The 70,871-nt window shown below is 48.9% G+C and overlaps 3 protein-coding genes across 3 annotated transcripts; 1 reads left to right on the top strand and 2 right to left on the bottom strand.

The window, feature by feature from the left end:
- Nucleotides 1-20,576: 20,576 nt before the first annotated feature.
- Nucleotides 20,577-32,212, bottom strand: RAB25 (RAB25, member RAS oncogene family). The gene is made up of 5 exons (XM_075607715.1): nucleotides 31,860-32,212; nucleotides 24,790-24,985; nucleotides 23,636-23,832; nucleotides 23,004-23,084; nucleotides 20,577-21,560 (listed from the first exon to the last, which is right to left on the bottom strand). The coding sequence occupies exons 1-5, from the start codon at nucleotides 31,897-31,899 to the stop codon at nucleotides 21,424-21,426; spliced, it is 651 nt and encodes a 216-aa protein (XP_075463830.1). The 5' UTR covers nucleotides 31,900-32,212; the 3' UTR covers nucleotides 20,577-21,423.
- Nucleotides 32,213-45,313: 13,101 nt separating this feature from the next.
- On the bottom strand, nucleotides 45,314-48,902 carry LAMTOR2 (late endosomal/lysosomal adaptor, MAPK and MTOR activator 2). The gene is made up of 4 exons (XM_075607714.1): nucleotides 48,585-48,902; nucleotides 46,851-47,013; nucleotides 46,585-46,674; nucleotides 45,314-45,563 (listed from the first exon to the last, which is right to left on the bottom strand). The coding sequence occupies exons 1-4, from the start codon at nucleotides 48,839-48,841 to the stop codon at nucleotides 45,507-45,509; spliced, it is 567 nt and encodes a 188-aa protein (XP_075463829.1). The 5' UTR covers nucleotides 48,842-48,902; the 3' UTR covers nucleotides 45,314-45,506.
- A 346-nt stretch (nucleotides 48,903-49,248) lies between these two features.
- UBQLN4 (ubiquilin 4) lies at nucleotides 49,249-68,585 on the top strand. The gene is made up of 11 exons (XM_075607713.1): nucleotides 49,249-49,502; nucleotides 55,315-55,466; nucleotides 57,566-57,792; nucleotides 58,359-58,621; nucleotides 59,902-60,060; nucleotides 61,642-61,867; nucleotides 62,270-62,409; nucleotides 66,177-66,260; nucleotides 66,673-66,788; nucleotides 66,895-67,117; nucleotides 67,526-68,585. The coding sequence occupies exons 1-11, from the start codon at nucleotides 49,362-49,364 to the stop codon at nucleotides 67,676-67,678; spliced, it is 1,884 nt and encodes a 627-aa protein (XP_075463828.1). The 5' UTR covers nucleotides 49,249-49,361; the 3' UTR covers nucleotides 67,679-68,585.
- Nucleotides 68,586-70,871: the final 2,286 nt, after the last annotated feature.

The following is a 70,871-nucleotide window of genomic DNA, read 5'->3' as shown; positions in this document are numbered from 1 at the left end:
GGTTATCCTTAAAACCTGACCTGTTGGATGGGGGGGAGGGGTCTTGAAAACTGGAGTTGAGCACCCTTGGTGTATCAAACCCCCCAATTGTAATGATTGAGCCGTTACTGTACCTAGCGCACCGCTTTCTGCCCGCGTGCGAGAGCGGAATAGCACTGCACTGACTCATTGGCCGAAGCTCGGAAACTTCAGCTGGTGACAGCAGCTGGACATTCAATGGATGAGAAGCCCAATGATCAGCAGATTATGGGGACATAATATCGAGAAGCACTCGCTTGCGTGTAAACCCAATAAAACACAGTAAAACTTCTGTACGCTACAATGACATAAGAATTTAAGTGTAATTCTTTTAATGGATCTGATGTATTATGTAGTCACTTAAGGCTTGGCTGGAAACCAGCAACCTCTCCTGAGTAAACACAGCGGGACTGGGTGTGGTTCAGCAAAAAGACACAAGGTACAGAACATGGGGTGGGTATTACAACACCCAAGGCTCCTTCTAAGAACACTCTGTGCTCACGTTGCCTTTACAGTAGCGTGCAATGTTTTAGCAGCTGGCTGGAAATGTGTTTGGCTGGGTCGTTAAAGTGCAGTATTTGTTTAGTGTTCGTAATGCCTCTGAGCACAGCAGAATTCATTATGTAACTGCATGCACTATTGGCCCAAAGAGCTTACAATTCATCTATCAAATGTCCAGTGCTCCTTTTAATAACAGCACTATTTCTGCTGGTCAGGGTGAGCCTTGCTGAAATGTGGTAGCTCTATCCTGCAAGTTAGACCCAGACTGCTCAAATGTGGCTAAATCTTAGTGCACACTAAGGGCTACTCTTTGCAGTCTCTCCGGTAGGGTTGCCAGGTGTCCGGACTGTCCTGTATTTGGACACTGTCTAGTAAGAAATGAGAGGTAATACTGGACATACATGTCTATATCAGTATTACCTCTCTGGACATAGTGACCTGACCGGCTTGGGGGGGCCGCGGGATTTCCCCGAGCAGGGAGAGAGCAGGGCTGCTGCTAGGGGGCTGGGCAGCTTCCACCATCCTGATTGGCTGCTGCTGGGTAACGCAGCCAATAAGGAGGAGGTGTCAGGAGCCTGGGGGTGGGGCCAAAGGAGAGGAGAAAACAGCATGGAGCGTGTGCGTGTGCGTGTGCGTGTGTGTTTAAACAACAATTTAAAAACATAATTTTGAATGTTTAAACCTTAATAGATTTCTTTGGTTATAAATCTTCACTTTCTCACCTCCTTTTGAAGATTGCATTTATGAACCAGTATAGGAAGGAGTTACTTAATACATATATTATAATGGTATATGGGAATTTTAAACACAATTTGGGATTAGCCTTAGCAAACTAATCAAACGAATCAAACTTGAAAACGAATTTGACATCATTCTGCAGCGTAATGATATATTGCAGTTTGTAATTGTAATAATGAATATTATTGTAATCGATTGGCTACCTTGTGTCAAAGCTGGCACTGTAGTATCCTTAGTATGACCTTCTCGGACAGTTTTACTTAAATCATCATTTCTTGCAGTAAAGCAACAATCACTATACGGACATACCCCGGTTTAAGGACACTCACTTTAAGTACACTCGCGAGTAAGGACATATCGCCCAATAGGCAAACGGCAGCTCACGCATGCGCCTGTCAGCACGTCCTGAACAGCAATACCACCTCCCTACCTGTACCGAAGCTGTGCGCAAGCGGGAAGACTATAGAGCCTGTTACAAATGCGTTATTTACATCAGTTATGCACGTATATGACGATTGCAGTACAGTACATGCATCGATAAGTGGGAAAAGGTAGTGCTTCACTTTAAGTACATTTTCACTTTACATACATGCTCCGGTCCCATTGCGTACGTTAATGCGGGGTATGCCTGTAGAGACCTGAGTATTTAACATTTCTCTTGGAAATGGCAGATCCCACTGACGATAGATCCCACTGACGATAGATCCCACTGACGATAGATCCCACTGACGGTAGATCCCACTGACAGTAGATCCCACTAATGATGGATACTGAGCAACATCCCAGACAAGTTAACAGAATACCCAGAAAGCTGTGTCCACGCGGGCATTCTCTGCACTGCCTGTGCGGTGGACGCCCTCCCGTGAGTAGGGGCTGCAGGTGTGAATTATTGAAGATGAAAGGCTTGCCCGTCATGGAAACACTGAACAGGCAAACATGGAAAACGGCTTGGGTGAGGATGTGCATTGGTCCACTCCAATCCTCAAGCCCCCCACCCAACAGGTCAGGTTTTCAGGGTATCCCTGCTTCAGCAAAGGTGGCTCAATCAGTCCCAGCTTCAGCACAGGTTGCTCAATTAGTCCCAGCTTCAGCACAGGTGGCTCAATCAGTCGCTGCTTCAGCACAGGTGGCTTGACAGTCGAAGACTGAGCCTCTGATTGAGCCACCTGTGCGGAAGCAGGGATATCCTGAAACCCTGACCTGTTGGGGCGGGGGGAATGAGTTGAGCACCCCTGCTCTGTGGTCTAGTTATAATATCGTTTCTTTATGTATGGTTTTATTACAGTTCATGTAAACATATTGCCAGATTTAAATGACCTAAAGATGATGATGGTGCTGATTTGGCGCATAGTGCTGCTTTTTGGATTATCAATTAAGTAGGATCCCTCATTTAAGAACAAACAAACCCAGAGTACCACTTGTTTTTATTGATAAACTCACAATTCCACTTTTTTTTTTAATAACTTAATTTTTATTAAGGTTTTAAGGGAAGAGAGAAGGGGAGAGAAATAAATGAAAAATACAATAACATAAAATACTATACAATATCACACATTGGATACATAGGCAACCTGGGGAAGATTAGGAGGAATAGTAGGGGATGGAATGAATGACCGAACTAAGAAAATGAGGGGGGGGGGAGGGAAATGTATGGGAGGGGGGGAATGTATGGGAGGGGGGGAATGTATAGGAGGGGGATCTGTGGGTGGGGGGGAGAGAAATGTGTGGTATGGTGTGATATATGGTAGGGGAGGGGAGGTCACGGTAATTGTCATAATAGCTTTTCTCATTTATTACAGTTTGTTCAGTACTGTAAAAGAAAAAAAAAAGAAACATATGGTTTAAGTATGAAATGTAGAGCCCTAAACACATGGCACATAGCATCATCTGACCATAGAATACTATCTCCTCTGAACCTCGTGCAACTCACTTACCTGCTCTCCGATGGCTTCGGGCGCCGCTTCGCCATGGCAACAGTGCATCAAATGACGCAACGGGGTCATGTGACCCCGCGGTGTCATTTGACGCCGGATACCAGGTGAGGGGGGCCCGAGCACTAGGGCTGAGCAGGCAGGGGGGCACAGGGCCAAAAGTTTGCACACCCTTGGAAGGAAGGGCGGGATATAGTAGACGCTTTCAAATATACAGAAGTACAGTATTCAGCAAAGTACAGGAGGGACACTGACACCACAGAAAGAGGTGTGCTAGAACAATGGCAGCACTGAATCATCGGAAGGGTGGTACATTCGTGGAATAACCTCCCAACCGCCCTGGTCGGGGGTTATACAGTAAGGGAATTCACACATGCTCGGAATAGACAGAAGATAATCCTAAATACGAAAGAAAGCCCCAAAGATCAAACAGGGTCTGGTGCTTTACAGGAGATAGGTAACTGGGCAGATACAGGGAGGGGGACGGGGGGAGGGGGACGGGGGGGGAGGGGCTTTGCAAGTGTTTATTATCTGCCATCAAATTCTATATTTCTATTATTTATTTTGATGACATAAAAGGATTTTGATCTAAAACAGCATTTTCTACATGTCATTTATTTTCAGGCCATGATAGCTTTCAGCTCCTGCCAAGGGGTTAATATTCACACCATATACACTATGAGGCATTTTGTTGCGTTCTTGCGCAGGATGTAACACACGTGAACCGCAAATGCTGTGAATTGCGGGCAGGCAGCCTGTAGTGTATGATTTAATAGTATTTAGGTACTTGTTTTAAGCTTTTAAGTCATTTCTAAGACTTTCGGAGTGGGGGGGGGGGGGAGGGGGAATAAACACGGCCTGGTGATGGGAGGAGAGTCGAGATTAAAATGATTTGGGGGTTTAAAATGATTCAACTCTTTAATGGAGTAGAATTCGAGCCACTTGTCACTACATTGAACACAGTGGGTGTATCCAGATTTAAGCATCTTTACCAGCCAGGTGCTGTGATCTCAATGCAACAACTGCAGGACAAAATGGAGCAACGAATTCCCTTTTATCAATATTTTCAGATAGGGCTTCAACACCCCTCCAAAACAAAACACGTTTCCTAAGAGAACCATCCACTTTAGAATATATTATATACAGTGGGGCCCCACTCATACAGCGGGTTAGGATCCAGAGCCCCGCCGAAAAGCGGAACATAGCCTTTTGACTCCCATACTTATGCATACCTAGTCCTGAATGTTTCCTGGCGAAAGATATTTGTGGTGGTGCCGCCGGTGAAGGTTGCCTAGTGCTCAGCCTGACATCCCGGGGGCCGCTTTTTGTGTCATGGTGACCTTTATGATGGCGAGTAACAGCAGAGCCGCGCAGGTAAAGAGAGCCAGGACACCCAGCAATGTGACCTCTCGCAGCAAGTGTCTCTCTCGTGTCCTGTTGCAGGCCGTAAATAGCGGAACGCTGAGAAGCGGGGCCCTACTGTACAGTGAGGAACCAAGACGTGTTATCTAGGATTCAGAGGGAGCTATCCTATCTCTATGCAGAAGACATAACACCTATTTATTTTATTTATACAATACTAGCTGAGAGACCCGGCGTTGCCCGGGATGTAAATGCGTAATAGGTAGTATCTACTATATATTTCTGAAAGCACTGTATGTCTGCGTCCCTAGCGGCAATCTCATTGGTCCCTTGGCCCGCCCGCCCCCGCACACCTCTCATTGGCCTGAGGCGGAGTGACGGGCCAAAGGACACACAGGGACACACACACACACAGGGACACACACAGGGACACACACACACACACACCTCTCTCTCTGTCCTCTCCCCCCCCATCACACTCACCTCCCTCTCCACTCACCTCCCTCCACTTCCCGCTCCACTCACCTCCCTCCACCTCCCGCTCCACTCACCTCCCTCCCGCTCAACTCCCTCCACCTCCATCTCCACTCACCTCCCTCCCGCTCAACTCCCTCCACCTCCCGCTCCACTCACCTCCCTCCACCTCCCGCTCCACTCACCTCCCTCCCGCTCACCTCCCGCTCCATTCACCTCCCTCTCCACTCACCTCCCTCCCGCTCAACTCCCTCCACCTCCCGCTCCACTCACCTCCCCCTCCACTCAACTCCCTCCGCCCTCCCTCTCCACTCACCTCCCTCCCGCTCAACTCCCTCCACCTCCCGCTCCATTCACCTCCCTCTCCACTCACCTCCCTCCCGCTCAACTCCCTCCACCTCCCGCTCCACTCACCTCCCTCTCCACTCAACTCCCTCCACCTCCCTCTCCACTCACCTCCCTCCCGCTCACCTCCCTCCCCACTCAACTCCCTCCCCGGCGCGGGGACAGGCAGTGGGCAGGGCAGCCTGCCGCTGCCTCCACTCACCTCCCGCTGCCTCCACTCACCTCCCGCTCACCTCCTCTCACCTCCCCTCACCTCCCTGGCGCGGGGACAGGCATTGGCCAGGGCAGCCTACCGCTGCCACGCGGCACCTAAGATGGCGGCGGACAGAAGGACCCCTACCTCCCTCGCGGACTAACTAACATGGCGGCGGCCAGAAGGAGAGGTGAGTGTGTGTGTGTGTGTGTCACAGCGTGAGTGTGTGTGTGGGACAGTGTGTGTGTGTCTGTGTGCGTGTGTGTGTTACACTCTGTCTCAGACACTGTAGAGTGGGGACCGGAGCTACACATGGGGGGGGGGGTCAGGAGCGGAGAAAGATAGGAGAGGAGGGACCCGTCAATTTAAAGCAAACCAACCCCCCCTGCTCCCCTTTCTCCCCCCCCCGCTCCCCTTTCTCCCCCCCGCTCCCCTTTCTCCCCCCCCCGCTCCCCTTTCTCCCCCCCCGCTTCCCTTTTTCCCCCCCCCGCTCCCCTTTCTCCCCCCCCCGCTCCCCTTTCTCCCCCCCCGCTGCCCTTTCTCCCCCCCCTCCCCTTTCTCCCCCCCCTCCCCTTTCTCCCCCCGCTCCCCTTTCTCCCCCCCCGCTCCCTTTCTCCCCCCCCCCGCTCCCCTTTCTCCTCCCACCCGCTCCCCTTTCTCCCCCCCCCGCTCCCCTTTCTCCCCCCCGCTCCCCTTTCTCCCCCCCGCTCCCTTTTCTACCCCCCCGCTCCCCTTTCTCCCCCCCGCTCCCCTTTCTCCTCCCCCCCGCTCCCCTCCCCCGCTCCCCTTTCTCCCCCCCCCCCGCTCCCCTTTCTCCCCCCCCCCCCGCTCCCCTTTCTCCTTCCCCTCACACCCTAGCAGGACCCACACTCACAGAGAGCACTCACAACCCACGCGACACCTGCCGCCTCACACCCTAGCAGGACCCCACTCACAGACAGCACTCACAACCCATGTGCCACCCGCCGCCTCACACCCTAGCAGGACACACGCCTCACATTTTTACATCTGTTATGTCACCAAAATATACATTGTACTGTGGTGTGTTTACAATAAACCATTTTTAAACAACATCGTATTACATTTTATTCCATCTTTCTTTTCAACATTATTATCCAACCTTTACAACAAATACTCACCTATTGTTCCACGATTTATAAATAATACTACCTATTACGCATTTACATCCCGGGCAACGCGGAGTATCTACAGTAGTTATTTATAAATCGTGGAACAATAGGTGAGTATTTGTTGTAAAGGTTGGATAATAATGTTGAAAAGAAAGATGGAATAAAATGTAATACGATGTTGTTTAAAAATGGTTTATTGTAAACACACCACAGTACAATGTATATTTTGGTGACATAACAGATGTAAAAATGTGAGGCGTGTGTCCTGCTAGGGTGTGAGGCGGCGGGTGGCGCGTGGGTTGTGAGTGCTCTCTGTGAGTGTGGGTCCTGCTAGGGTGTGAGGGGAAGGAGAAAGGGGAGCGGGGGGGGAGAAAGGGGAGCGGGGGGGGGGAGAAAGGGGAGCGGGGGGGGGGAGAAAGGGGAGCGGGGGGGGGAGAAAGGGGAGCGGGGGGGGGAGAAAGGGGAGCGGGGGGGGAGAAAGGGGAGCGGGGGGGGGAGAAAGGGGAGCGGGGGGGGGAGAAAGGGGAGCGGGGGGGGGAGAAAGGGGAGTGGGGGGGGAGAAAGGGGAGCATGCGGCGGGAGAAAGGGGAGCATGGGGGGGGAGAAAGGGGAGCGGGGGGGGGAAAGGGGAGCGGGGGGGAAAGGGGAGCGGGGGGGGAAAGGGGAGCGGGGGGGAGAAAGGGAGCGGGGGGGGGAGAAAGGGGAGCGGGGGGGAGGAGAAAGGGGAGCGGGGAGAAAGGGGAGCGGGGAGAAAGGGGAGCGGGGAGAAAGGGGAGCGGGGGGGGAGAGAAAGGGGAGCGGGGGGGGGGAGAAAGGGGAGGGGGGGGAGAAAGGGGAGGGGGGGGAGAAAGGGGAGCGGGGGGGAGAAAGGGGAGCGGGGGGGAGAAAGGGGAGCGGGGGGGGGAGAAAGGGGCGGGGGGGGGGGAGAAAGGGGAGCGGGGGGGGAGAAAGGGGAGCGGGGGGGAGAAAGGGGAGCAGGGGGGAGAAAGGGGAGCGGGGGGGGAGAAAGGGGAGCGGGGGGGAGAAAGGGGAGCGGGGGGGAGAAAGGGGGAGCGGGGGGGGAGAAAGGGGAGCGGGGGGGGAGAAAGGGGAGCGGGGAAAGGGGAGCGGGGGGGGAGAAAGGGGAGCGGGGGGGGAGAAAGGGGAGCGGGGGGGGAGAAAGGGGAGTGGGGGGGGGAGAAAGGGGAGCGGGGGGGGAGAAAGGGGAGCGGGGGGGAGAAAGGGGAGCGGGAGAAAGGGGAGCGGGGGGGAGAAAGGGGAGCGGGGGGGAGAAAGGGGAGCGGGGGGGAGAAAGGGGAGCGGGGGGGGAGAAAGGGGAGCGGGGGGGGGAGAAAGGGGAGCGGGGGGAGAAAGGGGAGGGGGGGGAGAAAGGGGAGCGGGGGGGAGAAAGGGGAGCGGGGGGGAGAAAGGGGAGCGGGGGGGGGGGAGAAAGGGGAGCGGGGGGGGGGAGAAAGGGGAGCGGGGGGGGGAGAAAGGGGAGCGGGGGGGAGAAAGGGGAGCGGGGGGGGAGAAAGGGGAGCGGGGGGGGGAGAAAGGGTAGCGGGGGGAGAAGGGCAGCGGGGGGGGGGGGAAAGCAGCGGGGGGGGAGAAAGGGCAGCGGGGGGGGAGAAAGGGCAGCGGGGGGGAGAAAGGGCAGCGGGGGGGGAGAAAGGGCAGCGGGGGGGGAGAAAGGGGAGCGGGGGGGGAGAAAGGGGAGCAGGGGGGGGGAGAAAGGGGAGCGGGGGGGGGGAGAAAGGGGAGCGGGGGGGGGGGGAGAAAGGGGAGCGGGGGGGGGAGAAAGGGGAGCGGGGGGGGAGAAAGGGGAGCGGGGGGGGAGAAAGGGGAGCGGAGGGGGGAGAAAGGGGAGAAAGGGCAGCGGGGGGGGAGAAAGGGCAGCGGGGGGGGGGGAGAAAGGGGAGCGGGGGGGGGGGAGAAAGGGGAGCGGGGGGGGGAGAAAGGGGAGCGGGGGGGGGGGGAGAAAGGGGAGCGGGGGGGGGGTTGGTTTGCTTTAAATTGACGGGTCCCTCCTCTCCACTCCCCCTGTATCTTTCTCCGCTCCTGACCCCCCCCCCCATGTGTAGCTCCGGTCCCCACTCTTCAGTGTCTGAGACAGAGTGTAACACACACACACACGCACACAGACACACACACACTGTCACACACACACACACACACACACACACCTCTCCTTCTGGCCGCCGCCATGTTAGTTAGTCCGCGAGGGAGGTAGGGGTCCTTCTGTCCGCCGCCATCTTAGGTGCCGCGTGGCAGCGGTAGGCTGCCCTGGCCAATGCCTGTCCCCGCGCCAGGGAGGTGAGGGGAGGTGAGAGGAGGTGAGCGGGAGGTGAGTGGAGGCAGCGGGAGGTGAGTGGAGGCAGCGGCAGGCTGCCCTGCCCACTGCCTGTCCCCGCGCCGGGGAGGGAGTTGAGTGGAGAGGGAGGTGAGCGGGAGGGAGGTGAGTGGAGAGGGAGGTGGAGGGAGTTGAGTGGAGAGGGAGGTGAGTGGAGCGGGAGGTGGAGGGAGTTGAGCGGGAGGGAGGTGAGTGGAGAGGTAGGTGAATGGAGCGGGAGGTGGAGGGAGTTGAGCGGGAGGGAGGTGAGTGGAGCGGGAGGTGGAGGGAGGTGAGTGGAGAGGGAGGTGAGTGTGATGGGGGGGGAGAGGACAGAGAGAGAGGTGTGTGTGTCCCTGTGTGTGTGTCCCTGTGTGTGTGTCCCTGTGTGTGTGTGTGTCCCTGTGTGTGTGTGTGTCCCTGTGTGTGTGTGTGTCCCTGTGTGTGTGTGTGTGTGTCCCTGTATGTGTGTGTCCCTGTGTGTGTGTGTGTCCCTGTGTGTCCTTTGGCCCGTCACTCCGCCTCAGGCCAATGAGAGGTGTGCGGGGGCGGGCGGGCCAAGGGACCAATGAGATTGCTGCTAGGGACGCAGACATACAGTGCTTTCAGAAATATATAGTAGATTTTACCAGGAAGTGATACAGTGAGAGTTACCTCTCGTTATCAAGTATGTCCTGGGCACAGAGTTATGATGACAAATAATACATGGTTACAAATACATGGTTACAATGAGTGAAAAGGGTTATAGAATACATTATATACAAGACATTGTATGCACAGTTAAAGATAATATATATTATAGGCGTATATATAACAGTTACAGACCAGACCTACGCTTGAATCCTTGCACTCTGACATAGGGAGGAGATTAGATGATAATTTTATTTATTTATTTATAAAAATGTTTTACCAGGCAGTAATACATTGAGAGACACCTCTTGTTTTCAAGTATGTCCTGGGCACAGAGTTATAAAAAAAATACATGGTTACATTAAAAGAACATGGTTATACAGTGAATTCACAGACATTTCATGGACAGATAGAGTTGGAAAATTGGGTACATTGGATAAAGGGCTTATGAGTTTCAGATAGAAATAGAGCAGCTTTAACATTACTTTAACATCAACCAACATCAGCAAACGTCTCTCACCCTTTGGCTGCCCTTCGGCTGCGCCAAAGGTTGTGCGCCTTTGGGGCAACGCAGATGTAGGCTGTGGTGGGTGAGATTGAGTCTGATGCATCTGTGAACAAAGAGATCTTTCTTTGTGTCCCCTTGGCTCATTAACATTCCAGTGGGTGGGGTTGCCGATTCAACAAAGAACAAGCACATGTAAATGAGTGGAAGGATATTTGGGGAGAGTTACGTAAGAACTCTGTTTCTGCCTCACTAATGGAAACACGCCATAATAACATTTTCTATAGAATGTACCTGACTCGTGTTAAATTAGCCCATATGCAACCCGGCCAAACCGACGTCTGCTGGAAGCTATGTGGGCAGAGAGTAGAGGATCTGCACACGGGGGCAGAGAGCAGAGGATCTGCACATGGGGGCAGAGAGCAGAGGATCTGCACACGGGGGCAGAGAGCAGGGGATCTGCACACGGGGCAGAGAGCAGATGATCTGCACATGGGGGCAGAGAGCAGATGATCTGCACATGGGGGCAGAGAGCAGAGGATCTGCACACGGGGGCAGAGAGCAGAGGATCTGCACACGGGGCAGAGAGCAGATGATCTGCACATGGGGGCAGAGAGCAGAGGATCTGCACACGGGGGCAGAGAGCAGAGGATCTGCACACGGGGGCAGAGAGCAGGGGATCTGCACACGGGGGCAGAGAGCAGATGATCTGCACATGGGGGCAGAGAGCAGATGATCTGCACATGTGGCGAAGAACAGAGGATCTGCACACGGGGCAGAGGATCTGCACACGGGGCAGAGAGCAGAGGATCTGCACATGGGGGCAGAGGATCTGCACACGGGGCAGAGAGCAGAGGATCTGCACATGGGGGCGGAGAGCAGAGGATCTGCACATGGGGGCGGAGAGCAGAGGATCTGCACATGGGGCGGAGAGCAGAGGATCTGCACACGGGGGCGGAGAGCAGAGGATCTGCACATGGGGGCAGAGGATCTGCACACGGGGGCAGAGAGCGGAGGATCTGCACATGGGGGCAGAGGATCTGCACACGGGGGCAGAGAGCAGAGGATCTGCACACGGGGGCGGAGAGCAGAGGATCTGCACACGGGGGCGGAGAGCGGAGGATCTGCACATGGGGGCAGAGGATCTGCACACGGGGGCAGAGAGCAGAGGATCTGCACACGGGGCGGAGAGCAGAGGATCTGCACATGGGGGCGGAGAGCAGAGGATCTGCACACGGGGCAGAGAGCAGAGGATCTGCACACGGGGCAGAGCGTATAGGATCTGCACACGGGGGCGGAGAGCAGAGGATCTGCACACGGGGGCAGAGAGCAGATGATCTGCACATGGGGGCAGAGAGCAGATGATCTGCACATGTGGCGAAGAACAGAGGATCTGCACACGGGGCAGAGAGCAGAGGATCTGCACATGGGGGCAGAGGATCTGCACACGGGGCAGAGAGCAGAGGATCTGCACACGGGGGCGGAGAGCAGAGGATCTGCACACGGGGGCGGAGAGCAGAGGATCTGCACACGGGGCAGAGAGCAGAGGATCTGCACACGGGGGCGGAGAGCAGAGGATCTGCACACGGGGCAGAGAGCAGAGGATCTGCACATGGGGGCAGAGAGCAGAGGATCTGCACACGGGGGCGGAGAGCAGAGGATCTGCACACGGGGCAGAGAGCAGAGGATCTGCACACGGGGGCGGAGAGCAGAGGATCTGCACACGGGGCAGAGAGCAGAGGATCTGCACACGGGGCAGAGAGCAGAGGATCTGCACATGGGGGCAGAGAGCAGAGGATCTGCACACGGGGGCGGAGAGCAGAGGATCTGCACACGGGGGCAGAGAGCAGAGGATCTGCACACGGGGGCAGAGAGCAGAGGATCTGCACACGGGGCAGAGAGCAGAGGATCTGCACACGGGGCAGAGAGCAGAGGATCTGCACACGGGGGCAGAGAGCAGAGGATCTGCACACGGGGCAGAGAGCAGAGGATCTGCACACGGGGGCAGAGAGCAGAGGATCTGCACACGGGGGCAGAGAGCAGAGGATCTGCACACGGGGCAGAGAGCAGAGGATCTGCACACGGGGCAGAGAGCAGAGGATCTGCACACGTGGCGGAGCTGCCCTCGAGTTAACTCCTTTTTATAAAAAGGTTTTCAGTGAGATAAAGAATATCACCGAGGTAGACGTCCCCTTCCGGTCTGAGAATGCGCTGCTCGGGCTCTGGCTAATCAGTGCACTTATTCCTAGACATACGAAAACCCTAATTACACATCTCATCTGTGCTGACAAAAATATACTAGCGAGAATGTGGAGTTCCCTCCACCCCATCCATGGAGGAATGGTGGGACAGAGTGGAATTTATTAGAATAATGGAGATCCTGAGATACTCCCTTAGATATCAAACACCAAAATACCACCACATATGGGTTCACTATCATGAGTATAATGGAGAGTACCAATGACACACAACCTGGGTTGCCACCTTCTACTGAAGGCTAACCCAGAGACAACATTTTTAAATGTAGCGCTTACCTTCGTCTCCCGGCATCCTTCTGACATCCTCCCGGCATCTCCCCCTGCAACCTGTCAATATGGCCTGACGTCGCGTTGCCATGACAACGGAACGCTGCGCGGCGTCAAGTTGCCATGACAACGGGACGTCACGTTGTCGTGGCAACGCGTGTGACGTCGTGATTTCACGTAGCGTCTCACTGTCGTGAAAACGGGCATCGCGTTATGCTGTGACGTCACGTGCCGTTCCCATTGACATGGCAATGTGGCACCATTTGACGCCGCGTGGCCATATTGCCAGGAATTGCAGGGGGAGATGGCGGGAGGATGCTGGGAGACGCCGCCGCACGCCGCCACCCCGAGGTTTACAAGGTAAACCCGTAGCCGAGATATGTGGCCAAAATCCATAGTCTCTGGCTCAAACCCGGAGTGGTGGCAACCCTGCGCATAACACACTTCGGAGCGGAGTTTTTGGGCCATAAGAGCAGGGTCCTTCATACACCAAACAAGGTTATGTTTGAAGTTAGGCGAATAATATTATGTTAGAACTGTGTGACGATACTCAGACAATCTATCAGTGCCCCATGTAACCTGTAAAATGTATCAAACTGCTTTAAACGCAGACCTCTCTGTTTTTCCATGTTTTTCGTGTTTTTCTTTTACTTTTGAACGGAATCTCTCTATTGTTACGTTTGGAATATTGTATAAAGCAGCAATTTTCAATCCAATTTGAATAAAAAAAAAATTAAAAAAAGAAATGATTTGGCCGAAATGTTGGAGTTACATTTTGGAAAGTGAAAAAAAATCCGGCCAATTTTCCTGGAAAGTCCACGTGATGAGCTTTGCACCGCCAGAGTAACCCGACCGCGTGGCAGAGAGAGAGCACGTGACAGAGGGACACATGCATTACTGTATATACTTTATGTAAATAGACGTGAAGTATATTGCCACCTTATGGCCAACGTAAGAATTACAATATTATTCTATGTTGGATATAGCCTATTCTAATAATAATATAATAATAAATATGCATAAAATGTAGTGGATGCATAGAACAGCATGCCAGTGCAGTGACATGGTGGATATACTGTAACAATTCAGAATCTGCAGAGGAGAGCACTGAGAATTTATATGGGGAGAGGATTTTTTAGATACCTGGCTGCAGCTACCGCAGGGGTTGGCGTCCACATCCTTTTGTTTGGGTGACAACAAAACACAAAAATCCCCAGTGCTACATTCATGTTTAGCTGTATCATTTGTCATATTGGAGGTAGCATCGGTGCGCTTTGTCTTTTGTTGTGTATAAGAGGTCACCAACCCAGTAGCTCTCCTTATGGCACAAATAGTGTATATGTGTGGTGGGTTTGGGTTGTGATGTTGCAGGGATTGTGTGTGTTTGTACACATCCGGCATACGTGAGGATCTGGGTGTCTGGAAAAGCTTATTATGGTCCTGTAATGGTAGGCCTTTTTGGAGGGGCAGAGCAGTATCTATTGAGTTTTAGATGCAATAGGCTTTTGGGCTTACTTTGAGTGGACTTGGTGTGTTGGCTGGAGGCCTGGGTGGGTTCCCTCATGGTTAAGAATTTTACTTTTCTAGAGCTTTGTCCCCTGATCGTCGCAGTTAAGTTATGGGGTAGCTGGACTGACAATTTTGGGGGGGGGGGAGGGGGGTGGAAGCAGTGAATGGCCGGGGGGTCTCTAAGGGCTCGTCCAGGGTGGCGCTGAGCGGGCGTGTGCACTCACACTGGACACGTTGCGACAATGCACGTGTCCTGCATGAGCAGGCGCGCACGCCTGCTCGGCGCTTACCCGCTTGCTGAGCGAGCAAATTTGATTTGCTGCTCGCAAGCGCGTCACGTGAGCGGTTCGCCCAATGAGGGCGAACAAGCTCTGTGACGTAGAGGCCGCGCACCTAGCCGGCCAGGAAAAGCACGGCCGAGCGGGGCACAGCGCTGGAGTGCCAGCGCGCCTCTACCCACCCTGGACGAGGCCTTAGCTGTTGCAGGCTCTGGTTTTGTGGTATGTGAGCTTGAACATATCTTTTAGGGCAAGGTAGGTTACGGGGTTGGCTAATCATATCGCTGATTCATTGTCTCATATCCAGCTGGCAGAGTTCAGGAAGTTGGCCCCAGAAGCAGATCAGCGAGGTCAGAGTTGCCCCCCAAAGCTGTGGGACCTGGTGGCGGAGCCGTGATGGACGCAGCACAGGTGTCCATCGCATTTGGAGAGCTGAGTTTGGTGGGGGAATTGGGTGTTGAGGTCGGAGCATTGCCAACATATGCGTTAGTGCTTAAAGAAGAAGGGCTGGGGAGAAGTTCAGGGGAACGAAAGATTTTTTGGGTGTTTTGTTTCAGGTTGTGTGGTTTGGGGGATCAAAGGATTTGGTGCTACGTTGGGTAGTGGCAGGGTTCAAAAGGTTGTTGGCGGTGCAGGATGGAAAGACGCCGGTTACGCCCCTAGTGCTTGAAGGGTTGTTTGTTGCAAGTTACACCCAAAGTGTGCGCACCTCAATTCAAGGTAAGGTGGTTTAATGTGGATTTTGTGTTGGCATTTTTGGGGCTTTTGAGGGTAAGCGAGCTGTTGTGTGCTACAAAGAAAGGGGAAGGTGGTTAGGTTTTCGAGGATGTGGTTCAGGGAGCTGATCACATCCGCCGTCTGGTGCACAGGTCCAAAACCGGCCAGATGGGCAGGGGTTCCTGGGTTCATAAAGGAGGCTTGAATGGCAGTTCAATTTGCCCGGCCAGGAGGTTAGGGGAGTTCTTTGTGGTCGGACCTCCTGTGTCTGGCCCATTATTAATGCATGCCCGGGGTGAGGCTTTGTCAAGATATAATTGTCAGCTGGTTCTCCAAATATGCCTGGATAGTTTGGACTCGGATAGCAAACAGTTTGGTACTCATTCCTTTCTGTTTAGGGGCAGGGACTGAAGTTGCCCTGTTGGGTTTGGGCGTCAACGTGATGGGGTGGATTGGGAGGTGGGAGTCTAGCCGTTTTGTTTCTTTAATTGTTGTTCCCTTGTCATGCTTTAGGTGTTGCTGCCGTGGACGTCTGGATAGTTGGTGACTCATATGTTCATTGGGCCAAAAAGCAGGCAGAGGTTCACCCTTGTGGGAGGATTTTGGGGGTACATGGGGATCTTGCTGCAGTTTTTGTGGTAGGATAAGAATGGGTTAAGGTGGGACCGGTTATTGCCAGAGTTGCTGGTGCTAGCCAGGGATTGGAGGCCTTCTCATGTTTTATTGGTTCATGTTGGGGAGAACAATGTGGTGTCAGGCAAGTCCTTGGACTTAAACCATGCAATCAGGAGGAACCTGACCCAGGGTGCATCTGTTGAATAATGTTTATAGGAAGATTTGGAAGGGGGAAGAGGGGAGGAGACGGCTTGAATGGACAAAAGTATATAAAAAAGATGAATAGGGTGGTTGGTAAGTTAATTTTGCAGTCGGGTGGTAGGGGGCCATCTGTTATCCGGATTTTGATTCAGATAATGATCTAGGTCTGGATTTATGTAATGTTACTCTGCATGACAGGGTGGGGAGGGTCCTGGCAGGTCTGGTGGCTCATGGGCTAATTGAAGAGTCTGTTAAATAGCTCTGTTGTTGGCAGCTGTTGATGGTTAAGTGCATGGTAACCTTGCCAGACGGGGATCTGTAGGTACAGTGAGGCCTAATTGTGGCATTTATTGGTGAGTGGGCAGAACTCACTCGGCAGTGGGTAGCTGGGGCTCATCCTCACAGCTGATCTGAGCGGCCAGGGCTGTGCGTGGCTGGCTTGCTGGTTTCCGGCCATGGTTGAGCACCGTTGGCCTTACGGTTGGGTGTAGCGCTCCAGCAGGGTTTTTAGTAGTTCACTGTTATGATGGTTTCAAATAAAATAGCATATGAATAGCACTGTGGATATTCTGAACACATGATACATAAAGCTTGGCCCCCTGCAGACGCACTTACCAGAACTCCCTCCTACTGTCTCTGTACGTTCTCCCTACCTACCAATTAGACTGTAAGCTCCTCGGGGCAGGGACTCCTCTTCCGAAATGTTACTTTTATGTCTAAAGCACTTATTCCCATGATCTGTTATTTATATTATCTGTTATTTATTTGATTACCACATGTATTACTACTGTGAAGCGCTATGTACACTAATGGCGCTATATAAATAAAGACATACAATACAATACAATACAATAAAAGCTGGGTCCGTTTGAACCTCCAGACTTTGTCTGTGGGCGTGTTTCATTTAAGGGCTATGTTTCATCAAAGGATGGGGCAACACCGACGGCTCTGAGGTCAGGAACAAAGGGGCTTACAGAAGCCAGAAAAGGACTTTTCACAGTCTTACCAAAAAAGAGATTAGTTGAAGATAGTAAAAACCCTGCAAACTATTTGGACAACAGGGAAACTTTAACAGTTGTGTGTTTTAACCCATTGAACAGGTCACTGCTATTAGGTGGCACTGCCTCGTTACAAAGCAAATCACTGTTAATGGCAAAATGCCCTTTGCTAACTAAAATAATCCACATACTGTTCCTTTGTGTTAAGAATCAAACGTTCATGTTTTATTGAAAAAGAAACATGCTTCAAACGTTGGTAGCTCATCATTAGGGAGCATCATGAAACCAGTGCAGTTTGTCTTCATTCATTGCACAAGCGTGGCATTTACAGAGCCGTTTCCATGAGGCTCCCGGGACAAGCTGTGCCCAGCTAACATGCTGCAGTTTCACCTTCTACGGGCACTGTGCTTCATAATCTAAGCATGCTGCTTGTGACATCAACACATTGTGATATTCATACATCTAGCTGCCAGTCAGTAGGGTTGCCAGGTGTCCGGTATTGAACCGGGCTGTCCTGTATTTGGACGCTCTGTTCTTTAAAAAATGAGACGTAATACTGCACATGTATGTGTATCTCTGGACATAGTGACCTGACCGGCTTGGGAGTAGGGAGAGAGCAGGGCTGTTGCTAGGGGGCTGGGCAGCTTCCTCCGTCCTGATTGGCTGCTATTGGATAATGCAGCCAATCAGGAGGAGGTGTTAGGAGCCTGGGGGTGAGGCAAAGGAGAGGAGGAAACAGCATGGAGCGGAGAGAGGTGAGTGTGTGTGTCTCGGACACATCGCACCTTTCACCATTGTGTCCAGTATTTTTGGAGAAGCTGCCCGGCAACCCTACATTATACACACTCTCATACAAAGCATAACACAACCGCCGGTTTTACAGTCTAATTGTCCGGCACAGCAAAGGTGTGGGGTTAAGGACCCAAGTGTCCTGGATGGAGAACTATTGAGCCCATTGTAACAAATGAGATTTTTTTTTTTACTTTGCTAAATCTGATGCTGTTTTCTGTTCTCAGGACTGTCCCCGAATTGCAGCCACAAGACCTATCTGAAAACAAACCCAATTGTCTCTCATTTCAATAGCTTTCCCTGTACAACTGCTTCATTGTGACATTAGTTTTGTAGGCGCTTCACGGCTATTTATTCCCATGGAAATTTGTATCTTTATTTGAAGTTTGAACGTTAGACCAACGCCATGTTTAGGATGACTACTTCAGGTGCCGTCCCAACATCTGCATCTTATCTCTCCTCCGTTCATGCTTTGTGAGCATTCATTGGCATCAGCAAACAGTAACCAGAGCCATGACCCTCACATTTGGGGGTTTGTAAAGGAGGAAAACATCCATGGAGACCATATTTGCAGGGACCTGCAGAAAATGCATGTGTGTTGGAGCTTCAGTGCTGAGAACACAAAGGGATTTAGCACAGCTGTTTGCAAATGGCGATGAAGTGGGAAATGTCTTTAATTATGAGGCTGGTTGATTTCAGACGATGTCATAAGTACACACACCTGCCAAATAACTAGGTCAGCATAAAGAACCAGTCCTGGTTTTCCATTCACATTTGCCTGGTCTGTGAGCCAATTTGGTATAACAGGAATCTTGAAAAAAGAGACCCCACTGGATCATGTCTGCATGTAACACAGGGGTCGCTCGCTCCCCGAAATGTTACGTAGCTCAGGGACATATCTAGTCTGTATACCGATTTTTGGTCATTTTTTTGTACTGTGTGACGAATTTATAATATATTTGTATCCATTAATACGGTTTGGGTGCGCAGTGTCTGTTTGACATTTCCTTTGGGAGACTGTGTCATTGTCCCTCTTCTAATAATACATTGGTACTGAGTGTGTGTATATATATAAGCCTATAGGGAACCATGTTAAAAATGGTTTTTGAAGCAAAATGTGGCACTGTGTGCTCATTTGCATGTCATTTCCCAGAATCCCTTGCTGCAGTGGAAGCACTGTATGCTAGGTGATAATGGTGAAAGGCAGGGTTGCGGACCTGTCTAAGACATGTGAATGTGCTCACAAGTGATATTCTTTATTGGCTATATATATAGAAATATTGTATATATACACATTAAAAAAAACTGAGCCCCTTTTATTTTTCGGCATATCTTGCAGGAAAATCACTCAATTTTCATGAACATTTGAGCAATGATAGGTCTGCGACAGCATATTATTACATGTAATAGAAGATCAAGGGGTGCTCCAACCATATAACAACTCATCCATAGAGTATAAATCTTCAGGGACCCCAATATAGCAGAGTGGGTTGATAAATGAAATGAGGGAGTCTCACTACCCCTGTGGTTTATAGCTACTGCGCTTATATACCCTATGATGTACTGGTTAACATGGGTCTTATATGTATAGTAGGAGCGCTATTATTCACTTTTTTATTCTCCTGACCATCCAAGACCGTCAGGTGCAGCACCGATGGGGGTGGGAGGGTTGCTTACTTGTTCCATTCTTTGATTGGTTTACAGTTAGCACCTCTACACCTATGGGTAGTCTGTAGAGGCGGGCCTTGCGGGCGGAGGATTGTTATGATAATCCTGATTTAGATATGTGTCCCTCGGGTGCCTTTCCCTTCAGTGCGCATGCGCGTGGCGAGCGGGGGGCGTGTTCACCAGCCGATGCTTGTTTTGGCGACTGTGGCGCCTGGCGTGACGTCACGCGCATGCGCGGTGGGGAGCGGTCCCATTTCCCTTGGTTATCATCATTAGAGGGATATCCAGCCATTATACACTATGATTACACTTAGGGAGTGCCCTCCCAGGTTATGCGCCTGCGCGTGACGAGCGGGGGGCGTCTACCTACCGAGGTTTGATCGGCGACGGTGGCGCCTCGCGTGACGTCACGCGCATGCGCAGTGGGTTGTGGGCCGAATCTTCCTCATTTTTTTCATGTGTAGGCAATCTTTCTATTAAATAAGGGGTATATAAGGCACCCTTATTGTTCTTTGTTCCACACTCCTTGATAAAGGACCTACCCGTCTGAAACGCGTAGGAGGCTGTTTGTTACCCCCCCTGGGGTGATGTTTTTTATCAGATATGTTCTGAAATAAATGGGTTTTATCTTTTCACCACCTGACTCCCTGGCAGTGCGCTGTTTGCTTTCTTTTTCTATTATTACATGTAAGAATGATTGGATAATCTAATAAATATTCTTTGTAATTGGTGACGGCGTGATGACCTCATGAAGTGCATAGTTACAAAACGGTGTTTAGCGCAGGAGATAAGCGCGTTATAAAGTGCTTGAGACAGAGGAAGAATTATGGTCCAAATCGCTGCCAGAAAATCTCTCCTGATAAAGGGCGGTAACTAGGAGGACTGAAAAAGCGAATTCGTATCGTTCAGGATGGGAGCAGCTGGATCACCGCGTTACCGATTGTGCGATCACACACCGGCGTTTCGTCTTCGGGCGCTTCAGCAGGAGGAGGATATTTTGAACACACACTTTGAACCATACTTTGAAATCAAATGTTATAGTAATCTTAGTGTTTCAGTTTAGATTGCAAACAGTTGATCACATTTACGAGCCACGAAGGAAAAACGCCTATTTCTCGTTTCATGAACCTACCACAGCGTATCTGGTACTTGTTGATTTAATACAGTGACATCAATTTAGTTAACATCCGCTGATTGTCTACATTGTGCTTTTTACATAGTGTTAATCTACACAACAGACCTACAACTGTGCACATTTTCATGGGGAATGAGCGATAAATATATAAAATATGATGAAAAACGAAATGGGTCCCTTTGTTTCCTGAACACGGTGTAGATTATATATATATATAGTCACACCTATATATTAAGTTGAAGATGAATAATTTTGTTGCTCATATACAAAGACTGCCCGTAGGCAGAATATGCAGTTAAACAAATGAATATATACTGTATATAATGAATATAAAAATAAAAAACTTTATTCAACTGACGTTCCGGTTCCATTGGGAACTAAAATGTCAAAGGTTCTAAATTGAAGCGAAATGTTGATTATTTAATAAAATGTTTTTTACTTTTATAAAAAAAAAAATACCTGTGAGTGCCTGTTGTATACAGATATTTATTTATGTTGTTCCGGAGCACCCAGGCAAGAAATAGACCGTTAATGGAGTGCCACAGATACGTATATGTGTGTCTGTGTGTGTGTGTATATATATATAGTTTTTTTTTAAATTATTATTTCTTTCTTTATTAGAATTTTTTTTTATTTTGGGATGCTCCCTCTTTCTCTTTTTAAGCACAAGATCTGCTGACTTGGAGTTGGCTAGTAGGTGCCTCTCTGATGCTTCCAGCACCCGGGCACGAGGGACAATGCATTATTAGACACCTTAATCACGGTACAAAACGTTGCAGAATCTCTGACTGTCCTCTCCATCAGGCCTGTATACTGCGCTCTGACACTCGGGCTGCCGGCAGTTTGCACAACCCTAGGCATTTTGACAGCAGGGTTTCCTCTCTCCGGATTGCTGGGCGCCAGACTGGCTTGGAGTCGTCTCTTTGCTTAGGGTCACTGTGTTGTCCTTGAGGCCGCCTGCTTTATTCTTTAAAACCTTCTGATAGATATCTAGAACACAAGAAGAGGTATTAGCAGAATCCACGTGACTCTACCACGGAATGCCTTTCACCCTCAATGTGAGAGGTTACATATATATCAGTGGGGTCACTCTGTCATAGATCAGGGTACCTAACACACGGACCCGACAGCAGCAATCCTCCCCCAGGAACCTATATGACTGTGACTCATATAATGTTAGTATCTTGCCCCTCTGAGCATGTCCCGCTCGTCTTTTGGGTGATTATTTAAAACAATAACCAACAGATCAGGTCTTCAGGATATCCCTGCTTCAGCACACGTGGCTCAATCAGTGACTCCAGTCCTGAAGGGCCACCAACAGGTCAGATCTTCTGGATACCCCCGCTTCAGCACAGGTGGCTCAATCAGTGGCTCAGTCTTCCGACAGCTGGCCCGTTGATGGCCCTTGAGTTTAAGACCCCTGATTTAACAGATCAATGTATTTTCCCCAGTAGACGTCTGTAGGATCTAACTCATTGTGACCCCATTCTTGTCCTTGGAGACTGCGATAGAATCGGACCTCTTCCCTCTTTATTGCGTCAGCAGGTGTAGAGATATTGCAACCAATAGCGGATTTCCCATTAGGCCCGGGCCTAGGGTGCAAAATTTTGGGCCGGCAAAAATATCCGCCCCCATATGCATTTGCCCCGCTCTCAGGCCTATCAGGCCTAATAGGAATGCACTTACATGTGTCCTGCCGCCTCCTATCTCCTTTAGAACCCAAGCGTCAAATGACGCCGCGGATGTCCCAACGTGACGTCATTTGCCATCGCGACGTCATGTTGATGATGTCCGCAGCGTCATTTGACGCTGGGATGCTAAAGGAGATGTAGGGCGGCAGCAAGGAGGCGTCAGGACACATGGAAGTGCCATCGCTGACTGCAACGGTGGGACCTGCAGGACCTGGGTAACCATGCTGTTCATACCCCACCACTATTAGATGACAGGATGTACAATAACATCTGGCACATCCCAAACATCGTTATGTCCAATAGAGGGTTGCCAGGCGGCTTCTCCAAAAATACTGGACACAATGGTGAAAGGTGCGACACGCTTGAGAGACACACACACCCATCTCTCCACTTCATGCGGTTTCTACCTCTCCTTGGCCCCACCCAATGGCTCCTGACACCTCACCCATTACCCAGCAGCAGCCAATCAGGATGGAGGAAGCTGCCCAGCCCCCTAGTAGCAGCCCTGCTCTCTCCCTGCTCAGGGAAATCCCGTAGCCCCTCCAAGCCGGTCAGGTCACTATGTCCAGAGAGGTAATACCGGTATACACATACATGTCCAGTATTACCTAGTTTCTTACAGAACAGAGTGTCCAAATACAGGACAGTCCGGTTCAATACTGGACACCTGCCAACTCTAATATATAATAATAGCAGGAAATGCCTCCCCTCCCACCCCCCTCCCCCCCTAAATGGCACTCACCTCGGAGGATAGTTTCAAAGGCCAGTTGCACATTGGTAGAATCGAGGGCAGATGTTTCAGTAAACAGTAAGCCATTACTGTCTGCAGTGGGAGAGGAGTATAAAGGGTGTGAGAATTTGCTGTGTGATTATATATATATATTGCTGTCAGCATGCACAGAGCTGTACGTGTACATTATTTTTAGGCAGGGTTATGATAGCACTAGCAATTTAATGTTAAAACTCTATTGCAAGCCATTAAACAATACACATAAAAAGCACAATCACGCTCCCCCCCCAAAATCTTTAGTGAGGTGTTTGTATTAAAGGATCAGCTTAGATGACATGTTGCATGTTGGACCACGGAAGAAAACACCGTTGCTTCTATTCCAACATGGCACCATTAAAAACCAACATATTTTGTGTGAACTGCAATGATCAATTATCATCCCAATTATCGGCATTGACATGAATATAATTCCTGTGCCAGTTTGGCTTCATCCCTTAAATTGGAGCACTAAGCAACCTGAGCAACCTAGGCTAAGGAGGGACAAAGCCAACAACCCATTCCAGGGCAGCTCTGCTGTAAGTTGGATTCATCAGATTTTTCTGGGTTTTTCTTGGCATGAGCATGTTTTGTGGGCACTTGGTTACCTGCGTACATCTTTGCTTCCTCAGCGGGCACCTCGCGCGCTTGGTCCGTCAGGTCACACTTGTTCCCCACCAGCATGACCACAATGCTGGCGTCGGCGTGATCATATAGCTCCTTCAGCCAGCGCTCCACGCTGTCATACGTCTGGTGTTTGGTGATGTCATAGACCAGGAGAGCTCCAACCGCCCCCCTGTAATAACTAAGAGGAGACCTCCAAGTTCAGGTAGGCCACCATGTGACCCGAAATACGTCAAACCCAGTACATTATCTCTAACCGTTGTTTAAATATCTCTAAATTGAATGAAAAACCTCTGTTCATTCAATGCAACCATGTATAGTTATAACTCGGTACCATGGAAACGAGAGGCGAACGCTCAATGTATTGGGTAATATATACTGTGAATCCTTTCGATGCTGTAACCTTGTGGTTAAAGGTGAGAGATACTACATGCCCCAGTTTGCACCGGTCTGTATAGAAGCATTAATATGTTAAAAGAACAACTGAATTCAGCAAGTTAATTGGCCTCCTTAAACAAATCTAATCATGCTAAAAGCAAATATTTGACTGATTTTTGTTTCTTTGGAAAACAAAGACAAATTGTGAGTCTTTAGAGCAGGGGCGGCCAACTTCAGTCCTCAAGGGCCACAAACAAGTCAGGTTTTAAGGATATCCATGCTTCAGCACAGGTGGCTCATTCAAAGACTGAGCCACTGATTGAGCCACCTGTGTTGAAGCAGGGGCATCCTGAAAACCTGACCTGTTGGTGGCTCTTGAGGACTGGAGTTGCCCAACCCTGCTTTGGAGCCTCTCAATTATGGAGGGTTTCTGGTCTGCATTAGAGAGCTAATAAAGATAGGGGTGTAGGAGAGAGACAATTGACTTGTGCAAACTCTCCATGAGCACACAGAGACATCAGACAGAAGGGAGCAGCCCAAAAGACATTAAACCCCTCCCAAGTCTTCCCTCACCGTGCTTCCAAACATCTAAAATCATTACAAAATACTTATAGCTGTCAGGTTTTGGTGAAAAAACTCATCAATCACCCAGGTGCGACCCACTTAACCATGTCTCTGCCCATTAGAACACTTTGATCCTAGGAGGGAATTGGCACTTTAAAAAGCGTGCCTAGGAAGGGTTGCCTGCTCTGGGACTCACGCAGAAGTAATAGCTCTGTAGCGCTCCAGGCCGGCCGTGTCCCAGATCTGGGCCTTCACGATATGGCCATCCACGGTCAGCGTGCGGGTGGAGAACTCTACACCGATCGTCGTGCGGCTGTCGTGGTTGAACTCGTTCCTGGTAAACCGGGAAAGGAGGTTGGTCTTCCCCACTCCGGACTCACCGATCAGAACCACTGTAGGAAAGGAGAGAACGAGGCCGGGCCATGAAGGCAGGTTTAACCCTTCCTTGCCAAGCCACCCTTGTCACTCTTAAGTTACATAGTTACTGTACATAGTAGTTACATAATTGTTACAGAGTAGATGAGGTTGAAAAAAAGACATATGTCCATCAATGTTTTTCAACAGGGGTTCCCCGGGCATCTCTAAAGGGTTCCTTGCAATTTTCAGGTAATTTGAAAATTGGACCGAATACAGAAGAATTTACAATGCATCTGATCTCAGACGCGCTATTAGAGAGTGTTGGGGTTGCTTACAATGCATCTGATCTCAGACGCACTATTAGAGAGGGTTGGGGTTCCTTACAATGCATCTGATCTCAGACGCGCTATTAGAGAGGGTTGGGGTTCCTTACAATGCATCTGATCTCAGACGCGCTATTAGAGAGGGTTGGGGTTCCTTACAATGCATCTGCTCTCAGACGCGCTATTAGAGAGGGTTGGGGTTCCTTACAATGCATCTGATCTCAGACGCGCTATTAGAGAGGGTTGGGGTTCCTTACAATGCATCTGATCTCAGACGCGCTATTAGAGAGGGTTGGGGTTCCTTACAATGCATCTGATCTCAGACGCGCTATTAGAGAGGGTTGGGGTTCCTTACAATGCATCTGCTCTCAGACGCGCTATTAGAGAGGGTTGGGGTTCCTTACAATGCATCTGATCTCAGACGCGCTATTAGAGAGGGTTGGGGTTCCTTACAATGCATCTGATCTCAGACGCGCTATTAGAGAGGGTTGGGGTTCCTTACAATGCATCTGATCTCAGACACGGTATAGCAGAGAGGGTTGGGGTTCCTTACAATGCATCTGATCTCAGACGCTTTTATAGAGGGTTGGGGTTCCTTACAATGTATCAGATCTCAAGACACGGTATAGTAGAGTGGTTGGGGTTCCCCAGAATTTCATTAGGATTCCTTCACCAAAAAAATGTTGGAAACCACTGGTCTATCAAATTCAACCTATGCTAAATTTAGACGACAGATACTTTATCCTATATTTGGATTTACAGTATATTGATCCACAGGAAGGCAACTAAAAAAAAACAATGAAATATAATCTAATGATACCTCATAAGGGGAAAAATAATTCCTTCCTGACTCCAAATATTGGCAATCAGATTACTCCCTGGATTGACATCCTTCCCATGTTTACTTATTTGGTATATCCCGGTATACCTTTCCTTTCTAAAAAGAGGTCCAACCTTTTTTGAAGATATCTATTGCATCTGCCATCACAGTCTCAATGGGTAATGAATCCCACATTGTAACTGCCCTTACTTTAAAGAACCCTTTCCTTTGTTGCTGGTGAAATCTCCTTTAATCCAATCTTCCAACCTTAAGGGATGACTCCCATGAGTTAACCTCTTCACTGCCGAAGAAGGAGGCATCAGAGGAAATACCAGAGAGGATGAGATACATTGCGCGTTGAAATATATGAATACATTTCTAAAAAAAAAAAATTTGAGGGGGGGGGGGGGGTTCTATTTGTTTTCTGGACCAGCCCAAATCTAATCCCACGGAACATTCAGACTTCCCCCTTCTTGAATTCAGAATTACCCTCTTTTTTTCTGGGTCCAAAGTCCTCAAACCTCACTTATTTGGACTTTAAAAAAAAAAAAAAAATTACAACTACGTATAAGCTGTATCCTTAGTAACAGCCGAACTCTCACACACAAAGCAATCATTAACAAAAATGATGTCAAAGTATAATTATATTCCAATTTGGTAATCGCACCCAGTATACAGATGGTTTTCAAGCACCATTCCTCTTAAATGAGTTGGGGGGAGTTGCTGACCCGGTATGCAAATGCAACGAAAAACAATGTATTGTTTCTTAACTCTAAATTCTGTTTAATGTGTTGCGTAAGGCCTGGTTATACAGTTATAATTGACATTATAATTATAATTGACATCCTGGATGGAGGCTTGGCCGAATGATGTAAGGCGGACACAACATGTTTTTCTTTCTGACCGCAGATAATTGACACAGATTTCATTCATCAGGATCAATTATGGACAACATTAATGGGTTACTCAATTCCTTTATTCTGCTCTCTTTATTCTAGTGAGACGCTTTGTATTTATCTTTTGTAGAGGGACTCATAATACGCCTGTCACGATAAAGTCATGGAAGAGTTGACATTTTGCGTCCAGTCACCTTCTTACTTAAAAGAACGCTGTGTGTTCGTCTGGCAATGCAGATCGGGGGCATAAAAACATTACCGGTCCATGATTTAAGTTGCAACAAATGAAAGACATGCGTACAGTTTGTTCAGTTAATAACCATTCCTAGCTGTTTATATGAAACTGATGGAGGATCTGCTTGAGAGGTTGCATGTGCCTACAGGTGTCAATGGGGGAAGATGCTTATCAGGGCTGGAGAACTTCAAGACCAATTATAAAATCTCACTGATTCCAGGCACTCTAGGTCACCCAGTGCACACTCTATACCTGGGGGTGGCCAACTCCAGTCTGTAAGGTCCACCAACAGGTGAGGTTTTCAGGATATCCCTGCTTCAGCACAGGTGGCGCACAGTCCCAGCTTCAGCACAGGTGGCTCAATCAGTGGCTCAGTCTATGATTGAGCCACTGATTGAGCTACGCAGAGATATCCTGAAAACCTGACCTGTTGGTGTCCCTTGAGGACTGGAGTTGACCACCCTTGCTCTATTCCTATCATTACAGAGTAACATTTATTAAGATAATTCTCATTCGGTACAATTGTCTCCAATGTCGGGTATAAATCTGTAAACGGCAAATAGACACGGTTGTAATCCTGTAAAACGTGAGAACATGTCATTTTATTAGTCTCAGATAGTAAATGTCACTCTCAAGGTTATATAAATTGAGACGGTCGCAGGAGGTGACTATGCGTTCATCAGGTTCCTCTGAGTGCAAGGAGGAGGGTATCATTCATCTGGTGATTATGGAGAGAAAGTTATGGAGTATTTGATACTTTCTGATTGCATTTGAAATTAAATAATTCTTCCAAAGTAGTTAGCGGTAACAGTGTCTCAGAGAAGAGAAAGCAATAAATGGGGTACAGGACACACCCCTACAAGCCTGTCAGGCATAATAGTGGTGGGGCAAAAGGATGTGTGTGTGAACCCCACAAGACAGATCCAACCAGGAGAGCATTTTGTGTGGGTGAATCTCATAATTTCAGGACCCTTTGAAGAACTATGTAACAGAGGACCGCACTTTTGCTGGTAATGTATACGTTTTCTATTTTACTCCTTATTTTAGAACTTGTCTGACCCTACGCACGGTATGTCATTATATAACCCTTTTCCTGAAAGAAGCGCGGTGCGCCTTTTGTAATATTAAATCGAAAATGTGATAAGTACTGTCTTTGAGCTCTAATTGAACTTATTACCTTTTGAAGATATTGGCCTCATTTGTGGACATGTTTTGCAGAATTTGGGGTTTTGTTGAATTTTGTGTATTTTTCTGGTTGAAACGGGGGCCATGGACCCCCCGGTGGTGGAAGCATAATTGGGTATCGTGTGACTGCTTTGGAGAGAGTGCTCTTTTATAGTGCCCTGTGGGAAAGTGAGTGGGACAACTAGGAGACACATCACACACACATCACACACACATCACACACACAACACACACACAACACACACACACGTATGTGACAATGCCCAACACATGCTTATCAATGTATTGCAAGCCTCTTTGTCAGGCTTCCATCACCCTGTGCAGCTTCCCACAACCTGATCTGCATTTCACCATCCCAAGTCATTGAGTGACACGTCAATTCACTTCTACAAGTTGTGCTACAACCTGTTTCCTGGCCCACACCCAATCCATTCCAACAGAGGCATCAATGTTTATGGGACAAGCAGACAAGTGGAGCTTTAAACTTTTCTATGCGGTCCCTCCTATTACACCTACTAGATCTCAAAAGATCAGCCCTATGGACCCTGTGTATTGAAGTTGTTCATAAAGTGTCTAGAAAGCCAGATCACTGGGGTCCTTTGGGTCCACTCAACGTTGTAGCGTTCAGGGGACACACATCCCATAGGTTGCAAACTGTGTCACTGTGCAGTTGCATGTTGCAAGTTTGCAAGGCTTTTGGACTTTCAGGGTATACGGTTCCGGGCTGTCGGCTGTCACTGGTGTCCAGGCAGACTGTGATCCAATAGCTTTCCAGGGATTGTGGATGTTGTCTATGCCTGATTATCAAGTGTCAATCATTATCAATTATTAATACATCTCTTTGGTTTAATAAGGATTTCTTAGTGTGCACATGGAACAACAACACACTTTGTATGTGTATTAAAGTCTCCTGTCTGCAAAATTAGACATGCTACTTATAGATTTAACCCATAGGCATTGAGAAGATACTACAAGAGCCTGAATTCTAGATGGCATTCAAGTTCAACGGATTCTGGGTAACACCATGTGAATCTGCCTACTGAGCTTTTAAAATACCATCATGAATAAGATTGTATTTGCTGTGTTTGTCCTGAAGTTGCAGTTGTGTAAAATGAAGTGAGTACTTAAAAAATACCTTCCCTTTTTTTTAATAGTATATATATATGTATATATATATATATATATATATATATGTATATATATATATATATATATATATATATATATATATATATATATATATATATATACTAACAAAATTTATTATTAAGACTTCAGGTCTTATGCATATGAGGGATATGGTAACTTTACCAAGCCGGGAAAGAGAACACAGCTCTCGAAACCTTCTCTTAATAGAAATTCTTGTTAGTCCAAATAAAAAAAAGATAGCACGATATAACTGAATGATACTCAGATATTTCCAAAACATTCATTCTAAAACTATATTATTCTAATGCACGTGAGTCGGGAGATTTTATAGGTCAAGGAAAAGTCAGATTTGCGTTTGTGGATAAACATTTTCTCTTATCAGTATCCCTTTTGTGTACAGACTCTAGGTGTGCTCTGGAAGAGGGGTGAGGTCGGGGCTGGACGTCTCGTACGGTTCTGAAGACGCAGAGGAACAGTAAGGTGTAAGTAGGTGTTGCCTCTATAACAAATACTGTTTGCATATGCATATAAGAACAGCAAAGACTGTTATGTACACTCCCAGGACTTTACATCACATGCCATCCTGGGCAGTTACTACCTAACACTCAGCAGGGTTGGAATTTACAATGCTTTACCCATTGAACTTTCTGCCTATATTGCTGTGTAAACCACAGCTAGAAGGGCCTTGCAGTTCAGCAATCTCTCCCTAACAAGTAATGGTATGTTCGGTATATATGTATATATTTTATATTTGCATAGTTCCATCCATGTACATAAGCTTCACAGCAGTAATGGACACAGCAAAATAAATAGGAATAAGTGCTACAGACAGGGCCGCCAACAGGAGGGGGAGAGCTGGGACAACCGCCCTGGGCCCGGCGGTGCTGGGTTCCTGGCCGGCCATCACTGGAAGTTGAGCCCGCCCGGAAGTCACGCCCCACTTTCACATCTATTTGCGGGATCGGCACAGCACCGGAGGACTCTTCCTCCTCCCTCCCCCCCCCCCACTAAAGGTGTGATTATTAGGGGGGGAGAAGTGTGTGTATTGAGTGTGGAGGGCAGGACATTGTGTGTAGGGAGGGGGGGATTGAGTGTGAGGGATGACTGGGATTTGAAAGGGAGGGGGATTGAGTGAGAGAGGAGGAGGGGGGGAGAGTGTGAGAGAGTGAGTGGGGAGAGAAGGGGATGTAAGAGAGGGAGGGGGAAGAGAGAGGAGAGAGGGGGAAGAGTGAGGTGGGGGGGTGAGGAGGAGTGTGAGTGAGAGGGGGAGTGAGAGAGGGTGAGCAAGAGAGGGAGCGGGAGAAGGGGTGTAAGAGGGAGGGGGAGAAGGGGTGTAAGGGAGGGAGGGAGTAGCCAAGGGAGGGATAGGGTGAGGGGGTGTAAGAGAGGGTGGGGGGAGGTGGGGATGTAAGAGAAGAAAGGGAAGTAAGGGAAGTGAGAAAGAAATACATGGGGGGAGGGATAGTATGAGAGGGAGGAGTGTGAGAAGGGGATAGAAATAGAGGGGGGGAAGGGGAGAGAAATAGAGGAGGGAGAAGGGGAGAGAAATTGAGGGGGGAGAAGAGGAGAGAAATAGAGGGGTTGGTGAAATGTAAGAGAAAAAGAGGGGGTGGCTCGTTAGGCGCCCGACATGGGGGCCCTGATGGAATCTCGAGTCCTGGGCCCCGGGAAAGCTGCATACAGACATAAAGTGGTAAGTAGGGAGACTTTACATAGACCGTGGTTGGACGACGTGAGAAGTGCAGTGGTACGTGTTGTCATGGAAATGTGCTAGCTCTAGACCAGCCTATGACGCTCTGCGGTATTTCCATCTAATCTTTGCCTTATTTACCAACATGCAACTGTGTATTAACAACAACATTGGTGCCTACCCGTACTCACCTGGGATTCAGGTAAGAGTTGCTGGGTGCATATTTCTTAAACGTGGCACCATTAATATATCTATGCTGTGAAGTGCCACGGTCAACAACTTCTTCGTTTTAAATGCACGTCCTTGCCTTCTTTGTAAATAAAATTCAGTTTGACATCGCCTCTTTGGTGGTAGTCTCTAACTAGTTGTTCCCGCGTTAGTGCAATGGGCCCAGTTACTAAGCGTGTTAAGCCTTGAAGAGCCTTTTATGAAGGGACCACAATGGGTCTTAAGGTTCAGCACCAGTTCATAAGTAAGGCCCAATGTATCCAAAGATGGGATCAGCCTGTCCTAGGTCTGACATCTCGCACTGTGTAATGGCATTATAACCGCTGTGGGATCAAGGGCTCTAAGTAATAGTAAGTGCAAGGTGTTAATAGTAAGGGACTTACCTTTAAATACAAAGTTATAATCCTCTTCCTCTGAGCCCATGGTTGTCACTGCACATGGATCCTCTCTTCCTTCTTTATCTCTCGGTTGTCACTGTCGATTTGCACCGGCAAAACCAAGAGGCCACAGTTCACCAGGACTGCACTCTGTACCTGTCCTCCCCCCCCTCAGAGGAGAGGAACGCCGATTACTTTGCTGTCCCTGGCTAGGTACGAATGTCCCGGAGGGGATCACTTGCAGGTGTCGGAGGGGATTTTTTGCATATTCTTGGCTGCTCGTTGCAGGGGATTGGCTGGTGTCGAACAGGTAGAAGGTGCAGTGAAGTGACTCAGTGGGCGTATTGCTGGCTTCCTCCTTCCTCTGCTGCTGCTGTGTTTGGATAGGTGTCGCTTTTCAAGTCGAACAAGTAGTATAAGGCAGATCTCCCTGATCCTGTAATTACCTGGGTGTAGAAATGATCCAACGCTCTGTATACCACTGCACTGCCAGAGGGGCCTGCAGTGTATTGCTGTGTGTGTACTTATTACTAGACATGTTATTCTTTTTTAAAGTCCTTTGAGCACCTGTTGAATATCTCGTGTGTGTGTGTGTGTGTGTGTGTGTGTGTGTGTGTGTGTGTGTGTGTGTGTGTGTGTGTGTGTGTGTGTGTGTGTGTATATATATATGGATGGGCGTCCTCTCTAAGTTCCTACATGCACTCTAGTACTGAGTTTTCTTGGCGAGTAGTTAAAAAGAGTTTGAAAGAATATATATATATATCTAATCATTGGTCAAGATACCATTAAAAAAAGTAGTTAAGATGTACAATATCTGTGTATTTTTCACGCCCATTCCCGGCTCCTCACGGCGGGCTCGCTGTAGAAGAGGCCGTCCCCGGAATGGTCCATACAATATACAACCCAGCACTTCCGAACATGGCAGCACAATCTTCTGTAATAACAACTTTATTTGTGCCATAAATCACACGGTGAAAGAGGCAGCGAGGCCTAAAAAAGGATCTAGCCAACACCATCCCCTGGCTCGGGTTTCATTTTCTTTTTTTTTCCATGGAATAAACCATGTTGCTGGCAAAGACGCTTGTGCCGCATGTTTGGCAGAGTTGGTTTGTATAGTTTAACCCTTTCCGTGTCAGATTGGCCTGAAGCACGTTGCTTTGAAATGCAATAGCAAAGCAATGGGGTTAAACAGAGACACCTAGGGTTGCCAGGTGGCTTGTCCAAAAATACTGGACACAATAGTAAAAGATGAGAACCCCCCCCCCCCCCACTATACATATAAAAAAAAAAAACCCACGCCCCCCAAACACATATAAAAAATACCCCACGCCCCCCGAACACATATTAAAAATACCCCCCCCCCCGAATACATGTAAAAAATAACCCAACGCCTCCCGAATACCCCCAAGCCTCCCCAATGCATGTAAAATACACCCCCACCTCCCCAATACATATACAAATTACCCCCACCTCCCCAATCAAATTCAGACTTACCTTAGGGATGGTGTCAGGTCGGGCCCAGTGGCTGCGGGGGGGGGGGGGGCGTTGGCTGCGGAGGGGCGGAGGCTGCGGAGGGGGGCAGTGGATGTGGAGGGGCCGGCAGACCGTCAGAGCATTTGCCGCCATGCCCGGCTCTCCCCGCCCCCCGCCCCCGCCCCCGCTGCAGGCTTCTCTCTCCCTGTCTGTCCCATGCCGAGGTGTCTGGGGCTGATGAGCGCCAGGCCTCCCTCTCACGCCGGCGCGCACCGGAAGCCCAGCTGACTTCCGGCGCTGACATCAGAGGACCCGGCGCACGTCAGACACCTCGGCGTGGGACAGACAGGGAGAGAGAAGCCTGCAGCGGGGGAGAGAGCAGGGCATGGCGGCAAATGGTCTGACCGGCCGCCGGTCCCCCCCGAAGCCACCCTGCATTGGGAGAGAGGTAATACCGGACACATACATGTCCAGTATTACCTTCCATTTTATACCGGACACAGGGGCAAAATACCGGGCTGTGCGGTTTAAAACCGGCCCCCTGGCAACCCTAGAGACACCACTTTTGGATATATTAGGCCAATGGTTCTGAACTCCTGTCCTCAAGCCCCCACAACAGGTAGCATTGCCAGGGGGCTTCTACAAAAATACTGAACAGAATGGTGAAAGGTGTGACACGTTACACACACACACACACACACACACACACACACACACACACACACACACACACACACACACACACACACACACACACACACACACACACACACACACACACACACACACACACACAACCACTCCATGCTGTTTCCTCCTCTCCTTGGCCCCTCCCCCAGGCTCCTGACACCTCCTCCTGATTGGCTGCATTACCCAGCAGCAGCAAATCAGGATGGAGGAAGCTGTCCAGCCCCCTAGCAACAGACCAGCTCTCTCCCTGCTCGGGGAAATCCCACGCCCCCTCCCCCCCCCCAAGCCGGTCAAGTCACTATGTCCAGAGACGTAACACCAAACATAAAGGTCAAGTATTACCTCTAATATTTACTGGACAGAGTGTCCAAATATAGGACAGTCCGGTTCAATATTAGTACCTGGCAACCCTGCCAACAGGTTTTAAGGATATCCCTGCTTCAGCACAGGTGGCTCAATCAGTGGCTCAGTCGAAGACTAAGCCACTGATTTCGCCACCTATGCAGAAGCAGGGACTGATTGAACCACCTGTGCTGAAGCAGGGATATCCTGAAAACCTGACCTGTTGGGGGGCCTGGAGGACTGGAGTTGAGAACCCCTGCATTAGGCCCTGGTAGCAGTTTAACCTGCAGTAGGAGATAGCATTACCATGCCCTATATTGCCTGCCTGTGACTTCCAAGGACCTTATATAATATACTAGCTGATATACCCGGCGTTGCCCGGGATGTAAATGCGTAATAGGTAGTATTATTTCTAAATCGTGGAACAATAGGTGATAGAACAGGCCGTGTACGATTTGCAGCCTCCCTAGTTACACATCACACTTCATCCACTGATGTTAACTCCAGTGGGTAAAAAAAAAAGCAACAGCAGAGATGAGTGATGCCCTGGTATGTTCCTGTGCTGTGTCGGCATGTCATGGTGAAGTCTCCTTCTTCTCTAGGTTAATGATAAACACTGTGTTTACATGGGCAAGTACAACATATATACTAGGTAAATAAAGTCTGGCCTGTCACGTTGACCCTCAATAGGAAGAACCCTATAATCACAAAATATTTAACCAGAAACAGAATACATTGAGGGACCTCTCATTTTGAAGTATATATATATATATATATATATATATATATATATATATATATATATAATGTTAATGCTTGCATATTACATATATATTGTGCATATATAAAATATATAACAGTGGAGATATCTACAGTGATATCAGCGTTTGCCGGCTGCATATGCGCATGCGCTATCGGCACTTGCCCACCGCTTGTGCGATCGGAGCTTGACGATCACGCACGCGCGGCCAGCGCAGATCAAAACTTTGACAGTGGCAAGAAAAGTCAAGACCCGGGACAAACAGATAAAAACCGGGAAGTCTGGTCACCCTGGAGTCTAGACATAACACAATGTACCACACCCAAGCCAGACAAGAAGTTATTCCCCGCAGTAATTAATACGATCTACCACACTCCGTTTGGGATTCGTATATTAAGAAAAAGCATTTGATTCTTTCTACACCTCAGTCATTTAAAATGGTTTAAGAAGACAAAGTGTTGAAGAAACGCACATTGATATTATAAGGAACATTTACGAGAAAGCCACATCAACCTTTAGATTACATGACGATGCAAGCAAGATAAAGACCGGTAAGGGAGAGAGACACAGGGAAACACAGAGTCTCACTAGGGTTGCCAGGTGGCTTCTCTAAAAATACTGGACACAATGGTAAAGGTGCGACGCGCTTGGCATGCACGCACACACTACTGTTTCCTTCTCTCCTTGGACCCAGGCTCCCAACACCTCCTGATTGGCTGCTGCTGGGTAATGCAGGAAGCTGCCCAGCCCCTGAGGAGCAACCCTACTCTCACCCTGCTCGGGGAAATCCTGCGGTCTCCTAAGCCGGTCAGGTCATTGTGTCCAGAGAGGTAACACCGGACACATACATGTCTAGAGAGGTAATACCGGTATACACATACATGTCCAGTATTACCTCTCAGTTTTTACTGGACAGTGTCCAAATACAGGACAGTCCAGTTGAATACTGGACACCTGGCAACTCTAAGTCTCACTGCAACACTTAAAGAACTGTTCAAGACGTGAATGGTGAATGCTTGTCACCTACAATTTGTAGATGACATTGTTATTTTTGCCACAAGTCCAGAAGACCTCCAGCGAGAATTCGGAGAACTCGCCAAAGCAAGAATCTCAGCAAGACCAAAGTGCAGTTAAACAAATATGTAAAGTCTACAAAGATCTAAACAAATGGAATAGAACTAGAAGAAGTCAAAGACTTCTACCTTGGCCGGCAAATAACAACGGATGGAAACTGTCAGGAAATAGCCCTGACATATATTTTCCTAGATCTCCCTCTCTTCCAGTTCCTTTCTCTGTCCAACAGGTGTGCTGCTGTTTTATGTCTGCTCAGGGGTTCCTCTGTCTGTCTGTCTCCTCTTGGTGCTCCTGTCCTCTGTCCTTATAGTTTCCTGTTCCTCCCTTACCTTTGTTTTGTGTCCAGATTCCTATGGCCATGTTCCTGTTCTGTATTCAGTCTGGTCATGTGATACCAACAAAAAAAAGTTTTTCTTAAAAATGATAAACATTACCACAGCATTCAAACCTTTATAAACTGTAACACAACTTATGTTGTGTACTATCTTACATGTAGTTGGGGAAGTGGGTACGTGGGGAGGACCATCAGACCTTTGAAAACTAGAATAATGGAACACGTCAGATCGATCTATATATATATATATATATATATATATAAAATCGAATGGTTAGTGCTATCTGCGGTGAATCTGATTGGTCCTCAGCCTCTAGCCAATCAGATTGGTGGGTCTGACGTCACCCAACTGCCACTCTCTTCCCCCTCGGCGCCACACACACACACACACACACACACACACACACACACACACACACACACACACACACACACACACACTCTCTCTCTCTCTCTATCTGGCGCTCATCTCTCCCTCCCGGCGCTCATCTCTCCCTCCGCTCACCTCTCCCTCCCTCCTTCCGCTCACCTCTCCCTCCCTCCGCTCACCTCTCCCTCCCTCCGCTCACCTCTCCCTCCGCTCACCTCTCCCTCCCTCCGCTCACCTCCATCCCCGGCGGGGGAACATGGAGTGGCCAGGCAGGCTGCCTCAGATGGCGGCGCCCGGAAGGACCCCCTTCCTCCCTTGCGGCGCCGAGTGAGAAGATGGTGGCGCCCAGAAGTAGAGGTAGGTGTCGCGTGTGTGTCGCTCTAGGTGACGTGTGTGTGTGTGTGTGTGACACTGTGTGACACTGTGTGTGTGACACTGTGTGTGTGTGTGACACTGTGTGTGTGTGTGTGTCTCACTGTGTGTGTGAGTGACACTGTGTGTGTGTGTGACACTGTGTGTGTGTGACACTGTGTGTGTGTGTCGCCCCCCCTGCCTTTCACGCCCCCCCTGCCTTTCACGCCCCCCCCTGCCTTTCACGCCCCCCCCTGCCTTTTACGCCCCCCCCTGCCTTTCACGGCCCCCCCTGCCTTTCACGGCCCCCCCTTGCCTTTCACGCCCCCCCCTGCCTTTCACGCCTCCCCCTGCCTTTCACACCCCTCCTGCCTTTCACGCCCCCCCTGCCTTTTACGCCCCCCCTGCCTTTCACGCCCCCCCCTGCCTTTCACGCCCCCCCTGCCTTTCACGCCCCCCCTGCCTTTCACGCCCCCCCTGCCTTTCACGCCCCCCCCTGCCTTTCACGCCCCCCCCCCTGCCTTTCACGCCCCCCCCCTGCCTTTCACGCCCCCCCTGCCTTTCACGCCCCCCCTGCCTTTCACGCCCCCCCCCTGCCTTTCACGCCCCCCCTGCCTTTCACGCCCCCCACTGCCTTTCACGCCCCCCCTGCCTTTCACGCCCCCCCCCCTGCCTTTCACGCCCCCCCCCCCTGCCTTTCACGCCCCCCTCTGCCTTTCACGCCCCCCCCTGCCTTTCACGCCCCCCCCTGCCTTTCACGCCCCCCCCTGCCTTTCACGCCCCCCCCCTGCCTTTCACGCCCCCCCTGCCTTTCACGCCCCCCCTCCCTGCCTCCGGGCAACGTCGGGTATATCAGCTAGTTAGAAATAAAAATGATATCCTTCCAGTATCCAAACACTTTAACAGTTGTCAATGAGGTGATATCTCACATTTCAAATTTGTGGGTATTGAACATGTACCAATACACCAATCGGGGGGGGGGGGGCATGATGATAGGCCTAAACGCCTCAATAGAAGAGAAATGTATTGGATACATGCTTTAAATACATTATCTCCAATGGGGATTAATGGGATATCAAGCATTTTCCATAAATTACCTAATCGATTTGTTTCATGTTCTGTGTTTGATGGTCCTCCCCTTTTATGTTGCATTGTGATATTGTGTGTACTATCTGGGTATGTGTAGTGAAATCTTTACTTATAATGTGCACTACTCCCTTTTGTAGTAACTCTAATTGAAATATATGGCACTACAGTGTTTACAATATCTCGTTAGTATATATCTAAGACTCATACTCAAAATGATTATCCTATCATAAGGATTGTATGAGTAACTGCTCTATTCGTATTCAGCTATTTGAAGCATTCGTTGCTTTTATGTAATTTAGGCTGCGCTTATAGTGCCTGTCAATGGCGACGCGATGTCGCTCCAAAACAAATCCATTGACTCCGTCGCAAGCGCTTATACTAAGCGCGACGGTGACGGAGCGACCAAAAATTGGGAAGCCGGGTAAATTTGATTTTGTTAGAGACAGTCGCCACATGTGACTGTCTCTAAACCAATCAATCAGAGAGCGCTGCCCGCCCCCCTTCGTGACGTCACTGGCCTTGTCGCCAGCGACATCGCTTAAAACTAACGTTTAACTTTCGCTAGTGGCGACGGCGACATCATCGGTCGCGTCACCGGAACTATAAGCGCGGCCTTATGCTGCAACCAGCTCTTAAGCCCTTTCAGTTATTTTTCTATCAGGAGTTTGATGCACAAGATTGTGTCTATATATTTTTGCTACAGTTACTTCATTAGTTTGTGATTGTTGCAATGCTGATGCAGTACTAAGTACCATCTGCTAATCCTGGTAGTTTAGCTCTTTTCTAGGAACTAGATAAATATTATTGCTACTATTTAGACATGTTATAGAGTCGATTTATTTATTTATGGGATTTACAACTAAATACAAGTCATTATATTTAATTACTATAGATATTGGTGTCCGGCGCATCAGAAGCAGATTAGATCCCATAGATGTATGTGTCTCCGCTTGGACCACTCCACTGTATCTTGGGTATTAGTACAGCATCCCTTACAAGGGATAAGGGACTAGTACCTAGTGCTCACTGGCACACATATATAGTACATAGAATGTCCCATATAAAGCTGATAAATGCATAAACCCACAGGAAAAACTCACTGTTTAACTCCCAGGTCCTTCAGTGCAATCCTATTGCGGTTTCCAAACGGCGTGCAGATCCACCAAGGAGAGGAACAGGAACAAATTGCAGAAAACGGCAGCGCACTGCCACAAAAGCAGGAGAGGGCTCACAAGTAAAATAAAGTGATTTATTCCATGATAGGATCAAACATAGCCCCTAGATAGCTCCACAATCAACACACCTACGCGTTTCAGGCCGTATGCCCTTTATCAAGGTATTCCTTGTCACCTTGATAAAGGGCACATGGCCTGAAACGCGTAGGTGTGTTGCTTGTGGAGCTATCTATGGGCTATGTTTGATCCTATCATGGAATAAATCCCTTTATTTTACTTGCGAGCCTCCTCCTGCTTTTGTGGCAGTGCGCTGCCCTTTTCTGCAATATTTAATTACTATATGTCTATAGTTGTTTAGTGATAATATATTTTCTATCTAATCTGGTTCGTTTTAGTTTAGGTTTCTTATTCAAAATACATATGTTAGTTATTCTCCTTGTGTGTTTCAGCATTCTCCATTTTTGATATTATTACTGTAGATTTGTTTTATTTTATAAATAGGTGTTATATCATTATTTCTATTGTGATGTGTTGTGTGGTTTGGGTGCCACGACGGACGGGCAGCTAGCTTTCATGTGGTCTGACCTGTGATACATCGTTTCTTGTGTCGGCGGTCGGTTTACCTGGGGGGACACTGTTTGCCGCACTTCCGCCGGGGCTGCCTTCCTATATAAGTATGTGGTTTACCTGAGGAGAGCACTCTTTGATAAAGCGCCAGTCACGGTAAGAAACGCGTCAGAGTGCTATTTCAGCTTCCCAATGGGCATTATGGGTCAATAAAATTTTATTTTTTCACCTTTGATCCTGCCTCCAGTTCTCATTGATGTTTGCAGTGCTCCATGTTTTTTTCTCTTTACTTATTAAAGGCCCTTGCTAGTGTTCTGGCTTGTCCCCGTTTGTTCCCTGATCCCTGGTCGCGGTTCCTGCTCCCCTGCCCTGCCTTTCTGTTGAAGACCCCTGCCAGGACCCCGGCAATTCTGCTTGCTGCCTGCCACCAAACCCTGCCTGTGACCCCGACGATCCCTCTTGCTGCCTGCCACCGAACCCTGCCTGTGACCCCAACAATCCTTGACTGCTCCCCGCTGTTCCGGCCACCGAGGTCCTACCCGCTCCAGGAGTCTCCCCTTGACAGGAACCTTTTTGAATGAAATCAATAGGAGAATGAAGATGGAATGGGGGGCATTTGAAAGAAACAAGACAATATTTCAAGGGAACCTCCTACTGCGCCTCAAGAATAAAGTTTTTCACCAGTGTATTCTGCCCGCGCTCACGTATAGATGTGAAATTCGGACCCTAAATGCGAAGATAATTCAGACGCTTCAGACACCGCAAAGAATGATGGAGAGATGCATGTTGGGAATTACCCGCAGAGACATGAAAAAGAATGAGTGGGTTGGAAGCCGAACAAAGCTCTGTGACATCATCACAAGAGTGGATACCTGTAAATAGCAGTGCTCCGGACGTATCACAAGAAGAAATGACCATCGTTGGACAAAGATGGTACTTGACTGAATTCCAAGGGAGATTAAAAGACCAGGACGACGACCAAAAGTAAAATTCAAGGATGAAATCGGACAATTTGTTGAAGCAACGCGGAAGAGAGGCTGCAACCGCAGTACCTGGAACATCATTGGGGAGACTTCGTCCAGCAGTGGGGAGACAAAGGCCGCTGCAGATATACGGGCGTGCTAAAGCTTAGCTCCCTTTTTTGTTCTGAATTCATCACCAGATCAAAGCACAGCTAGAAGAAAGTGACTTTGCTTCTGCCTGCGCCTTTTAACCACAAAAGGTAAAATACATGTATGGATCTTATGAGAATAAGATCTATATATCTATATATAGATATATGGGCTCATAAAAAAAGTATTCCAATTTAACTTTAATATTTGATTTTGCCATTTAAAGACCCAATTTAACAGCCCCATCAGTTCTTTGTGACCTTGAGCAAGTCACTTTATCTTCGTGCTTCAGGCACCAGAAACATAGATCGCAAGCTCATCGGGGCAGGAACTGTTGGTAAAAATTGTTGTGTGCTGCGTACCACGCGCTATACTGTAATTGTGACGCGCTTTGCGTCCCATTGGGAGAAAAGCGCTATTTGAAATAAAGTTATTATTAATACCATCTTTAAGTCTCTTACCCCCAGCACAGCTGGAAGAATGTTGCTTTGCATCTACCTACAGGCATGCTGCCCCATGCGGAATATCACTGCAGGGGCTTTCCAATACCCTCCCCCGCCTAAGACAATGGCACTTTAGTTTGTAATGTTGCTGCAAAGACACAAGGATCACACAAGCTCTGTGATCTGACTTGGGGAAGTGGTCATTTAGACACAGCGCTGGCAGACTCAGGTTTACCGTCAGTTACATTTCCTAGCAACAGTAGATGATTGATAATTAATGCGAAACAGTGCAAGCCAGGTGAGAGGGGACAACAGCACAGACAGCTATTTATCCCCACGTTTCATCGCTGTGTGACAGTGCAGGGGTGGGTTATAAGTAGGGCACACTCAACCCGAGTGAGTCTTAAAAAAATAAAGTGACGGTACCGTGATCATGGGGACACCCCGTAACGTTGTGCTGCTTGTTTTCAGCGATTACATTTTGCATTGAATATCGGAGGCGCCTGACCCTGTGATTTGGACGAGTGCAAAGGAGAATGTTCTTTTTCCACTTGAATCGGGGCAGCGAGTCCGGCTCCCTCTCCCGAACCTCGCACCCAGCAAGAGATTTAGAGATATGAAGGGTGAGCGCAGTTGCACCAGAATCGTTTAGAACTCTGTACTAAGATGTATTCATTAAAACATCGGGGCAAAGCTAATTGAAGTTAATCAATGTTCGAGCTGTAAAAAGAGAAAGTGAAGATGCTTTCTAAAAGAAATCACCTTTTCCGTGACTCTTACATGTGGCGGCCGCCTCCTTGCTGCCACCCCTTCGCCTTCTGAACCGAGGTGGCATGTCACCGCATTGCCATGTCATTTGACGCTGCGACGTCACGTTGCAGACGCTGTGATGTCACTTTGGCGACATCTCTGCGGTTCAGGCGGAATATGAGGGCGGCAGCCGACACATGCAAGTGCCTTCCCATCAGGCCCGATAGCGCTGCAAATGTATAAGGGGGCAGACATCTTTGCTGCCCCAGCCCTAAAGGGAAATCCACCACTGCTTGTAGGTTTGGAAATAAAGTGTTACTCTGGCCGTTAACATGAGAAAATATGGGTAGGCTTTACCCCCTAATAGAAACAAAAAAATGATCAAGTGGACTACCGCTTGCTATGAAAAGAAGTTGGGGAACTAACCAGAATTGAAGGTTAAAAAAGTCTTTAATGAAAACTACATATGACAAAACTCCTCCCACATGTTTCACGCCCACTATGGCGCTTTGTCAAGGAGAAGCTATTATCAATTTAAATGTTATTTGATTTCACTTACCTTTTTGCTTCTGGAGCTGATATTCGGTTTTTTGCTCCTTTACCCCCTAATGCCTGCACACAGACCACTCGGTCATATGTAGCTGGGTTATGGGAAACCCCGATTATGTAGATTTAGGATGATCCATATGACGCTGTATTGTGTCAGAGGACAAATGTGGCAGCACAAAAAGTGAAAGGAGACTGACCTACTATATCTTACCTTATGGCACATGGTAGGGGTTTGTGAATAGGGGGTAGTTACACAGCAGAAAAAGCTTTAAGGGGTAATTCTATATTTACAGAAATGGCCGTTATCAGCCTAAAATCCCAATAGTTTTGAGGATTTTCATCTTAAAAAGTCTTTCATCAAAGACTGAGCCACCTGTGCTGAAGCTGGGACTAATTGAGCCACTTGTGCTGAAGCTGGGACTGATTGAACCACCTGTGCTGAAGCAGGGATATCCCAAAAACCTGACCTGTTGGCGGCCCTTGAGGACTGGCGTTGCCCACCCCTGGTGTATAACATATTTCCAATTTCAAGCTTTGCTACTTTCTAGCAAAACACACACTTTTTCACACATTGCACTTTTATTTAGGCCAGGTGTGTGTGCAGAAAAGCAATAAGGTGTATTTTTGTTTTACATTGAAGATCAGCCAAACATTGTACAAGGGTAGATTTAAATCCCCATATTTAGCCAATACAGCAGCAGAGGCCATGGTAAAGAAATGACCACAGCCCCACTGCATGTAATCAGCATAGGCTTCCCTTTGGGATGTGCGTACACGTAAGCAAATTCTGTTGCCGGTTTCACTTTCATACGTTCGACTTACAATAAACGCCCCACGAAAGGTTTAAAGCAAAATGTGATTCCTTACAGGCTGTACAATATGGCGAGAGGCTTCGATACACACGGGCTTCACGGTTCTGAAATGCTTTACAGAGACCTCTGGCACTGATGGGTTCACACCACCACTTCCCACCTCAGTCAACTGTAAAATAACTAGAACGAACAAGTGTTTTTCAACAGGGGTTCCTAGGACCCTTGGGTTCCGCGGGCATCCCTAAATGGTTCCCCGCCATTTTCAGGTTACTTTTACACACTATTAGAGAGGGTTGGGGATCCTTACAATGCATCTGATCTCAGACGCGCTATTAGAGAGGGTTGGGGTTCCCTACAATGCATCGGATCTCAGACGCTATTAGAGAGGGTTGGGGTTCAGCAGAATTTCACAATATAATTATTATAGGTTTCTTGAACAAAAAAGGTAAAAAAAAAAACCACTGCTTTAGTGCAACAAGTACATAAGCAGCCACCCGTTGGCTTGGAAAGGGTTAAGCCAACAGATCATATGTTGTTCTGTTACCATTATAGGTGATATCAATATATGGACCATACACAAAATTATCTGTATCAGTCTTCTCTGTGATAGGGAAGATTTAAACACAATTCATTTGAATGAGGCTTAAATCTTCCCTAAAACAAAGGATCCAGCACATTTAATAGAGCAGGGGCTGCTCAACTCCAGTTCTCAACTCTCTTCCCAAACCCCCCCATGCCCCCCAACAGGTCAGGTAGTCAGGATATCCCTGCTTCAGCACAGGTGACTCAATTAGTCCCTGCTTCAGCATAGATGGCTCAGTCATTGACTTAGCCTCTGATTGAGCCACCTGTACTGAAGCTGGGATATCCTGAAAACCCGACCTGCTGGTAGTCCTTGAGGACTGGAGTTCAGCACCCCTGAAATTGGGGAAAATGTGTTGCCGATTACTCCGCCATTGATCAGGTTACGCTGTTGGTTTCTTGCCCAAATGTTCATCACAATACGTCAGACAAATATTAAAGCGTCACTTGTGATGAAATAACATTTGCACACAAAACCCAAGGGAACATTTCGTTAAGACTTAAAACCGGCGTGGGCAAGTGCGTCAAACAGATGGTGCCTTTCAGTTCAGGGATACTAGTGCTGCTTCCAACATTGAACTGTAACCGTTTGATGTAGGATCTCAGATAGAAAAGGCCTGGAGTTCCTGTCACATTGGATCCGTCTCACTTATCGGGTAGAACTACTGACCGTTTAAGCCACTGGACGGCAAGGTGGACAAAACTAATGGGCATCATAAGAAATATCCTACACAACAACACAGAACCTCCACCCAGTAAATAGGTCATCCGTGCTCCTTCAGCCAGATACTTCAACCGCAGAGTACGGGGAAATTAGACAATGACACTTGATTACACTTTGAACCTCTTAAATCAGAGTAATTCTGAGCACTTCCATTGCGACTTCTGATTAATCACAACTCAGAGGATTTATATACACACTTCTAAATACAGAAGTTAACCCCACTGTTGCAACGCAGCATAGGAATTAAAGCAACGCAATACAAAGAGGTTTGCAGAAGCATTTTTCTAAACATGTAATATCTATTTAGAATGAGTTTTTTGGGGGGGTGGGGGAAGATGGGAAGGGAACTCTTTGCATGGTCCTCTCTGCACTTTCCACGAGGGGGTTTTGCCAACAGCTTGCGCGTTCCTTCTTTCCCGGAATGCAGCGGGACGTTTCCCAGCGGCTCGTTCCTCCCTAGGAAGCTGAAACCTGGTTGAGCGGTTCTTCCAAATAGTGCACTAAGGCTTGAGCCTAGTGATCGAGAAGAGATACAAAAAGGTTGTTAGAAAGAGGAAAGTTATTAACACCAAAGTGAAGTCGATAGCCGAGCTCTAGATTAAATAGTTATTGAAGAGATATAGCTCCTGGAAACCTCCACGGGCTTAAGGAGCAGCTTGTGATGATGCATTTGTGAGATCTTCCTAAAGAAGCACATACACAAACACAGAAAATAACTTGAAATTCTTCCCACCTTGCAATCTCACTAATGTCCCACTTAAATGTTAATAATAAGGCATCTGTCATGGCTTCACTGAGTGATATCCAGCCATTCATACAATGTTAGGGCCGTTCTATACTGTGTGCGGCCGTGCACGTGCCGCATGCTTTTCGTGTGTATGCTGTGAGTGAAGGTACTGTGGGTGTATGTGTATATATGTATGTGTGTGTAGAGATTGTGAGTTATGTACTAAATAATATTTAAAAAAAAAAAAAATGTTGTAATAAAAATAATTTTTATTTATTTAACTTTGACACCTACACACAAACACACACATTACAGCACCGGTAGCGGCGCAATATCATTCGTTTCCTCATCTTCTCCCTCGTCGGTCTGCTCCAAGCTCCCTGCCGTGCGCGCGGCCCTATTATAGAATGGCTGGCTATCCTCAGCCAAGTAAAACTGCCGCGCGCGCGCCCGCACTATAGAACCCGCCTAACAGTACTGTCTTGCACACAGCATCGCCAATGCTCCTTATTCACTCATTCTCAGAGAAGTGCAAACACTTGCAGGGGGAGAGAGACAGAGAGAGAAAAAAAGAGAGAGACAATGAGCTTGCACACCCCATGACTAATTTCACAACATTATTAGCCCTTTAAGGGTTGGCAAAATGTTTCGCAAGGAAGCAAAAACTGTGTGTGGGGTGGGGGGTGGGGGGTGGGGGGGGGGGGGGGGGAGGAATGGATGGGGAGAAGAACCCACAAAAAATGTTGCAACAGAAGTACAGCAAAAAAAATATAATGAATGGCATATAAATTGCATATTTCATGTTACCTTGGCTTTCAACATTCCAAACCCAACAGTCTCTTTGGCATACATGCACAGCAACAGACTGGACACCCTTGTGATTGCCACACGGCCTTCCTGGAAGGGAAGAGGAGACAGATTCAGCAGGACATTACTTATGCAGACGTCTCTCCAGCCCTTTGCTACCGGAGGTGACAGGAATACGTTGCTGACCACTCCGGAAGCAAGGGGTTTCATGCTAAATTCAGTTCACACCATAATACATTATGTTATGCTTTAGAAGCCTCTCCCACCATGCAGTCCATAAGGATGAACTTAAGATTGTCCTCGTTGAATGCTTGATGTCCATTTTTATCATAGGCAGACCAAATGTTGCTAGCAATAGCAGCTGTAACTCTGGCATCTGTGTCACCATAACCAGAATATGCAAGTAGAGAGCCTTCATTGTTCAGAAGCCTAGAACAGAGCAGAGAAATTGTCAGCAAGAGCCCTGCCTAACGACTAGAATGCTTTGCATATTACATAGGCACTTGGGCCCATGTTGACTAAGCAGTCTTCTACCATGCGACACATTCTGGCGCTGGAGGACACCTAGCAGCCCACTGACTTCAAGGGGCAGCAACAGGCTGTAAGGCGTCATATGGCAGAACACTGCATATTCAATATGGCATTTTGGGTTCTGCAATGTGTTGCCACCCTTCGCCTCCTCCTCCATACAGACACACACTGTGTCTTTAAGGGAGCCGGCTCTCACGCTGATTTCCTCTCTCCTGTCAGCCGGGAAGTTGACGGCAGAAGCAGGGAGAGGAAAGAGCAATGATCTCTGCTGGCTGCTGCCGGGTCACTCCTGCGTAGGGGTGCCACTGCGAGTTATCTCCGCTCTCCCCCTCTGACGGCCGCGGGACCCCTGAGGGGTGCTTGCGGAACCCCAGTTGAAAATCACGGCAATAGGGACTCCCTCTCAAACACACACTTCCGCTTAAGGAATACTTTATAGCAAGGGAGCTAGTCTTAGGCCGCGGATATAGTAGGCGCGCGCGACGGAGTGCATGGCGTCGCACACGCCTGTCGCTTGAGCGATCCGTGGCCTTTGGGAGGGGGAGGTGTGACGGGGAGGCATTATGGGGCCGTGATGTCACGAGGCTGGTTCGTTCTCATTGGCTTAACTGTTACGTGACCTGGCTGTCGCGCGACAAAATAGTTTGTCAGCTTTAAAATCGGTCACGCTTCATCGTGCACTCTATGGCCTGCCTCATAGGCGTACGGACTTTTGTTCATGCCGCACAGAGTATGGAACCGGCCTTAGACGGGGGAAACCACGCAGTTGATGACCAGATACTTGTAGACTGAGGTAGCGTAACCGTGTCTCCCTGTGACTCTGTATTCTGCAAATTCCATTACAAGTTTCTCCCCCCTCCGTTGCATTCTAAGAATTCTAGGCAAAGGGTGGGTAGCTGATGAAGAACCCTGAGAGGTTCAAAAGCTTGTAACATGTCAACTACTTGTTGGTCTAATAAAAGGTATATCCCCTACTCCCTCTCCCTCCTGTGTTACTACACGGAAGAAAGGATCAACACAGCTACCCACATTTCTTTGCTCTCAATTGAGAAGAAGCTGGCACTGGGTCCCACTGCCAAGATTCCACACCTCCCTCCCCCCGCACACAGTGTGCTCTGCACGCACACCCCTCCCCCCGCACTCACAGTGTGCTCTGCACGCACACACCCCCGCACGCAGTGTGCTCTGCACGCACCCCCCCCCCCCGCACGCAGTGTGCTCTGCACGCACACCCCCCCCCGCACTCAGTGTGCTCTGCATGCACACATTCCTCCGCACTCAGTGTGCTCTGCACACACACACCCGCACTCAGTGTGCTCTGCACGCACACCCCCGCACTCAGTGTGCTCTGCACGCACACCCCACCCCCCGCACTCAGTGTGCTCTGCACGCACACACACCCGCACTCACATTGTGCTCTGCACACACTCCCGCTCTGCACGTACACACACCTCTCGCCCCGCACTCACAGTGTGCTCTGCACGCCCCCGGTGTTCGCCTGGCTCAGGACCTGGGTCAGCGCTTTGGGCCGCAACATAATCCGGCCGAAGATGGGAGAGAAGCGGCCGCCGCTCCCCGGACTACTGCTCTGCTCACGTGATAACCCCCCTCCTCCCCGCGTATGTCCGGAAACAGGGCAGCGGCATGCTGGGAAATGTATTTTTTTTTTTTTTTTTTTTACTGAGGCTTGTTTAATAATATCCATGAAGGAATGAGATGTGAGCATCAGCAGTAACTGTAACTGGGAAAGAACAGAATGAGAAGATAATCATCGCGTTGTACTGAGCAGAAACAAGAAAGGCAGCTGAGGCTTGTTGCCATGATAACGGCTACTTCCGTGCGTTCCAAACCTCTGTTCAGGCAGCTGAGACATGTTGCCATGGCAACGGTGACTTCAGGCCACGCCTGGCACACACCGTGTTTCCAAACCTCGCTTCGCAGGCCAGAGCAGTGTCATACCATTGGCCAGCTCTGTTGCCATGGATACGGATACCTCAGCCAGTTCGCATTCCCAGCCTCGTTCTGCGTCCCTCCCACTCCCCCCCTGCTCTGCCTTGCGATTGGTTAGCGGCAGTCACATGGTTACGCTGTCTCCTCCGGGCCGGCAGGGGGCGCCGCGCTCGCAGCAGACAGCGGAAGTAGGAGGAGTAGGTGGTGAGGGGGGGAAACCTCCAGTCCCTTCTCTCCCTTACCCCCGGCCTGTTGTTGTTTGCTCCTCCTCTCCGGGTGGGCGGGGAGGTGTAAAGATGGCGGAGAGCGGCGCTGACGGTGCGGCCTTGGGCACCGCCGGGCAGGCAGCGCCGGGCACAGGCCTCATCCGGGTCACCGTCAAGACGCCCAAAGATAAGGAGGAGATCGTGATCGGGGAGGCGGCCTCGGTGGAGGAGGTGAGGTACACCCCCCCCCCCCGAGGGGGGTGGGGAGGAGACTGAGTCATCTGTGCTGATGCAGGGACCGATTGAACCACCTGTGCTGAAGCAGGGACTGATTGAGCCATCTGTGCTGAAAATGGGATATCCTGAAAACCTGACCTGTATGTGTGTGGGTACCTTAGGGGGGCTCAACTCCAGTCATCACCCCTCTCCAAACAGGTCAGGATATCCCAGCTTCAGCACATGTGGCTCAATCAGAGGCTCAGTCTTTGACTGAGCCTCTGATTGAGCCATCTGTGCTTAAGCAGGGATATCCTGAAAACCTGACCTGTTTGGGGACGATGACACTTGAGTGGAGTTGAGCAAACCTGCGGTTAATAGGGACAGGACCGAATAAGTTCAGCGGCACCTTTTGTCCCCATTTCTACCAGTGGTTGAAACTCTTAATCTTCAGCTAATTGGAACATCTGGGAGATTGATGTTAATGCTCAGTTGGTTATGGGCAATTTAACACCAATTATTTTGTGTGTGTGTATATATATATATATATATATATATATATATATATATATATTTACATTTACATGTGTGTGTGTTCGACAAACCTATACATTTGCACGCACTGGGCGAGTGGATTTAACATCATGGTGAGCTCCTATTGGCCCAAGCAGCACACGTGTGGTACTAGGTGGCAAGTAGATTTTTTGGTGATTTGTCGACCACTGTGTGTGTGTGTGTATGTATATATATATGTGTATGTATATATATATGTGTATGTATATATGTGTATGTATATATATATATGTATGTATATATATATATATGTATGTATATATATATATGTATGTATATATGTATGTATATATATATTTATTTATTTTATTCAGTGCTTTTATTCATAAAAGAAAAAATAGGTGCCGGGACCTGGGTAACGCGCAGGGCCTCTTACCTTCTGCTCCTCATCTCCTCCAGCCACTTTGTGACGTCACGTTGTATTATGAATGCGGTGCAGTGTGGTGTCACAGCGTCATTTGAGGCCGTATTGTCATGGCGACGCATCATTACAAGAAAGAGATGAGGAAGAGAAGGTACGAGGCACTCAGAAAAGAAGGTGCCGCGGTATACCGGCACGTGCATCACAAAAAAAGCCCTGCATATATTATCGGAGTACTTGGACTGTAAGCTCTTCGGGACAGGGACTCCATTTCCTTGTGTTAGATCTTATGTCTTTAGCGCTTGTTCCCATTATGTGTTCTATTATGTCACGCCTATTACTGCTGTGAAGCGCTTCGTACGTTGGCAGCGCTATATAAATAAAGGTATACATATAGTAAATTGCACGTATTGCAGAACCTCATTAGGTGTCACATGCTTGGAAGTGTCTCAATCACGAAGCAAGTAATGTGTACCTATTTTCCTGTTGGAGGGTCATCATTTATCAGGGTGCAAATGGATACCATCATTTAAAGTTGAGAGGGACTACAGAGGGGCAGTGATCTGAATTATTATTTTTTATTTATTTAGTGCCACATAGTGCAATACAATGTTGGGGGTAAGGATAAGCACAGAGTATAAAACACACGTAGCTTAAAACATATTGAAGCCATAGGCCAGGAGGGGCAAACTCTAATCCTCAAGTGCCACCAACAGTTCAGGTTTTCATGATATCCCTGCTTCAACGACTGCACTGCCTTTGCTGAAACAGGGATATTCTGAAATCCTGACCTATTGGGCCCCCTTGGGAATTGGAGTTGGCCACCCCTGCCATAGGCAATGAGGGCGTGATGCAATTAGAGTATAAGCTCTTGATTTTAGCAGCTGAGTATGTTCCGTCGGAGTGAATCCGGGTCTTCATTTTATCCCACTCGTGTTATCGTGATTCAAAGGTTGGGTTAGCACTTTATTTGCAAAGAGAAAGAAAGGGATCCCACTAGGATCATGCACTCCACCTTTAGGGTGTGGGATCCCTTTCTTTCTCTTTGCAACAAACCTTTATCCCCACGTGCACCCCCATAGGTTTAGCTGAAGCAGAACCCCCCTTTCCTTCTATATTAGCACTTTATTTGCCAGAAGTTTAGCAGGAGAGATACATCACCGGTGTAAGTGTAACTTTTAGGTGGGATTTGGGGGTGATGTGCGCCCAGTACCGGCAAGATTAATACTCCGCGGACATGCTTCGGGTGAGGAATCAGGTTAAATCAAAATTCTGCTTACGATTAGACGGCCTGCCATCGTAAATATATTTTCATTAGAGCATTGTGTGTGCATGTTTTTTTTTATTTTCTATTATTGCATTTGTATGCAGTGCTTTATAGACTCGCTGTACCAGAAATTCTGTAGGGAAACATGGCATGGAACTGGGAGAGGTGCATTGGGTAAGAGGCATGGAATCACAGTTAAGTGGTAGCAGAGAAACCTACTGAAGCGTTGTTTATGCCTTCAGTTATAAAGCATTTGATAGAAGGGATAAGGATACATGAAAATGTCTGTAATATAGGCTGTAAGCTCTTCAGGGCAGGTATTCTCCTACACTGGCATGGAAATGCAACCCCTTCCACAGAGAACATACAAAGCTTGTTATTGAGTATTTGATTCTCCCCCAACGCCCCTCATGGGGATCCACCGTAAAAATGAAATGTTTGTTTCTTTTCTCTCTGCGTGGTATCACCCAGGAAATGGGGTAGCCTGGGATTTATTAGACTATAATCGGGGCAATAACACCCATTGTGGCTTATGCTGCGTGAGTGATGCAGTAAGTGAGCATGTCCAGGTATTTATGTGGAAGATCTCCCCAAGCCAAGGTGTCTGATGGGCATGGCGTTTTTATAAACGGTGGCGTCCCTGCGCTATAAGGAAGCAGCGTGCATTTGCTCTCTGGTACCAGTGTTCACAATTGAAATGATGCTGCTTGTACTGCATCTTGCAGGTTGATCAGCACTCGGGAAGGGTTAGTGTGAGGTCCCCTTTCTCAGCTCCACAAATCTGTGAAAATTCTCCAGATAGCAGACAGGGCACAGTCACCATAATTCCCAGGGAGAGGCAGAAGGAAAACTTGGCACTTTAAACCATTTATTTACACAGCCTTACATTCATGTCAATGCATACCTCTATGAGTCCTGTCTAACGCCCCTTCAAATGACAGTAAAACTTCAAATCCCAAGGGTTTCTTAAAAACCCGCGCTGGCTCCTCCTCGGGGCCCGCCCTGGCAGCTCCTCCTCGGGGCCCGCCCTGGCAGCTCCTCCTCGGGGCCCGCCCTGGCAGCTCCTCCTCGGGCCCCGCGCTGGCAGCTCCTCCTCGGGCCCCGCGCTCTCAGCTCCTCCTCGGGCCCCGCGCTGGCAGCTCCTCCTCGGGCCCCGCGCTGGCAGCTCCTCCTCGGGCCCCGCGCTGGCAGCTCCTCCTCGGGCCCCGCGCTGGCAGCTCCTCCTCGGGCCCCGCGCTGGCAGCTCCTCCTCGGGCCCCGCGCTGGCAGCTCCTCCTCGGGACCCGCGCTGGCAGCTCCTCCTCGGGACCCGCGCTGGCAGCTCCTCCTCGAGACCCGCGCTGGCAGCTCCTCCTCGGGACCCGCGCTGGCAGCTCCTCCTCGGGACCCGCCGTGGCAGCTCCTCCTCGGGGCCCGCGCTGGCATCTCCTCCTCGGGACCCGCGCTGGCAGCTCCTCCTCGGGCCCCGCGCTGGCTTCTCCTCGGGACCCGCGCTGGCAGCTCCTCCTCGGGACCCGCGCTGGCAGCTCCTCCTCGGGACCCGCGCTGGCAGCTCCTCCTCGGGACCCGCGCTGGCAGCTCCTCGGGACCCGCGCTGGCAGCTCCTCCTCGGGGCCCGCGCTGGCAGCTCCTCCTCGGGCCCCGCGCTGGCTTCTCCTCGGGACCCGCGCTGGCAGCTCCTCCTCGGGACCCGCGCTGGCAGCTCCTCCTCGTTGCCCGCGCTGGCAGCTCCTCTTCGGGGCCCGCCCTGGCAGCTCCTCTTCGGGCCCGCCCTGGCAGCTCCTCTTCGGGGCCCGCCCTGGCAGCTCCTCTTCGGGGCCCGCCCTGGCAGCTCCTCTTCGGGGCCCGCCCTGGCAGCTCCTCTTCGGGGCCCGCGCTGGCAGATCCTCTTCGGGGCCCGCGCTGGCAGCTCCTCTTCGGGGCCCGTCCTGGCAGCTCAGCTCTTGCAAAGTCTCTGCCTCAGCTAGGGCAGTACATTGGTGTTTCCTTTTCAAAAGGAATACTCCAACACTAATGAGGTGTTTATTTCTTCCATAGTAACACTTTGGAACGTGACTCAGAGAAGTATATATTCGGTCAATGCCTGGAGACCTTTCCTCCAGTGGCAGGATCTGATTAATGATGCCAATGATTGTTCCAGGATTCTTACAGTTATCTTGGGTTCATATGTCTGCCACTGTCACCCTCTTTACATGACGTTGTCAGGGTGTTGCTGGGGGAATACAGACAATCTCTGCTAACCATTAGTATGATCGGCAGCAACGAGCAGTTCTCCTATAAGAGAATTCGGCGGAATTCGTTGCGATGCGTTGCTTCCGTCACCGGCAGCGAAAAGGCTCATCTTTTAGATTGGAAGCTCCTTGGGACAGTGATCTCCTTCCTATTGTGTTAACGTACATGTGCTGTTTTTGTCGTACAATGTTATTGTCCTCCCTCCCCTCATGCGCTGCAGTATATGTTGGCACCATACAAATGATAATAATGAAACAGGTTTTTAGTGCGCGTAGGAAAATACTGAGTATGTAGTGATTCTTTGCGTGATCATACTCTGCGAGGTGTCCTCTGTATAAGGGAAAATACCTTTGCTTTTGACCAGGGGTGGTCAACTCCAGTCCTCAGTGGCCACCAACAGGCCAGGTTTTCAGGGTATCCCTGCTTCAGCGCAGATGGTGCAGTTGAAGACTGAGCCACTGATTGAGCCACCTGTGCTGAAGCAGGGTTATCCGTAAAGCCTGACCTGTTGGTAACTCTTGGGGGCTGGGGTTGGCCGCCCCCCTTTAGATGGTGTGAGCTTTTTCTAACATTTGTCCTACAATAAGAATTATTTGGGGATCTGCCCACTTAATGTTATTATAGGGTTACCAAACATATTAGGAGAAAGTCCTTTTGCCAAATAGCTTATAATGTAGACGCCTTAATGGCTGACCTGTTCAGCACTGAGCAGGATTACAGATTTTCTGAGGGGTGGGCAAAGGAGGCATCTTAACCCCGGTGCTGTCAGAGGTGGGCAGCGAAGGGGTTAATTTAACCGTCCCGTTGCCCCGCCTGCTTGTCGCGGGTTGACATGTTGCAATCCTCTTGTTTGCAAGGGAGGCCAACTCCAGTCCTCAAGGGCCACCACCAGGTCGGGTTTGCAGGATATCCCTGCTTCAGCACAGGCGGCTCAATTAGTGGCTCAGTCGAAGTCTTTGAGCCACCTGTGCTGAAGCAGGGATATCCCTAATACCTGGCTTGTTGGTGACCCTTGAGGACTGGAGTTGCCCCAGTCGTGCAATTCCTGCAGCTGCTGACAGTCTCACTAAGTTACACACGACACTGTTACATGTTTCATTCTAGGTGTCCTTAATGGTGCAATCGTGTAGATATTAGAACACCTCTCTTTTTCCCATACTGCTGTGATAAAGCATGATCGCACAGTGGGAAATCATTACCTAATTAGCCTCTTGACAATTTACAGGGTTTTTTTTTGTTTGTTTTAACGAGCAGCCGTAGGAATCAATTCTCTTTAGACGCTGTCACAACCAGGTAAATCACTTCCACGTATGAGTAGAAGGTAGAATGAAGCTACTACACATGTAGCCGCCCCTGCTTTGTTCTTGCTAAACACTGGCTCTTGTGTGTTCCAGTTCAAGGAGGAGATATCCAGACGGTTCAAAGCGAAACGGGATCAGCTGGTTCTGATCTTCGCAGGGAAGATCTTGAAGGACGGGGACACAATGAACCAGCATGGGATCAAAGATGGCCTCACCGTCCACCTGGTGATCAAGACGCAGCAGAAGTAAGACATGCTCTGGCTGCATGGCTTGTCTGCTGAATGCCACATGGTTTGGAAACAGTATGACTGTCTGCTTATAATCACCTAAAGTATCTATTACTAAGGACCTGGGTCCCCTGCCCCTAATCTCGAGGGCCTGGGTCCCCTGCCCCTTATCTCGAGGGCTTGGGTCCCCTGCCCCTTATCTCGAGGGCTTGGGTCCCCTGCCCCTAATCTCGGGGGCCTGGGTCCCCTGCCCCTAATCTCGGGGGCCTGGGTCCCCTGCCCCTAATCTCGGGGGCCTGGGTCCCCTGCCCCTAATCTCGAGGGCCTGGGTCCCCTGCCCCTAATCTCGAGGGCCTGGGTCCCCTGCCCCTAATCTCGAGGGCCTGGGTCCCCTGCCCCTAATCTCGAGGGCCTGGGTCCCCTGCCCCTAATCTCGAGGGCCTGGGTCCCCTGCCCCTAATCTCGAGGGCCTGGGTCCCCTGCCCCTAATCTCGAGGGCCTGGGTCCCCTGCCCCTAATCTCGAGGGCCTGGGTCCCCTGCCCCTAATCTCGGGCCTTGCTTTACCTCCGGTCAGTACGCTGCAATATGTTGTTGGCACCTCCCTGGAATGAAGGTTTTTAAGCAATCTAATTTCTACCAGGCATGGCCTAAGTGTAGATACTTGATTTCATTATAAAATGTAGCATGCTCTTTAATTTTGTTTAATGGGGGTTTATATTTCACTTTAAAACAAGAAACAGGTCAAAGGTGTTTGCGAGTCAGAGAAAAGCCAAGTAGTCAAATTAAATGGCAAACTTCTTACCCCACCACTTTAAGAGGGGCCTTGGCCAACTCTGCTGGCTTCTCTGACGACAAACGGTTTTAATGCAGAGACGGGATAGCACTTTCTGTTTAACCACATTCCCAGCAGAGGGGAACTTTGAACTGCTCGCTGTGTGCGGATGGGATTGATGCTGAGACGGAGGTCACTGTTACCTGTTGGAATTTATACAAGGCCTTTGTCCGTAGGATAATGGTGGTCCTATCTGACCTCGGCCGGTGTCCCTACCACTGCTGCCCTCCCCCAAGAAGTCCAGTTTTATAGAACAAGCTTTATTTTTAAGGCATTTTAATAATAACCTTTAGCATTCCAGAGCAGTTTAAAATTGGACATCCATAAAGAAGCCATCCAAGCTGTCGTTGTTTTCCCTTTCAATATGCGCAGCAATACAATCAACACAATGATAAGAAAGTAGCTAAATTGCCGATCGATCCGTTCTCCTGTGATCGATCGGCGAAGATTCAACTCGGGGGTTCGCTAAATTGCTGTCAGTGCAGCAGAACAGGACCAAATATGCAAAGTTCTGTGGGGAAGATCATGTGACCAGGCAGTCACTAGATACAATTGGTGCACTGCTAGAGAGAGAGGGCAGGGCTCAAATAGGGGTGTGCCAGAGCCTGTTTTAGAAGAGGAAAGGGATGTGATTTTGTAAATGGTTGCTATAGAAACAAAAAATGCTTGTTACATTATAATACATTAAAAATATAATTCAGAGTTGTTTGAAAATATGCTTGTAGTATTTTTTTTTTTTTAAAGTACAGAACTGATTTATTAAAGGAAAACACGCTTGGTCTGCAGCTTTAATGTTATATAATCCACAATGATTAAATATTACTTTACCTACCACTGTGTCCTTTCTCTACCTGTTTAATATTGAGTTTAACTGCAGATTAGGCCCCCCCCCTTTTCCCACCCGCTGTGAAACCTCAGACCCCATTTGATCCTCGGCGGACTTTCATATTTTTAGGATAATCTTATGTCTGTCCCAAGCATGTTTGCATGTACCACCTCTGCTGGGACTCTATTCCACAAATCCACCACTGCTGCTTCTCTTCAAACATGATGGTGTTTGGGCACAAGCCCGTCTGCAAGACTTTTGTAATGTACAGGGACGGAAGATCCGATCTGTATTCGGATTATGTTTGTTATCCTTTGCAGGCATGTTTTTAATGTCAAGACTTTACTGATTCTTTGTGTTTTGTACGATTTATGAGACTTAACGTCGTTATATTTACAAAGAAAGAGAACATCCAGGTCTGGTTACAAGGTTTAATGAAGCATGTTCTCTCCGTGCAGATCGCAGGATCCATCAGCCGCGTCTTCCTCGGCCGCCGCTACCGCGGCTGCTGTTGCTGCCTCTACAGCCGCCTCTGCACAAGCAAGAACCCCCACCACCCCTTCTCAACCCCCCTCCTCCAGCAACGCTGCGCCAGAGAGCATCGGGGGAACCAACAGAGGGAGTAGCGGCACAGGGAGCAACACGAGCGCTGGAGACGGGACACAAGGCTCTGCAAACATCCTCTGTGAGTGTGACGTGCCGGTGACCGCTGGCTGACGCGTGGCCCGGGGCCGCTGGCTGACGCGGGCCCCGGGGCCACTGTTTAATACGTGACCAGTCTTCCCAATTCATTTGACATCCTTCATCTCCTTCTGATTCTGTGTGCTGTGCTCTGATCAGCATTAATAACCAGCAGGAGCACCATTTCTTCAGTAGGGCTGTGGGAGGGCTTGTGGGGGGCAGGAGTGGTGGTGTAACAGTGGGTAATGGATTTGGAGGTTGGTGTCCTTCTTTAGATGGGGGGATTTAGGCATAACCTACACATTCACATTGTCTACAAAATAAATAGTCTACTCATTTGTAGTATCTAAATTAAACTTCATTTAGCTCAGTCTCGTGGAAAGATATGAGTCAGTGGTTTCCATTGTCCGGGAGTGGTTGTACAACCCTATAGCATCGCATGTCTAATCCTGATGATATTATTATTTTATTATATTAGTAGTATTCTTTATTATTATTATCTTGTAATGATATTATCTTCTAATATTGTATATTCTTTTTCTTCCTGTCCTCATTTTCCCCCCGTCTCAGCTGGTTTCGGTGGCCTGGCAGGGCTGGGCAGCCTGGGCATGGGGTCGGCCAACTTCATGGAGCTCCAGCAGCAGATGCAGCGCCAGCTGATGTCCAACCCAGAGATGCTGTCTCAGATCATGGAGAACCCGCTGGTGCAGAACATGATGTCCAACCCCGACCTGATGAGGCAGATGATCATGGCAAACCCGCAGATGCAGCAGCTGATGGAGCGAAATCCGGAGATTAGCCACATGCTGAACAACCCGGAGCTCATGAGGCAGGTGTGTGGCACGAACACGGGCTGGAGAACCATCAGGCAGACCTTTACACATCCAATCGCTGCTAGTTTGTACAAAAAAAAAAACCACTTTGAAAACTACTTAACTATGTCACTGTCTTACCTAAAGAAAATGTTTATTATAGATCAGGAGTGAGCACCTCCAGTCCTCAAGGGCCACCAACATGTCAGGTTTCAAGATATCCCTGCTTCAGCACAGGTCGCTCAATCAGAGGCTCAGTCTTTGACTGAGCCAACTGTGTTGAAGCTGGGATAGCCTGAAAACCTGACCTGTTGGTGGCCCTTGAAGAGTGGAGGTGTTTATTGAACCTTTAGTGCCCCAGCATCCCCGTCACTATTAGAGGGGCAATAAAGGCAGGCGGCAGAGGATGGCTTTGCCTGTGCAAACTCCTGTTCGGCACATGTTGATACCATACAGGCCCATATACACTAAAGCGTGCTAAGCTTGAGCACACCTGATCTGCCATACATAAAGCGAAAATGAAGCCCTACATTGTCTCAGCTTCACATGTGATCTACAGCAGCGGTGCGCAATCTGTGGGGCGCGACCCCCAGGGGGGGCGCGAGACTGCCGACGGGGGGCGCGGGGTTTACAGAGGCCCCGCGCGCTTCCCGAAGGCACTTAAATTAAGTGCCGGGGGAGCTGCAGGGCCTCTGTAAACCATACTTACCCATGGCTCCGGCGGCTTCCTCCCGGCGTCGCCATGGCAACGCGGCGTCAAAATGACGCTGCGAGGTCATGTGACGTCACGTTGCTATGGCAACGTGACGTCATTACGCCGGTGCGAGGGTAAGTTGGGGTTGGGGGGGGCGCGGGAGTGAGGGGACAGCCGGCAGGGGGGCGCAGGGAAAAAAGTTTGCGCCCCCCTGATCTACAGCTCCTATATTAACCCTTTCCGGGCCCTAATGACGATCGGTGTATGTCAAGAAATCCCAGGGTCCATTATGTCATTGCCCATTGGTGGTTATTAGGGGCTGTACACGATCGGTGCTACATACCGTACTGAAAAGTGAGGGGGGGGGGAATGATCACTCCGAAGAGTGGTCACGCGATCAGGAAGTGCCGGTGGGTCTGTGGCCACGGAGGCAGCATGACCCTCTGGCACTGAAGGTGTTAAGGTACCTCTAGGTTCCAGCTAATTACGAAGTACGTGGCTAAGAGGAACAGGAAGGAGTCATCCTTAAATCACTGTTGCGCCCCTTGCCTCCTTCACGGTGAGCCCTGATGTTCTGTCACGTTCTCCCCCCCGCCCCTTGTTTCAGACTATGGAGCTGGCCCGCAATCCCGCCATGATGCAGGAGATGATGCGGAACCAGGACCGAGCTCTCAGCAACCTGGAAAGCATTCCTGGGGGATACAACGCCCTGCGCCGGATGTACACGGACATACAGGAGCCCATGTTCAGCGCAGCCAGAGAGCAGGTACACACATGCAGTGACATTCGGCTGGCCGCTGTTCCCCCTGCTGACCAGCAGAGGGAGATAGTGACCGGCCTCATAGGCAAAACACATCTGCTTTGGTCAGAATTCTTTTAACCCTTTTGCTTCCAAAGAGGCCAGCAACACTTCGCAGAACCCACTAGCTGTAAAGAGGTTAACGATACCTAATTAACTTCACGAGGCAGCCTCCTTCCGGCTGTTTTTTTTTTTTTTACATTTACGCCACATGTTTGGGCTGTTCCTCGGTTCTTACTGCTTTAGAGGTTTTCTAAGCCAATCGTTTAATAGCAAAGAAGGGTGGCGAGCCGCGGTGGTCTTTCCTTCCCGATGACGAACCCCGAGAGGTTCGAAGGCTTGTAACTTATCAACTACGTGTTGGTCCAATAAAAAGTATCATACAATCATTTAAAAAGTATTCTAGGCTGTTCTGATTTTATTTCTAATTTTTCTGTTTTTAGAGGCGCATGTGCTCTAAAATCAAATGTTTCTCTCCCCCTCCTTACACCCCTGCCCCCCCAGACCCTTAGGTTTTTAGCTAGGAGTCTCTGGAGCTGAATCACGTTACTTTAAGCTCCGGGCACCTGCTGCTCCCTGAGATACTGGCCAACGTAGGATGTGCCAGTAGCAGCTCTACAGGGTAAGTGTCCCGGTCACACGGGCCAATAGGAAGCCGCAAGGGATGACTTCACGGCTTCCTATTGGCCCGCGTTACGGGGGACTTTTAATCGTCCATTGTTGGCCCCAATTAGCCCAGCCAGAGCTGCTACAGGCACCCCCTATGGAGACGAGTATCTGAGTCCCCGGAGCTGAAATGAAATGTGATTCTCTTGGTAATATTAATTTATGTTTACCTTGTTTATGCACACCTCCTTCATGTCAAGTAACTAGAGCAGTGGTTTCCAACCCTTTTTTGGTTTAAGAACCCTATAATTATATTATGAAATTCTGCATAAACACAACCCTCTCTAATAGCGCGTCTGAGATCAAATGCATTGTAAGGAACCCCAACCCTCTCTAATAGCGCGTCTGAGATCAAATGTATTGTAAGGAACCCCAACCCTCTCTAATAGCGCGTCTGAGCTCAGATACATTGTAAGGATCCCCAACCCTCTCTAATAGCGTCGTCTGAGATCAGATACATTGTAAGGAACCCCAACCCTCTCTAATAGCGCGTCTGAGATCAGATACATTGTAAGGAACCCCAACCCTCTCTAATAGCGCGTCTGAGCTCAGATACATTGTAAGGATCCCCAACCCTCTCTAATAGCGCGTCTGAGATCAGATGCATTGTAAGGAACCCCAACCCTCTCTAATAGCGCGTCTGAGATCAAATGCATTGTAAATTCTTCTGTATTTGGTACCATTTTGCAGGGAACTCTTTAGGGATATTCCGAGAGGGAGAGAATATGATGTTTACAAACCTTAGCAATACTTTAAAAAGCTATACTTCTTAAGAGGCCAATCTAGGTTCCTCATGTCTGTGTAATGGGTTTTGGTTTTTAGCTGTGATAAGCACCTTGGTCTTTGAATATCTTCTGAGACTTTCTCTCTTTCAACCGTCAGTTTGGCAGCAACCCCTTCTCTGCGTTGGCGGGTAACCCGGACGGCCTGAACGCGCAGCCCCTGCGCACGGAGAACCGCGAGCCTCTTCCTAATCCCTGGAACCCTAACTCAGCAGCCTCCCCAAACCATGCGCCCGGCAGCGAAGGCAACAGCGGGTCCCCCACCAGCCAAAGCACCCCCACCGTGTCAAACCCGCTGGGCATCAACGCTGCAAGTTTGGGGACAGGTAAATTGGTGTGTGCAGGTCAGGGATTTAGGTTGAGCAGGGGGTCACCTTTTTAAAGCAGGGGCGGCCAGCTCAAGGGCCACCAACAGGTTAGGTTGTCGGGATATCCCTGCTTCAGCATATAACAAGACAGGCAAGCCCAATGCTTCATCCAATTTGACAAAATATGTATGCTAATAAGTATAAAGTTAAATACTAATAAATAATGTTTTCTTGGTCATTTAGTTAAAACCTTTGGCCAAAGCATCATAAGCCTGCATGCGAAAGTCAAGGCATAACCAAATATGCAGGTCCTAACACTATACTGTGAACCTTCCCTTTTACCTCTTGCAACAGCTATATCTATGGGGCCTACTTGTATAAGGATGTATTCTGAAGATCTATTTTCTCGTGTTGTCCTAGGCATGTTTAACAGCCCAGAAATGCAGGGTCTGTTACAGCAGATCTCGGATAACCCCCAGCTGATGCAGAGTATGATTTCCGCCCCGTACATGCGCAACATGATGCAGGCTCTCTCGCAGAACCCAGACTTTGCCACCCAGGTAACATGTCCGCTCCCCATTTACCAGGCATGGGGGAGGGTTCTTGGCCAACCTCAACTGGGCTGGGGAGGTTCTAGATAAGTTTGCTGCATGATTCTGTGGCCGCCAAAGAGGCTGACCACGCGTAGCAGAACAAAGCCACTAACTAACTTATTAGCGAAACGCAGCCCAAACCACAAACCTGAATCTCATCCTGGGAGTACCCACATAGTCCCACCCCCTCCCAACACTGCCCACAATTTTCAATTTGGCCCAGTATCTGAAGAGGAGATTGCACAAGCGCTCCTCAAACTAAAACTAAGCAGCCATGACTTACTACAATCTAGGTTCCTACGACTTGGTGCCCCAGCCATTGCCAAACCAATTGCTTCCATAGTCAACTCTATCCTGTCTGCAGGCCATATCCCTAAGACCTGGAAAATTGCCAGAGTTGTCCCAATCTTCAAAAGTGGGGACAAAAACACTGTCTCAAACTATACGCCAATCTCACTTCTCCCAATTCTATTCAAAGTCATGGAAAAATGTGTCCACTCCCAATTAAGCGATTTCTATACTATACCAAGACAAATTTCCCTAGCCAATTCCAATCTGGCTTTCGTCCCAAACACTCCACCGTAACTACCCTGCTAAAAGTTTGCAATGAAATCCAGTGTGGAATGGAACGGGGACAACTCACTGGTGCAGTATTCCTAGATTTTGCAAAGGCTTTTGACACAGTTTTGACTCCAGAGCTCTGGAATAGGGAAACATGCTTTAAACTGGTTTCAGTCCTACCTATCAGGAAGATCCCAACATGTGTCCATCTCTGGCTCTAACTCTAACCCCCTGGATATCACGCAAGACTCTGTTCTGGGGCCCCTACTCTTCTCGATGTTCATTAATGATCTTCCCACAGCTTGTAAGGAAGCCTCAATACACATGTATGCAGATGACACAATCCTATATGCACACAGCCATAGCCTCTCTGACCTTCAACACATACTTCAGTCTGACTTTTTGAGACTCGAAAACTGGATTTCCCAAAACAAACTACAGGTAAACCCTGTTATAGCGCGGTCCTCGGGGGCCACCCGATCCGACCGCGCTACAAACGGGATCGCGCTAATTAAATGAATAAATAAATTAAACAAATTTAAAAATGGTCGCCGCGCCCGGGGTTCCGTGTCTACAGAGGGGGGGGAGCTGGGATCGCATCATCGCACTGTGCTGCACTGTGCTACCCCTCCCTCCTCTCTCCTCCCCAGCAGTCAGAGAGCTGCAGGCAGTGCTTGGAGAGTGCGAGGCTCAGGGCTGCAGCCTCCTCTCCATGGCAATTTTACTCACATGTCCACTGATCACCCGCACAGCAGCTTCTCCTGCTCTCACTCGCAAACTTTTCAGGGACGCCGGGGGAGCCTGCCCTGTCTAGGAAGAGAGCTGTGTGTCTGTGTGTCTGTGTTCCTGATAGCTTCTCCTGCTCTACACCACAGACATTCTATCCTGTGTGTGTGTGTGGGGGGGGGGGGTTAGGGGGAGAGGGAGTGTGTGTGTGTGTGTGTGCTGTGCAGTGTGTGTGTGTGTGTGTGTGTGTGTGTGTGCTGTGCAGTGTCCTGTGAGTGTGTGTGCTGTGCAGTGTCCTGTGAGTGTGTGTGCTGTGCAGTGTCCTGTGAGTGTGTGTGCTGTGCAGTGTCCGGTGAGTGTGTATGCTGTGCAGTGTCCTGTGAGTGTGTGTGCTGTGCAGTGTCCTGTGAGTGTGTGTGCAGTGTCCTGTGAGTGTGTGTGCAGTGTCCTGTGAGTGTGTGTGCAGTGTCCTGTGAGTGTGTGTGCAGTGTCCTGTGAGTGTGTGTGCAGTGTCCTGTGAGTGTGTGTGCAGTGTCCTGTGAGTGTGTGTGCAGTGTCCTGTGAGTGTGTGTGCAGTGTCCTGTGAGTGTGTGTGCAGTGTCCTGTGAGTGTGTGTGCAGTGTCCTGTGAGTGTGTGCAGTGTCCTGTGAGTGTGTGTGCAGTGTCCTGTGAGTGTGTGTGTGCAGTGTCCTGTGAGTGTGTGTGTGTGTGTGCAGTGTCCTGAGTGTGTGTGTGTGTGTGTGTGTGTGTGTGTGCAGTGTCCTGTGTGTGTGTGTGTGTGTGTGCAGTGTCCTGTGTGTGTGTGTGTGTGTGTGCAGTGTCCTGTGAGTGTGTGTGTGTGTGTGTGTGTGTGTGCAGTGTCCTGTGAGTGTGTGTGTGCAGTGTCCTGTGAGTGTGTGTGTGCAGTGTCCTGTGAGTGTGTGTGTGCAGTGTCCTGTGAGTGTGTGTGTGTGTGTGTGTGTGTGTGTGTGTGTGTGTGTGTGTGTGTGTGTGTGTGTGTGTGTGCAGTGTCCTGTGAGTGTGTGTGTGTGTGTGTGTGTGCAGTGTCCTGTGAGTGTGTGTGTGTGCAGTGTCCTGTGAGTGTGTGTGTGTGCAGTGTCCTGTGAGTGTGTGTGTGTGCAGTGTCCTGTGAGTGTGTGTGTGTGTGTGTGTGTGCAGTGTCCTGTGAGTGTGTGTGTGTGCAGTGTCCTGTGAGTGTGTGTGTGTGTGCAGTGTCCTGTGAGTGTGTGTGTGTGCAGTGTCCTGTGTGAGTGTGTGTGTGTGTGTGTGTGTGTGTGTGTGTGTGTGTGTGCAGTGAGAGTGTGTGGGCAGTGAGAGAAAAAAATGTAAATTTTTTTTTTAAACGGGAGCCACGTGAAAACCGCGTTATAACGGGTCGCGCTATAACGGGGTTTACCTGTATTTTTAAACACTGACAAGACTGTAACAATGGTATTTGGGACCAAGACTAAATTTTTAAAGCTTCCAGCGACTGAGCTCCTGATTAGAACCAACGCTAACACCACCCTAACCCTTGTCAATAGTTTTAAATACCTGGGCTTATGGTTTGACTCCCACTTAACATTCGGGATGCACATTGATACCCTGACAACCAAGACCTATGCCAAACTAGGGGTACGTTACAGGAACAAATCCTCCCTAAGTCTCCTGGTCAGAAAGCGTATCGCACAGCAGATGCTAATGCCAATTATTGACTATGGAGACATAGTATATGGCTCGGCACCTCAAACCCACCTTGGCAAACTTGACACCCTCTACAATTCAATTTTGTCGTTTTGTTTTCCAATGCAACTATAACACACATCACTGCGAAATGCTCAAAGAACTAGATTGGTCAACACTAGAGTCTAGGCGCAAAGTTCACCTTTCCTGTCTTGCCTTTAAATTCTTTATGGGCTAGCTACCCAGCTACCTGAACAAGCTCCTCACCCCTACCACATGCAGCACCTATCACCTGAGATCAGACTCCAAAAGACTGTTCATGGTCCCAAGGCTCAACAAAGTATCCGGCCGTTCCTCCTTCTCTTACTGTGCACCCCAAAACTGGAACAGTCTACCGGAGACTCTCACATCCACCACCAGTTTAAGTTCTTTCAAATCTAAGGCTGTCTCACATTTTAACCTTGTCTGTAACTGTTTCATACGCCCATAATATATATTTTCTTTAACTGTGCACGCAATGTCTTGTATATAATGTATACCCTGTTCATTTATGTAACTGTATTTGTAACCTTGTATTATTTGTCTTAACTCTGTGCCCAGGACATGCTTGAAAACGAGAGGTAACTCTCAATGTATTACTTCCTGGTAAAATATTCTATAAATAAATAAAATTAATAAAAGCGGTCAAATGGCAAGTCGGTGGGATGGAGGAATCCCAGATGTAGCCAGACCGCCCAACTGCAGCATGTGCACTGACCGCCCTCTTCTGTTCTTGCCTCCTGCAGATGATGGGTAACATTCCAATCTTCTCTGGTAACCCCCAGCTTCAGGAGCAAATGCGACATCAAATGCCAGTCTTCTTACAGCAGGTAAAGGGCACGCTGCTGGGAATCCACCCCCGAGGTGGCTGCTCCCATGCGTATGAGGTGTAATGGCAAAGTGTTTTTGGGATGGAGTGGACGGCACAAACAGGGTTTGGTAAAGCTCGTCAAATAATAAAGGTGTGTTTTCTTAACTCGCTTAAGGTTAAATGGCCGCTCAGGAGTACATCTAATTCAAGCTTGTTTCAGCCCAAAATCCACATAGACTTCAGTGGGCGCAGAAGCCGCGAGTAACACATTGCAGGGTATTAGGAGGGTAGCTTCTGATTATGAATAGTTGTTTTTTATTGGCCCCACAAAGCATTTGAACCCTTCTAGCTGTGGAATGGCATTGGGTACATTGTGTACATCGTGGTCCCTAAGGCTCTGCCGTCTTACAAGTTAATGTCGTGTCCCACAGATGCAGAACCCAGAGTCTCTCTCCATAATGACCAACCCACGAGCGATGCAGGCGCTGCTCCAGATCCAGCAGGGACTGCAGATGCTGCAGACCGAGGCCCCTGGACTGATTTCCAGGTGAGATAGAATCTCGCTGCTCTCTGGCTCTTGTCTTGAGCCTGTGTTGCAGACCCCACACATTCTAATGACCCAAGTTGATGTCTAACTCTTGGCTCTACCCTAGTGTCGGCTCCTTTGGCGTGCCTGGGATGCCCCCCACGGTGCCTGGGATGCCCCCCACGATGCCTGGGGTGCCCCCTACCATGCCCCCCACGTCTGGTGGAAGCACAGCACCCGATAACCCTACGTCGTCTACGCCTGCGAGCGTGTCTCCACCAGGGGGCAGCAACCCCCAGCAGCAGATGATGCAGCAGATGATCCAGCTGTTAGCCGGAGGAAACTCTCAGGTACGGAAGATGCCAGCGGCGGTTTCCATTCGGCAAAGGAGGAGCATGAACGGTCTCCATGCTGGAAAGACCAGCAGGGTGGATGCAGAGTTCTGACTTAGCCAACTCTCTTTATAGCTACCGTTTGCTCATGAACGGGTAACAGTGTTTGTTGTGCTGCTGTATACAGTGCAACAATATATTTCTGACCTGCAGAGCCTGGCTAGAGCTTATACTGCTGTACGTGGCAGAAAAATATGGTAGTTATGGATCCGACCCGTAGAGCTAACAATCTAAATGCCCTCCTAAGTTGAAGGTGGCATATTGTTGCCTGATCAACTGGAAGATTTGGCTAAACTGTTGTCAGCCGGAGACGCAGATGATGTGAAAGCGTTGGGTCTAATTAACGTGGCTGTTCTGTCCCTGCAGGTGCAGAGCCCAGAAATGCGTTTCCAGCAGCAGCTGGACCAGCTGAGGGCCATGGGCTTCATCAACCGCGAAGCCAACCTGCAAGCCCTCATAGCAACAGGCGGAGACATCAACGCAGCTATTGAGAGACTGCTGGGCTCCCAGCCCTCCTAAGGAGAGGGCGCTGACTGCCCGAAATCCACAGGAACACGCACACCCTGACCAGACCTTCAAGTCCGTTCTACAAGCCCCATTCGCAGAGCATCATGGGAAGTGACCGAGCTTTGCACCTGACATCCCTGCTGAGCTAACAACTCCACATGGGACAGTTCCTTTGTTTTGCTGTTGGTGAGGGTGCTGCAGCGCACGGGCTGTATTTGGATCATCTCCTCCCCATTCTAAGGGGTGGTTTGGTTGCAGGGGGGTGGTTTCTCTCTCCCCCCGCCTCCCCCCCCCTCCAAATACAGTCCGCCTTCAGCACTGCTTTATCCTCCTGACAGCCAGACCTTTAATAAACACATGGACCCATGAACAAAGCCTGCTCCAAAAGCAACTTTTACTCATGTTTCCATATAACCATTGTATTTAATTTGCTAATCTGCGGATTAGGTTGTTCAATGACAATTGTGCAAGGTTTCTCAATGTGTACATTTATTAATTTTTTTTTCCTCGCCTATTTTTTCCCCCATTTCGATTTCAGTTTAACCTCCATCATCCTAACCAAACGGAGTCTTATTATCAATAGATTGATTTTAACGATAAACCAAATGTCCTTTTTTTTTTTTAATTATTATTTTCGTTGAATTTACACACAGACCTAGATACAGTTACTTACCTAGAACTAAAAATCAAACCCCCCTGATTTTCCTTGTTTAGCAGCGAAGGCCGTGACACAAACTGCTTCCCGCGCTGTCGTTTTCTGGACTGGTAGTGTTGTGCTGCTGGACTGCGAAGCTGCGATGATGGAGAGTAGGCTGCCTGCCCTAGTGCGGGGGGTCTGTAACTGGAATGTTTTAAGTTCCGTTTTCCTGCATCCTCCGCGCGTGAACTCCTTGTCACTAAAGCACCTGTCGTGGCAAAATATTGTTTGTGTGTCTCTTGGGAATGGGGCGTTCTCGGTACCAGAGGTTAGTTTTGTGCATAGCTTATACCAGTGGCTCCTTTTTTGTGTCTTTTTTTTTTTTTTTTTTAATCATACTGTTCCCTGCCTCCTTTTTCCCCCCCAAAAACTAATGTTTTGCTTTCTGGGAATTGTTCTGTATTCGATGGGCAAAGCATGGTGATCAAAAACAGTAAGTATTCCACTCGGTGACATAATCTAATTGGGTTATTAATGCAGGGAGTGAATGTACCTGTTTTTGTCACTATGAGCTTCTTTCTCTGCCACTTCCCAGTTTGCCTCTGCTCTTATTCTAAGACCCCCTTTTTTTAAACCGCAGTCCATGCTGATTGCCATTTTTTGGGGGGGGGGGAGGGGTTGGATTTTTTTCTTTTTACTTCCTAAACTCTTAACGCCTGTGTTTTTTTTCATATTTTTTTTTTTAATCTGAAGCTCCATTAAGGAGATATAAATATCTGACATTAATTGTCCGGGAGTTTAAAATGTAGCTCTCCCCAGAGACTTATTCAGTTTTAAGGTTACCATGGTAACATCAGGTACTAGCAATAAGAAAAATCATTGTTTTTACCATTAAAGAGCAGGACATACTCTGGAAGCAAGATGTTATAGGTTAAACCAGGGGTGCTGATCTTCAGTCCCCAAACCCCCCCAACAGGTCAGCTTTTTCATGGTATCCCTGCTTCAGCACCGTGGACTCACAGGCTCAGTCATGAGGATACTAGAGTTCTAGTTAAAGCTTTTAGGGCGTACACACCAAAATCCGGAAATAGAAGTTGCCGCACGGTTGACGACACGCCTGCTGTCCACAATCTTGTGTAGTGGAATAAAATGACCCACAGGTGCTCCGGATACAGTACTTAAAATGCTTTGTCTTTTATTTAACACACACCTTACACATACCAATGCTTTCCTCTGGGTGATAACGATGTTTGTTAAATAAACACTAACATCATTCTGAGTGCTGTGTTTGGAGCAGCTGGGATAGATGTTACAAAGTGATACATGCCCGCTGCCGTCTCCCTGGCATAGGATCAATCTTAACTCTCTCTCTACTTTATGCTGCGTAATATTTACAGATGTCATTCTGCAGGCTCTGCGTAATGGCAAAGATTGGCCACGCCTCCATCTCCCCTTAGTTGCACCCTAGTTCCTAACATAAACTTAACATGTTTGTTTATAAGGCTGAAGGAAGGGCTCATTGGAAACAATGGCACGAGGTTGGAAGCCGATTCAAATCACGGCATCGGCTCAAGGTGACCTTGGCCAAGTCACTTTATCGCCCTCATTTCCAGCCAGGAGTGAGAGGGAAGGAGGTGTTTGTTTATCCTCTTTCTGTCACCGTGACACTTTGTTCCTAAGTGGAACTGCACCTTCAAGCCGTTTGAGATGAATAGGTGGGTATCGGCACAAATTGCTGAGAGCAGCTACGCTGGATCTCTCCTCAAAATAGATTTGAGAAACATTCGTGTGGCTTCAAAAAGGAATGATGCCAAACTATACAATTCTATTTGCCAACACTTCCTGCACTGCGGGGAGCCTCTAAAAGCATCATTATGTTCTGTTTACTTCCTGTAAGAAAGAGGCAGAGAGAAGGTACCCACAAGGAAAAAGCAGCGTGTGGGACTGATTGGCATACAGTGGTAAAGTGGGGGCGTTGAGTCATTAAACAGAATGCTCAATGAGTAGGTACCCGTACAGTTCAGGTTAATATGTAAAGCTATGTTTGGGTGGTCAGTACTGTACCTGTCCGAAACCACAGTTTGACCCTTTTCCAAACCTCGCTCCCTTGCCCAGACTGAGATTGATGGGGTTTTGTTGACGGTGACACCATGCATAACATTGGCAGTGAAAGGTGTGACAGAGAAGCAAATGGGTGAAGTATTAGATTTTATTCTTTATCAGCCTGTCCTCAGGAGGGTGTAGAACAGGAGTGGCCAACCCAGGTCCTCAAGGGCCACAAACAGGTCAGGATATCCCTGCTTCAGCACAGGTGGCTCAATTGAAGACAGCCACCTGTGCTGAAGCTGGGACTGATTGAGCCACCTGTGCTGAAGCAGGGATATCCTGAAACCCTGACCTGTTGGTGGCCCTTGAGGACTGGAGTCGTTCACCACTGGTGTAGACCATGAAAATCTATGACTGAGCTACCTGAAATATGCAGCACAGAGTAAGAATAGGTGATGGATACGGAAACCTATCCCTGCTCCTCTAGCACACACGTTTTAACCGATTCCCTGCCAGAGGGGC

Source organism: Ascaphus truei, chromosome 7 (genome assembly GCF_040206685.1).
Source record: "Ascaphus truei isolate aAscTru1 chromosome 7, aAscTru1.hap1, whole genome shotgun sequence".
Taxonomy (NCBI): Eukaryota; Metazoa; Chordata; class Amphibia; order Anura; family Ascaphidae; genus Ascaphus; species Ascaphus truei.
Note: the sequence above shows the minus strand (reverse complement) of the source record. Positions and strands in the feature narration are given on the sequence as shown.

What these genes read in the sequence shown, in the direction of transcription:
- RAB25 (XM_075607715.1), bottom strand. Translation starts at nt 31,899, where the DNA reads ATGGGCTCAGAGGAAGAGGATTATAACTTTGTATTTAAAG. An exon ending in GGAAGCAAAGATGTACGCAG is followed by an intron (nt 23,085 to 23,635) that starts GTAACCAAGTGC and finishes CTCCCACTGCAG; the next exon opens with ACAGTAATGGCTTACTGTTT. An exon ending in CTTTGAAACTATCCTCCGAG is followed by an intron (nt 21,561 to 23,003) that starts GTGAGTGCCATT and finishes CTTGTGTTCTAG; the next exon opens with ATATCTATCAGAAGGTTTTA.
- UBQLN4 (XM_075607713.1), top strand. Translation starts at nt 49,362, where the DNA reads ATGGCGGAGAGCGGCGCTGACGGTGCGGCCTTGGGCACCGCCGGGCAG. An exon ending in TCAGCGCAGCCAGAGAGCAG is followed by an intron (nt 60,061 to 61,641) that starts GTACACACATGC and finishes TTCAACCGTCAG; the next exon opens with TTTGGCAGCAACCCCTTCTC. An exon ending in ACCCAGACTTTGCCACCCAG is followed by an intron (nt 62,410 to 66,176) that starts GTAACATGTCCG and finishes TGCCTCCTGCAG; the next exon opens with ATGATGGGTAACATTCCAAT.
- LAMTOR2 (XM_075607714.1), bottom strand. Translation starts at nt 48,841, where the DNA reads ATGCTCACATCTCATTCCTTCATGGATATTATTAAACAAGCCTCAGTA. An exon ending in GGGGGCGTGCAGAGCACACT is followed by an intron (nt 47,014 to 48,584) that starts GTGAGTGCGGGG and finishes GCTCTGTTCTAG; the next exon opens with GCTTCTGAACAATGAAGGCT. An exon ending in TCATCCTTATGGACTGCATG is followed by an intron (nt 46,675 to 46,850) that starts GTGGGAGAGGCT and finishes CTTCCCTTCCAG; the next exon opens with GAAGGCCGTGTGGCAATCAC.